The sequence below is a fragment of the Vidua macroura genome, chromosome 14 (genome assembly GCF_024509145.1).
Source record: "Vidua macroura isolate BioBank_ID:100142 chromosome 14, ASM2450914v1, whole genome shotgun sequence".
Taxonomy (NCBI): domain Eukaryota; kingdom Metazoa; phylum Chordata; class Aves; order Passeriformes; family Viduidae; genus Vidua; species Vidua macroura.
In genome coordinates, this window is record NC_071584.1 from 15263830 (window position 1) to 15332285 (window position 68456).

The window sequence follows — 68456 nt, forward strand, 5'->3', positions numbered from 1 at the left end:
AGCCTGGAAATATCCTGGGGTGTGGTGCCCGGGAGCACGGGATGGGCACGGGGTGGGCACTCGGTGTCCCTGAGCATGGAATGGCTCTCCTTGTCCATGCCTGAAGGAAAGCACATCTTTGGGCAGTGGTTTTGGCTGACCAGGTGTCAAGGGAAGATGTGCCCAGTGCTGTTTGCTGTAAATCCTGCTCTGATGCTCCTGACAGGAAGGAGCACCGTGTCCCGGCCAGCCCCCACTGCTGCTGCCTGCCCGTGCCTGACCCCCCTCAGCTTTGCAGTGCTCTGCTCTCGAGGTGCCCACAAGACCAGCCTGGCTCTGGTGGGGTTTGACAGCAACCCCAGGCTCCCGAGGGCAACTGGGGAGGGTCTCCTACCACTGGTCTCTGCACTGTGGTGGACCCAGGCCGTGGGTCATGGTGGCAATCCTCCAGAGACCCCAGAGTGCTGGATTGTGACAAACTGGGTGCTGGTGGGCTTGCAAAAACCCCTGGGTCCTGTCACCTCCATGCTCCCACCTGCTCTGGGGCTGCATGCTTGCAGCTATCAGGGGATTTAACTGTTGACGCCCAGGAGCTGTCGAGTCCCCCGTCCTGTGTCCCAGTCCTGATGCCATGTCCCCAGTTCTGCCCAAGAAGCTGCACTGGACATGTTTTACCTCTGGATTTGGGTGTGGGAAAGTTGGTACATGAATGACCCAACCCTCCACGAGTGAGGGGAGGTGTGAATTCATGCCAGGGATTCAGCTTGCAGACACCTGCCCTCCCAGGGAGCCAGCACTGCACCTGACAAGATTCCTCTGTCCTGAGAGTTAATCCCAACCCTTGGCAGGAATTAGGGCTGGGATCCTCCCCAGACAGCAGCTGTCACCAGAACTATGTGCAAAAATACCCAAGTAGCTCAGATACAGTTTAATAAATGGCATTTCATCGTGCCAGCCAGAGGAGGAGGTGTCCCTGTCGCCTGTGGTTGTGTTTTAGCTGCTGAGTGTGCTGTCAGTGGCAGGTACCAGGGCTGAGTGTGAGTGTGAGTGTGAGTACACACACGTGCTGCCAGCCCGCCCCGTGCCACGCTCGGGTGTTTCGCCACGGGAGCCTCCCTGCTCCAGCTAATAATAAGAGCTGCTGCAATTCCTTGGGCTGCTCTGGTGCCTGCCTTGGGGGCAGGGGATTAATGTCCCAGGATTAATGTCCCAGCCAGGCTCCAGCAGCTCACTGCTATTCCCAGGGGTAGGAAAAACTGCCTGCTGAGCATTCTGCTTACGTCCCCTTTTGTACTTAAAAATGCAGCCTGATTTATAGTTCTTGTTTTCGCAAAGGCATCTCAAAGAGAACTAGAGAGCAGTAGCAGCAGGTTTTTGCTGGAGTTCTGTCCTGCATGGGAGTCTCTGTAGATGCCCCCAGACTAACTCTTGGGATCTTGAATACAAATGGATTTAAACTTGAATGGGAACATGGCTCTCAAAATATCTGTTTCTTCTGTATCACTTGTGTCTATTTGTATTTTGCATATCTTGTCTACAGTATCTCAAAAATGTCACCATTTCAGTTATGCTCCTTTAAGTGCATTTATATAGCACCATGCTGAGCACAGCCCCAGGCCCCTGTTGAGCTCCCCAATCTTTCTGGCTCTGGGAATTGGGGCAGGAGCACCCCCCAGCTGGTGCAGTAGAAATTCCCCAAAGCTATCACGGTATCACGGACTGGTTTTTTTGGTTGTTTTTTTTTTTTTTTTTTTTTTTTTTTCAGTGAAACTGGGCAGGTTTTGCCAGTCTGTGAGGATTAGTCAGCTGCAAAGTTTGTTTGGTTTTGTGTGTGTGCTAAATCAGTCGGTGTTTGTGAATTCTCTCACTGGTGTTTGCAAACTGGAGCATCCTGTGTGGGGAAATGCACAGACCCGTCTGTGCCAGGACCCCTCTGGGGACAGGGAGTGCAGGGGGCTTCCTGCAGCCCTGGCTGAGGCCACAGCCCCTTGGCTTGTCTCTGGGAGTCCACTGCGTATCTGGGCAAAGCAAAAGTGTCACTGGCTTTGGAGGGTGGCACTTCAGCAGGACACAAGGGCCGCCAGTGCTGGGAGAGGGGACATCCCACTGTGCTGCCTCAGCCCCGGGGAAGGGGCATTCTCAGGGGATGCCATGGGACTGGCTGGCTGTTCCACCCCTGTGGGATGGCGGGATCCATGCCTTTGGCCCCGGGAGGCTCTCTGGGGGACTGCCCTGCTCACCCGAGCGCTTCCTTCTGCCACAGGAGCTGCACGTGGGGATTAAGTAATTGCCTAATTGTCCATCCCAGAGAGAAGCTTTCCCTCAGGGCTGGAGCTCCGGCGCAGCGTGGCAATCCCGACAGCCCCGTGTGTCCTGGACCCTCCCAGTGTGTCCATGCCCAGCACATCCCACCCGTGAGAGCCACTGGAGACCGGAGCACATCGGGATTATTTTAAATGGGGAACTTTTTAATAGAGAAGCAGTGGTGGCAAGTGGGCAGGGGGCTCACTGGGGGCGTGAGACAGCTGTGGGACTGCGGGGAGCTGGGGAGTGTCTTCTGCTGCCCTGGGGCATCTCTCAGCTGGCTTCTTGTGCTCTGGTCGTGGTGGTGCCTCTTTGGTGGCAGCAGAGACATTTGGCCTCTTGGGCTGGAGCAGGGGTGGCCCCACAGTGGAGCCCCAGCCCTGGGGAGCTGTGGGGTTCCGTGGGGTCCTGTGTGCTGGCCCTTCCCGGGCACAGCCTGGCAGCCCTCGCCCGGGGACACAGCGGGGTTCAGCCCTGTCCTTGCCCTCTCTGCCTCCCCGCTGCTGCTCCGGGGGCTGCAGTTTCCACGTGTTCTGCCTCCCCCCGTCCCTGTCTCACCGCCCCCGTGGTGTCACAGCCCCAGCACCGCCAGCACCCGCCCCGCGTCCGGCGTCGGGAGAAGAAAAGGGTCCCTGTTCCCGCTATGCTAATGGGGAAACGCCAGCTCGGCGGGAGCTGCGCCCTTCCCAGCCTCGGGAAATGCCTGAGCGCGGCGGAAAGTGGAAAATCCCCGTGTGCCGCCAGCTCGGGGCTCGGCTGGCCCGGGGGAGCCCCCCGCTCACAGCCCTGCTCCAGCGGTGCCACCAGCCTGAGCTGTCACTGATCCCGGGCAACAGCCGCGACAGCAATAGCTCATCAGCACACAGAAATAGCTCCGGCCGTGGCGACACGGGATCCTCCTTCCAGGGAATGATCTGTTGTGGGAAGAGGCTGTACCTGTCCTCCAAAATACCGGCCCTGTCCCGTGACTTTCGGAGAAGGTGGGATGTGTGTGGCACTGCTGGGGCTGGTTGGGGACATGCTGGTGTCCATCCCGGCCCCAGGCACCGTGGGCAGCAGTGGGAAGCTCTTAGTGAATGTCTACAGGGTGGCATTTTCCTTAGAATCAGCTTCTTAAAATTAACTCAACTTTAAAATGGGTTCTCATGTGGGTCTGAGGAGGATAATGACACACACACAAGTGCACAGACACGTATTTATTATAGAATGAATGGATTTTGCTTTTGCTTGTCCTGTAAGCTTGTCTGCAGAGTGGGTACATTAGGAATTTTGGGAAGAGCCAAATGCAGCAGTGGGGTCTGTGTCCCTGTGCCTCGCAGCAGAAATACCCATTTGGTGTGCATAGCTCCTGCCACTTCCCCATGGATCCAGTCCCCAGGAGCTATTCCTGCCGAGGACAGTGTCCTGGCATGCTGAGGAAGGATCCAAGATGTAGCATTACTGGAATGCTTTTGGGATGACCGGGTAGGAAGAAGCTACACAAGTATGCAGAAACCGCTGTGGTTTGTCTCCCAGGCCTGGGAAGGAGACAGCCTGCTTCTATTTGTGCTAGCTTGGCTTTTTTGGCTCTTGGAGGAAGTGGGAGAAGGACCCGATGCCACTGGAGCCAGCAGGGGCAATTCTCTGGGTCCTGGCAGGGTTATGGCTGGAGCAGCAGGGCCTGTCCTGCTCCAGAACAACGCACGGTGCTGAAGGGTGAGCCTCTGATGGGAAGAGGAGCCCAGTGCCACCAAGCCTGGCAGTGCCTGCCTCTCTGAAGGGACAGTCCCTCCTGTGAGAGCTGCCTTCAGCCTCAGCCCAGGCCCAGATGTCCCAGAGCCTGTAGAATCATTGAAGAATCTCCTTGGACTCCCTGGAGTGACGATGGCAGAGCCTTTCACAGGACCCTGCTCTGGCAGTGCCCTTCCATGTCCTGGCCGTGGTGGTGGTCCCCTGGCAGCCTCAGCCCCAGGACAGCAGTGCCCAGTGAGCTGAATGGGGATGTCTGGCAGTGGGCAGTGCCCCAGCTGCCTTCATCCCTGCAGGGGACTATTTGCAAGTCCTTGGGGTAAAAGCTGCAGCTCTTGAGGCAGTGGTGGGTGAGTTACTGAGGGTGGGCAGCAGCGTTGGGCTTTAAATCCCGTGAGGAAAATCCTTGCTAGGAGAGGTGACCCTGGCGGGCAACGTGCCATAGAGGTGAGACTGTCTTCCCAGCCCTGGGGTTTTGAGGGAGGAGAAAAGGGATTGGTGTACAAAGCTTGTGCTGCCTCGGTGTCCCCAGCCCCGCTGCACTGGCCCAGTAACAGCAGCAATGCAGGGACAGGGTGAGGAGCTGCAGCTGGTGCCAAGGCTGGGAGCGGTGCCAGAGCCCGTTGAGGAATGAGTGAGGGGGAGATGGAAGGAGGCAGCTGGAGCCGGCGCCGGGACTGATGCTGCCTGTCAGCAGCTGCCAGGGCCATGGCAGAGCTGTGCCCGTGCCACCAGGGCACTGCTGCCAAACCAGGGCCCTGGTGCTGCTCAGGTCTGCTGGATGCTGGCAGTGCCTCATGCCATCCTCTCCAGGCAGGTACATCTGCTCCAGCTCTGCTGTGCCGTGGCCTTCCATGCTTTTTGTCCTTGTCTTGTCTCCCTTATCCTTATGCTTTGGGGCCCCAGCACCCCGTCCTGGCCTGCCGTGACATGTGGCACTGGACACAGCTGCCACAGGCACCAGCTGCTGGGGGTTGGGTACAGATGTGTCACATCCTGAGCAGAACCATTGTGCCCTGGCTCGTGTTCCTGCCTGCAGGTCCTGTCGGAGTGGAGCTGGCACCAGCCCAAGATGGGCAGTGGGCAGGAGTGATGCCATTGGAGAGCCTGATGCCAGTCTAGGGTGGGTGACGGCCACCAAGGGTCCTTGGGAGCAGAGCCGAGCCCAGGCATCACTGTGGATCCGCTTGTCCTTGTTCCTTCCAAACTGCTGACACAAATCACCAGTCTGTGGGGTGTTCTGATGTGCCTGCAGGAAGAATCCTGGCCCGGGGGGCTGCGAGTGGGAGGCTGGCACAAATGTTTGCGACATTTTATTGTGGTGCTTGTGAACGAATGATGTTTGCAGAAGGCAGATAAGGAACTGTGAATAGCTGGAGTGAAGGGCTCAGACATATTGGATGGCTGGGGGGATTCCCCTCTGTTTTTTGCCCCGCTGGGATCCCACCAGCAGGCTGGCCCTGGGTGACCCTGCTCTGTTGTGCTCGTGGTGAGGCCAGCAGCACCTGAGCACCCAGGGATGGCACCATGGCTGGGTACACCTTGTGCCTGCAGAGGAGAGCACCGGGAGCTGCCAGCCAGCTCGGGCAGGACCGGAGTGACAATCGGAACCGTCTAGGGTTTGGGTTTCTAACGTCCTACGTGTGCCTTTGACAGCCAGAATCCCCCTTGTCCCGCTCTGCAGTGTCGGTCATCCCACTGCTTGGGAATGGGAGCAGCTCGGTGCGTTCCAGGCAGGAAGGAAAGCCTGGAGCTGTTTAAAACTCGCAATCTTCAGGGAATTTCAGTCGCGTCCAAGCCCGTTCCCGACCAACTGAATAACGGTGCAGGGTTTGAACGCCGGCCCGCCTCCGCCGCTGCCTGCTGCTCCTCCCTCCGCGCCGGCCGCCGCCGCCCCGGGCTCCGCCGGCCCCGCCGCCGCCGCGCTGCCATGGGGGTGCCGCGGGGGGCTCTCCCCGCCGCCGGGGGCAGCGCCGCGCTCTAGGGGGGTCTGCCGGGCCCCCCGGCACACCATGCCATTGCTGGATTTCTTCTGGGCTTGCTTCAAAAGAGCCAAGGTAAGGCAGCGCTGCCCCACGGTGTCCGTCCCTGACACGCTCCGGTCTGGGAGAAGCCTCTGGAAGGGGCGCTGGGGACGCGTCCCCGGCGGGGCTCGGCTTGTTCACGGGGTCGATGTCTGCTCTGGTGGGGGTGTCCTGCCCGCGCCCCACGTACACGGTTTTAATTTTGGCTGGGCCATGTGTAGGTGCGCTGGTCCCTGTGCCCTGGGCTCGCCCGCTGCCCTTTCCTGGGTCACCGTGTCCCGGCAGCGGCAGCCCTGGGCGGGCAGGGGGCTGTGCCCGGCCAGCTGGGCTCTGTCTCTGTGTCTCTTGTCTCTGTGTGTGTGTCTGTGTGTTTCTGTGTGTGTGTGTGAGCACCCTCAGCCCCCCGAGGTGGTCAGCACATGCCAGGAGGGTCCTGCCGTGCCTGCTTGTGTGGTGTGGCCAGGCTGGGACATCCTTGCCAGCCCAGAGGCTCAGGTCAGCCGTGGCGTGGCTGTGGGGCCATGGCCAAGCTGGAGGGTCAGGGCAACTGTGAGCAGGATGACAAAGGAGCAGCAAGTCCAAGGGCCCCCAGGTTTTCATTTCCTGCAGCAGCAGTTCTCATGGCGTGACATCTGAGATTTTTCTTTAGGGTTTAATTCTTCATCTGTCACCTTAATAACAAATTACTCTCCCTGCCTGCTCCTGATCACTGTTGGTTTATTGTGTCCCAGCCTATGCAGTGTGGTGGGAGGTGAGCTGGGGAGGTTGTGGAGTTATGGTTAGTGTGAATTTCAGGAGTTTCAGATTGGGAAAAGTGGTAAAATCCCTTTTTCAGACAGTGCTGTACACCGGGCTGTGCTGGGTGAGTGGATCTGCTGTGGTGAAATGAATGTGGAATGCACGCTGTCCCCCCGGGCTTTCAGTGCAATGCTTAAAATAGTTGAGTCTAAAAATGACATTTGTGAAATTCATTGGTAATATTAGTGGCTGTCTTGTCCCTGCTGTCTCGTCCCTGCTGTCTCTGGAGAGCTTAGCTGTCCTCATTAACCCTGCTTGTCCCTGCGTGCTGCCTGTTGGCATTGCCATTGTACTGGTGGTGGCACAGACAGGGACACAGTGTCCTGCATGGCCACTGGCACAGCTGCAGCTTGGGATGGCTCCAGCCTGGCCTGCACAGACTCTGGTGCCCACGGGTTTCAGCCTCCTTGGAAGCACCCAGCAGTCCACTGCCTTCAGCCCATCTCTTTGGCCCAACGTGGGGTCTGGTGGCCCAGCTGGCCAGGGCACCACCCTCCTGGTGGCCTTCAGTGGACACCAGTGGCCTCCTGTAGGGCTGAGCCTTCTGCTTCAGCCTGGACCCGCTCTCCTCCCCATGCCAGCGCTGCTCAGCTGCTCACCACGAACAGGCGAGGAATTCTCACCTTCCTTGCTGAGGAATTTCTTGAACAGGGAGAAACGTGCTGGGCTCTGTCTATGATATTAAAGCTTTCCAGGCTAAATGAGGTGGATCCGTGGCTGGTGGAAGATTTCATGGGAAATGGAAGGTGTGGGAACAGACTGGGCAATGCCAAAGGATCCAGAGGAGCTGGGTGACCTCCCCTGTGGACAGGGGCGCGCTGTGAGGTCCAGCGATGACTCCAGCCCTGGTGATGGCACCCCTTGGGCAGGCAGTGCTGTGGGAAGCACAGCAGCAGGGACATGGTTAAGCCTGTCTTCCCTGGGCCATCCTCAGCCCTGCTGCCCCGGCAGGAAGAGGGGTCCCGGGGCTCCGTGGGAAAGCCGGGCTCATTCCGCGGCACATTCCTGCAGTGATCCCGCCGGCACCTCTGGCCCGTTCGCGGGACGGCGGCGCTGGAGGGGCTCAATCTGCACCCAGAGAGGGACTGGGGAGCCTCCCGGGCTCTGGGCTCACCTCGGCACCGGGCACGGGGACCTTCTGCTGCTCCTGCACCTCTGCAGAGCTCTGCTGTGTCCCAGGTACTGCTGTGAATCCCATTTCTCGTGGTTTCCCTCGGGAGCCAGGCTGGTGGCTGTGCTGGGCTCACCATCCTTGCCCAGTGCTCGGGGCCCCTGGGAGTGGTGATGGTGTTTTAAAAGCAGTGGGGCTGATGCCCTTGGGAGAAGCCTTTGCCAGGCCCTGCTTGTCCTGTGGCTGGAGCAGCACTGCTGGTCTCAGGTCACTTCTGGGCACAGGGGAGGCTGGAGCAGGGACCAAGCCCAGATGTGAGAGGCAGCATTCCACAAATGTGAGAATCAAAATGATAAAAAAAAAAATTCTGTTTTTTTTCTTTCTTTCTTTTCACAGAAATTCACCTTGTTAGAAGATAAAAAAGATGCAGGTAAGCTGCAGCAATAATTTTTGGGGCAGGAGTGCCCTTGCTGTTAAACAGGGGCAGGTGAGCAGGGATCATGGGAGGAGGAATGTCGCCTTGCTGGGTTCTTCTGCCAGCAGTGTGATTTTTTTCCTCCAGAAATGTTATTTTCAAGAGAATATATTTGCAAAGGGACCTTGGTTCCTTTTCAAGTCCTCTTGTTTTTGTGGTGAGCAGCTTTGTGCTCAGCAGATAATCCCATGGGGAGCTCCAGAGCCTTGGCTCTGCAGTGCCATGGGCAGGAAGGGCACCCCTGGCTCGGAGCCCCTCAGCTTCGTGTGACTGGAGTGTCTCAGGCATGACTGTGGGGCAGGAGGGACTGGCAGTGCAGCTGCAGGCTGATCCATGGCGATTGTGCCTGGCTGCTGCTGCCCTGATCAGACCTCTGCCAAGGTGGGGGCACAGGCTGGGCTTGGAGCTGCCCTGCCATGAGGGGTTTGTGGGTGCTGGGGAGGCTGTGCTGGTCTCTGGGAGAAGAGGAGGAGGAAGGGGAGGGTATGTGTGCCAGCAGGACCAGGGAGCAGCGATGGGGATGGGGCTGTGGCAGGGGGGCAGAGGTCCTGCCTTTCATCGTCCCACTGTTGGTGCCATGGGGGTCTTTGTGCAGTGACACCCCGAGAGTCAAACCCGTCCCATCCTACACAGGATGTCCCATGGCCATGGCTCTGGTGGCCCTGGAAGTGGAGGGACCTGGAGCCCGGGTGGCTCTGCTGCTTTGGGCACAGGGCTCAGGACACGCCCCGTGGATGGTGGCTCTGGTGTCGGAGTGGGGGCAGTGGGGCTGCCCACACTGCTGGCTGGAGCCCTGGCACCATGAAAAGGGAACCCCCCCGTGCAGGGAGCCTGTGGGATGTGCCTGGGGATCTCCAGGCAGTTCCCTGCCCAAAGGGTGATGCACTGAGGGCCTCTTGTTTTCATGCACGTAAGGGTGAAGTGAGCTCTGAGTCTGGCTGGTGAGAGCCCAGAGCACAGGAGAGCTCTGGGTAACAAAAGTTGCTTTGTGAGAGAGCCCCAGAGGTATCTTGGGTGGTCTCTGGCCCTTGCACAGGAGAGATTAAGAACATAAAAGTCAAGAGTTAAAGAGCCCTGTGGAAGGGAAGGGGCAGGGAAGGCTCCTATGGATCACACTGTGACTGGGATTTTGGGGCAAAGAATGTTTATAGGTTTTTTTTCCCCCTTGGTTAAAACTGCCTGTAGAATCCAGGTCTCTCCTGATGAAGGCTCAATGACACTCATGTGACCCCAGCTGACACCTGCCTGTCACATGTCCCTGTCCCAGCTCTGGCTGCTGGAGGGATGCTGGGTGGCCACGGACTCTGGGGGCAGGAGGAGCAGGAGCCTCATGTCCTGAGCAGGAGCCTCGTGTCCTGAGCAGCTGCAGAGTTTCTCACTGTGGGATTTGTCACCTGTGACTTGATGTGATGTAGCTGCTCCTGGTGTCACTGTGACCTGCAGCAGTGCCTGGGGCAGGCTGGAATTCTCCCTTTCCCATGGATTACACTGAACAGGAGCAAGCCTGCAGGGGGGTTGTGCCCTCCACTGGGAAGGGGCCAGGGCAGGTGCCTGCTGTCCTCTTCACTCATTGTCCCCAGAAGATGCTCAGACAAAGGGGGCATTCAGGCCGTGGGCTTGGGGGACACCATTCCCTTCCCTTATGGTGAATTTCAGTCTCCTTGGATGGGTGGCATGAGGACCTCAGCTCCCGACACGGTGGCACGAGGTGGGGTGGAGATGGTTCTGCTTTATCCCAGTAGCTCTTGGCAAAGTGTCTCTTCCATCAGTTCCCAGAGCTTGCCTCTGACTTTCCCCCTTCAGCACTGCTGCTCTCCCTGCACACCTGGCAAACTCCCTGAGCTGCTCTCCAGGCATGGGCAGACCCACTCCCAGCCCCCTGTTTGGAGCTGTGGTTGTGCTGCCACGTCCCCTTCCCTGAACACTGGCTGGATGAGGTCACTGTGGCTCCCCCCAGCATTAAAACACCTGGGTATGCCATGGCAGCTCCTGCAGCAGTGATGGTGGAAAACAACTTGGATTTCATCTGCCTTCTTGGAGGTGATGCTTCAGCTGTGGAGCACATGGGGACTCCTGTGTCCTTGCTGTCCCTCCTGCTGCTCTGCCCTGCAGCAAAGCCCTCCCTGGCCCACCCTGCAGTCCCCTTGGCTGCGTGGGACACAGAGCTCCTGCACAGCCCCAGACTGAACCACTGGAACAATCCCAGCTGGGTCATGTTTCCATGGATTTCCTAACCCTCTGTTTCCTCTCCAGCATTCACTTCCCATGTATTGTTCTGGACTGGGCAGAAAGGAAAAGCTTGAAGAAAGGAAAGGCTTGCAGCCTGGCCATGCACCTGAAAACTGCATCCTCAGAATAAATTCCTACCAACAGCAGCACCAGGCCCCTCCAAAAGGGCCCAGGAGGTGCTCTGCCCATGTCATGGAGCACTGGCTCCTCTTGCTGCTAAAGGACAGGGATGGAGCTGGTGGCTCCTGCCAGTACAGCCTGACAGTGGTGACATTGCAGCATGTCAGGGTGGGCTCCTGCAGCTGGATGTGGTGAACTAACAGGGAAAAGCAGCACAAGGGACTCGGCTGAACTTTTGCCCCTGCATGAAATAATAAGGTTGTATTTACTCAGCATCTGGATCACCGAAAATAACCTGCTAAATTTAGCTGTTGTTGATGTGTTGTCACAGCTGAGCTGTTCGTCTCTCCTCGCACAAAAATCTCCTGCGCTGACTTGGTGGGTTTGTGGCCTGAGCACGAGGCCCCCGTTCCTCACCTGACCTGAGCCCATGACTGTGATTCCCCGGGTTTGGGGGAGAAGCAGACACTGGGATCTGGTTTTGTCATGAATGTGTTGGAAGGGAGAGGGGCAGGGGGCTGGCAGGGGGCTGTCCTGGGACGTGTGGGCATGCAGGGGCCAGTGCTGTTGCTCGTGGCACTGGGGCCATGCTCTGGCTGTAGCATCAGAGCCAGGGAGATCAGGAGGGACCCATGGAGTGAGTGGGATGCTGGACGTGGCAGCAGGGACCTGTTCTGGGCACTTCTGGAACTCGTTGAGAAACTGCTGCTCTTACATGGTGGAAAAGGCAGTCATGGGGTTGGGCGTGGGTCAGAGCGCTGGGAAGTAGAAAAGCTGAACCGAATGTGATTATTTGTGGTTTTGGTGGGACATGTGATGAGGGGATTCTGTGCTCCTTCCTCTTCCTCTTCCCTGCCTTCCTGGGTTCAGGCTTGGCTGGTGAATCACCAGTTCTCATTCTTGTGTCCCTCTGCCTGCAAAATTTGTGTAGCTCTGAACCCCTGATGACTGCTGCAGTGACAGAGACCCCTCCCCCAGCTCAGCTCCTTCCTTCTGGGCTTTAATTCCAGGGCTGGAAGTTTTCCCGTTTCCTGTAGCTAACAAAATACAGATTCCCCCCTCTGGACAGCAGGATCCGCTCACAGGTTGGGGGATTTTCTTTGAAGGCCAGAAAGGAAGGGCCTGGCTTAGAGAGAAGGTTTTTCTGTGTTGGTGAGCTTCAGAGCACATGGGAAGTGCAGGGAATGAGCTGGGAAAAAGCCCCTTTAGCCACCTCGTGCCCGGAGTGTCGCCAAGTTTTTTCCGTGGCAGCAAGGAGCAACTGAGACTGACTGGAAAAGTAACTGCAGGCAGGAAAGTACATTTCTATCTGCATCCTCGGGTGGTTTGCATGAGACTGAAAGGAGCGAGAGGGAAGTTCCGAGTGTGGTCATTTCCCTGAAATTATCATGAGAAAATACACTGAAAAGTGGTGGAAAGGTTTGGCTGGGCAGTGGTTTTTCTTTGGTCAGAACTTGGACATGCAAACTGCCTTAACATGCACAGGAAGGTAATCCTTGCTCCTGAAGTAGCCCCTCAGTCCTTCTGGGCAAAGCTGGTGCAAAGGGAGCGGGCATGGGGCTGTGGGGGCCTCCTGGGGCTGTGTGATGCTCACAGGAGTTTGTTTTCAAAGCCCAAGAGGTCAGATGGGGAAAAAGCAGTGTGAGGTGTTGGCGGGCCAGTCTGATCACGTTAATTCCTTCTCTTCTTAAAGAAGAGCCCCTGAGCCCTGCCCGGCGCGTCTGCAGGGCTTTGAACATCCGCCCGCCCCCGGCAGCGGAGGCGGCAGCGAGCGCGCCCAGGCGCGGGGTGGCAGCGGAGCGGAGGTGACTCAGTTTTGGGAGGGCTCAGGTGGAACACGTGGCTCAGCATCACCTTCACCTTGGCCCCTGGTGATGCCCGACCCTGGGGGAAGGGGCTGAGCGGGGTCCCAGGCGACGCGTCCCGGGGATGCTGCGGGACCCGGCGGGGAGAGCGGCTTCCTCGGCCGGAGGCGCGGCCGGGGAGGCTCCGCCGGGGCTGCGGGGAACGAGCGGAAGGGGAGCGGGCGTTGCCCGGGAGCGGCCCCGGTCCCGTGCCGGCATCCCGGCGGGGGAGGAGCCGCCGCTCTCGCCCATCCCGAGCAGCGATGGGTCGCCGGGACGGGGCCGGGGTCGCGGCTCCGCGCCGGGGCTCCGGGCGCTCGCTGGGGCTGCGGCTCCGCCGCGCCGCGGCCGCGGCTCCGTGCGGGGGCAGACGGCGCGGGCGGGCAGGTGAGTGCGGGCCCGGCGCTGCGGGGCGAGCCCGGTGCGGGGGCTGCGAGCAGCCCGGTGCGGGGCAGCGCCGGGAGCGGGGACGTCGCGTTTGCTGCGCGGCGGGCGAGGGACGGGGCTGGCGCAGGGTGGGCTCCGTGGACTGTTCTGAACCGACTGGTAAAGCAAATCATCCGCCCGAGGGTTGGTCAGGTGAAAAGAGCTTCCACTTTTCATCAAAGAAAGAGCATTATTTTGTATTTGATAATGTTTTAATGATGCTTTTATCAGTCATCTTGTCAAGGCTGTGAAAATGCTTAAGGAGTTTTTGTTCATTTGGAACTCCAGTGCTAAAACTGGTTTGATGTGGCTTGTAAAGATGCCTGTGATAACAGGGTGTGGGTAATGATCTTGAAAGCCATTTATTTTGGATTGTGTGAAGGAGGAACTGCTGCTGCCTGGTTTCTCCATCGGCTGTGATGCTTAGTGAACAATTCCACCTCACACCTGGAGACTCATTCTTTCTGCTGATAAATGATCCCTTCAGGAATGGCCCAAAACATGCTGTGTGGACAGGGGTTATTCCTCAGGGATGAGAAGATAGGCTTAGTTTGTTGTAGGCGAGGGGGAGTGCAGTTCTCTAAAGTTCTCCCCATGCCAATGACATTGCCTGGCTCAGAGCTGGCACATGTGGCAAGTTGTAGCCAGGGGCTGTTTGCCCCATGGATCAGGGGGAACAGGATCTCCTGCAGGGGACAGGAGATTGTTCTGGGATCATCCACGTGAGAGCAGGGAGCACAGATCCTCCCTGGGGTCTCCTGGAGGGTCTGTGGTTGCTCCCAGGAGCCAGCCCTGCCAGGCAGATTTTGACAAGATTGCTCAGCATCCTGTCTCTTTTCACATGTGCTGGTAACCCCGTGCATGCTTCCAAGGATGGACCAGAATGGAAAACCACGTTCTTAGACTTGCAAAGTGCCGCCCTTATCTTTGGGACCACAGCCTGCTTGGCTTGCCATGTGTCCCCCGAGCAGCCCTGCAGCACCGAGCCCCTCGTACCCCTGCCTGCTGCAGCCAGGTCCACGTGTGGGCTGGGCACCGGGGTCCTCACCCTCCCCTTGTGGGACTGTCTGGAGGCAGGAGCAGCAGCAGTAATTCCCCCACCCCCGATGTGGCGAGTGGAGGCTCTGACTCGGGTGGGTGAGGCAGGAGCAGTTGGATAATGGAGCTGCTTGCTCATCACTTGCCAGCATTCTGCCTTCCAGGAGCTGGGGGCTTTCTGCTCGGCTTCAGCAGTGGCCACATAATCCGGATTCCTTGGATAAATTCCTGCTGTTTCTCCTAGATCTGTGGCTGCTCTTTTAATTGCCCGGAGCTCCAAGCCAGACACAGGACCCTTGTTGCACAAACCCAGCTCCATGAATGATGCTGTTGTGTGTGTCTCTGAGCTTCTCTTTTCCTCCCTCCTCCTTTGGAAGCCGGGGAATTCGGCACTGCTGAGATCCCGCCTGCTGTGTTCGTGCAGCTGGCAGCATGGCTCCAGCTGCCATTTCGGGTGTGCCAGTCGACCTCTTTCCCCTGATTTTCCTCTCATGAAGGACATTGAAGCCATCCTCCTCCTGTTGGCTGGAGCTGGTTTGCTCCCTTCCTGCTGGTGTGAGGCCAGTGCTGGAACATCCCTGTAGTCCTGGAAGCTTCAGGTGGATGGGCAAAGGTGGTTTCTGGGCTCTCTGTGCTGCAAATTCACTGTTTTCAGGGGTGTTAGGGATGCCCTGTGGGCCTGGGGCTCCTTCTGGGATTTGCTGGGTACCCTGTGGTTGGAAGGGCTGCAGTGGAAGCACCTGGGTGATGCTTTTACAGCTGGGGATTGGAAAAAGCCAACAAGCATTCTGCACTAGGGCGGCTGGACAGAGATAAATGGGGCATCCTGAGGTGGGCAAGGGTGCCAGTACAGGCTGGGCCAGCTCTGCCAGGGGGTGGCACCCTTCATGTGAAAATAACACGAGTTTCTCCTGTTCTCCATCTGCAGCAGTGGAAAAACAGGAGCCACGGATAATGCATTAGCAGAGCAGGAGTCCCCTGGCAGCTGGGTGTGACACACAGGCCCCAGACCCCATTGCCTGTGGGTGCCTTTCTGGGCTCTGTTTGTATTTATATACCTGAAAGAAAACTGTAACCTTTTTTTTCCCATTTACTCGGGTTGTTGGAAAAGAGCAGCAGTGAAAAGGCCGTGGCGTGCTGGTACAGGATGTGTCTGGGGGGGCTCGTGGGTTCCTCTTCTGTGGGGGGTTCCCAGCTGGAGCAAAGGTGCTTTTCCCGTGGACTCTGAGTCGTTTTTTGTCCCTTTCCGCCGTTTCCTTGCTGTGACTCTTCCCGGGGTTTCATGTGCCGGGGCAGCAGAGGGAGCCGTGTCCCGCGGGGCCGTGGGGGGGTCGCGCTTTGGGACCCCCGGACCCCGCGTTGCCCCCGCCTCTTTCCAGCTCAGCGTCTCTGCGAGATTTCCTGCTCTCTGCCTCCACACCCTCCCCTGTTCCTGCTTCACGCAAGGAACGAGCGGAAAAATGCCTGAAACCTCTGAGCCCGGCTCTTTTCCAGTGGCAGTCACCGTGCTGGGACCACCCGGGTGAAACAACCATCCTGGCTGTCCCCTGGGGTGCTGGCTGGGGGCTTGGTCAGCGCTCCAGGGCTCTGCACCCATCGTGTTTCCAGAGGCTCTGCTCGCCCTCTGTCCCTTTTTGTCCCCTCCCCATGAGCCGGGGAGCCGGACTCCGGCGGGGTCGGGACTTGTGGGGGTCAAGGCTCGGCTGGGTCCTGACACCCGGATCCCCCTGACCCCTCCTCTGCCCGCGGGTGCTCACAGCCTAAATGACCTTCCAGTGATCCCCCCAGATCAACAGCTTCTCCCTTCGCTGGGGCTGACCCCGAGGGGCACCGGCTGCCTGCTGTCACCCCCTGCCACCTCCTGCCCGCCCCTCGGGGCCAGCTGGCGAGGGGCTCTCACGCATAAAGCTGCGGGAGGACTTTGTAGCCAACAAGAGCCGCATTGAGCAGCCTGTGCTGGAGTCCCTTCCCTCCGTGGGGAGAGCCAGGGCAGGGGGGGCTGCGGCAGGCAGAGGTTGCTGGGAGGAAAGTCAGGAGCTTGGGAAGGAAGGAAGGAAGATGTGCCTCTCAGACTATGAAAACAATGGGGGAAAATCCTGTTTTTTAACCTGATTCTCCCGTGTTGGGAGCTTGGGCATCCCTCCAATCAGTGATTTCCAGAGGAAAGGTGGCTTCTGGCATCCCTGCAACATACCTGGTCTCTCTCCTGCTTTTCTGGTCATCCCACCCCAGATTGCTGTCTGCCTCCATTTCACCCTCTGCCTCTCCCTCCATGCTTGGGCTGGTGCTTCCTGACCTCCAGCCCTTTCACCTCTCATTACTCACAAAAATTTCATCCTTCAAATCCATTTTAAGCACCGTTTTTCTGTGGCTTCCATCCCAGCTGTTCTATCTGCTGGGTCTGACCCACAGGGAGAGCTGGGGACAGCCAGGTGTGTCCAGAAATTGTCCTGGGGCTCCTCTTTGTGGAGATAACAGACAGAGGGATCCTCGTGGGTGCTCAGCCCTGTGGGGAGGTGACAGCTGTTGGTGTCCCCATCCTGCAGGCCCTGCAGTTGCTGCTGCCAGTCTGGGAGTGGAGGGAGAGGGATGGCTGAGCTGGGGGGGCATGGGGGCCTGGGGCACTGCAGGACATGGATGGATGGGGTTTGGGGTTCCACTGGGTTTCACATATGGCACAGAATCACAGAATGGTTTGGGTGGGAAGAGACCTTAAAGTTCATCTCATTCCCTCCTCTGCCATGGCTGGACACCTTCCACTATTGCTCAAAGCCACATCCAGCCTGGCCTTGGGCACTTCCAGGGATGGGGCAGCCACAGCTTCTCTGGGTACCCTGTGCCAGGGCCTCCCCACTCTCACAGGGAAGAATTTCACCCTTCTCTTTTTCAGTGAGAAGCCATTCTCCCTTGTTCTGTCCCTCCATCCCTTGTCCCAAGCTCTGGGACACTGGAAGGGTCTCTAAGGTCTCCCTGGAGCCTTCTCCAGGTGAACACTCCCAGCCCGGCTCCCTGGCAGAGGGGTTCCAGGAGCATCTCCTTGTCCCTCCTGTGTCGCGGCAGCCGCTTCCCCGGCAGCGGCCGATGTGGCACCGGGGAGCCCCCGCTCCTCCAGCCCGGGGCCGGGGGCTGCGGGCGCGGGGCGGTGCCGGGGGCGGCGGGCGGATCCCGGGGCGGGCGGTGCTGTGATGGCTGGGGGCGGATCTCGGCGATGGGGGGCGGATCCCGGGCGCTCCCCGCGGCACAGCCCCGCACCTGCCGCGGCCGCGCTCACACCGACAACAGCCGGAGCGCCGGCTGGCACTGCCGAGCCCGCCCGCTGCCCGCGGCGGCCCGGCCACCGAGGGTCCCCCCCTGCGCCCTCCATCTCCTCCGGAGCCCTCTCTCCTCTCTCGACAGGTGCCCCGAGAGCGCGGCTGGACGGGGCACAGCCTGAAGGTAAACGGGGAACCTGCGGCTGGGCGCGGGGAGTGAGCGCAGAGGAGGAGGTGGGTTTTGGGAGAAAGCACCCAGCAACCTGATGTCTTGGTTCGGCTGGGCTGTGCTCCGATTGTTGCACACGCGTGGCAGAATCCCTTCCTGAAATCACTCACAGCTCTGTGTGTAGTGGAGTAAGTAGACATGAGGTGATGGAGGTACAGTGGCCTCAAGTTGTGCCAGGGGAGGTTTAGTCGGCTATTAGGAACAATTTTTTCTCTGAAAGGACTTTCTCTGAAAGGACTGTCCAGTGGCACAGGCTGCCCAAGGTAGTGGTGGAGTCACTGTCCCTGGAGGGATTTAACAGCTGTGTAGCTGTGGCCCCTGGGGACATGGGTTAGCGGTGCCCTTGGCAGAGCGGGGGGAACACTTGGGCTCGGTGGTCACAGCGGGCTTTTCTGACCCAAATGAGATTCTGTGATTCACCTCTGGCTCCAGAGAACGCTGCTCAGCCTTGCTGCCTCCAGCAGCACCAGAATGCCTCCAGGTGGGATGTGTGTGCTCTGGCACCGGTGTCCGTGTCGGGACAGACTCGGTGCCCGCATGAGGTGCCTGTTGCTGCAGGTGGGGAGGATGAGAAGCTTGGAGCTGGCATGCAGCTCCTGACAGCCTCGTGCAGTAACTGGATCCCTCTGTTATCGCGGGCTGAGTCACGGCAGCGTGCGGGCGAGAATCCGCGGCTGCCTTTGGAGCGGCCGGGTTCGGGTTTGGCACGTTCAGCTCCGGGCCCGGCCGCGCTGACCCGCACGCGGCTGGCAGGGTTCAGGAGGGATGTGGGGTTTGGGCCACCTGCGTTTTCCCAGGGCTCCTCCTCGCCTACTTTACCTGGGATTAGTGCAGGTAGCCTGGTGGCTGGGAAAACACGGATTTGCCATCTGTCAGAGCACTCCAGATCGGGCCCTCTCGCTGCAGTGGGGAAGGCTGGGCTCTCTGTCCTGGCTTTCAGTGCCATGGGCACGTTTGCAGCAGGTCGGCTCCTTTGGAGCCCTTTGTCGTTGGTAGGGACGGGCGGGTTTGCTGTGCCGGTGTCATTCGTCACCTTGTGACCCAGCAGTGCTCTGGGGAAGCGTGCTGCCGAGGTGAGAGGCTGCTTCCTCAGGGGCTCTTTGATGTGCCGAGCTCAAACACCAGCTCTTTGTGCGTTTGGATGTGTGCTTTGTGTTCTGAAATGCTCCGTGTGTGCCGAGGGCTGCAGAGCCTCTTCTACTTAAAGACCTTTGTACAGTTCCTGGGTGTTGGAGTGCATATCGTGAATTTTTGGCAGAAATCCACACTCTTTTCCACTTGCATACGTGAACTGTTATCAATGGCTGTGCCTTTTTCTGTTTGCATTCTCACCAAAGCCCAGCTGAGGAGGTGGCTGTGCAGTCACCCCTTGCTGCTCTTGGCACTTGTGTGCCAACAGGAGCAGGGGCCACGGATCAGCTCGCATCCCATCAGTCTCCCTCCATTCTTGCAGGGAAAAAATCAGCTCCCACCCTTATCCTGAAAGCTTGTCAGTATTTTCTGTGTGTGGCAAAGCACGAAGTTCCAGCGTGGAGCAGGTATCAAAGCTCCTTCTGAGGAGCAGCTCACGTTCATGCCACGTGCTCGCACTTCCTCCAAGAAATCCTTTTCTGATAAAAGACTGACTGCATAAATCCAGCCGTGCTTCCGTTGAGAATTCTTTGTCTGCATCGCCTCCAATGCCCAAACCCCAGTCTGTGTTCACAGGACAGGCTGCCAGCGCTTCAGTTTCGTAAGAGAACAAAATGTGGTTGTGCCCAAGGGCACGTCAGTACTTCCCTTTGGTTTTGTACTAATTTCAAAAAGATTTGAAGGTTCTCGAAGTCAATTGAAGTGAGTGGGGGAACGAAAGGTCGCCCTTTCCCCGAGGGCATGCTGAGGTTGCTGCGTGACTTTGGGCAGAAGGACCAAGCCTGGAAGTTGGCTGGCACTGAAGGGTGCAGGCACTGCCGAGGGTAAATCGCTGCCAGTAGAGAGAAGAACAAAGTCTCCTTCCTTCAAGGGATCACTCCATGAAAAGCCTGAGACAGTTTGCCCGTTGCAGTTTGGGATTTGCCTTTGCCCTCAGTGTGGCTTTGGAAGGGCTTTTGCATTTGGTCTGTGGGATTTTAATCCCCAAATTCAGGCAGCGTGCTGGCAGCAGCGCTGTGGGGACGGGAATGCCTCTGGAGTGGTCCTGATGCATGGGGATCTGGGGGGTCCTGTGGTGTGGTGGGACTCCTGCCCTGTGCCAGGTCTCATCTCCCTGGCCCAGTAGAGCATCCCCTAACACGGGGGTCTCCTTTCCTCCCCCCAGCCCCATAGCAGAGATGTTGCTCTGTCCCTTCTGCCCTTTTGAGTTGGTGACAAGGATTACCAGAGCCCAGGGATGAAAGCTGAGCTGGTTTTGTGCACGTAAAAAGCTTTAGAAGTTGTGTGGGGGCTGTAAAAGCTGAGATGCTGTTGCCCTGCCAGTCTTCCCATCCCACGCCATGCCCATGCTGGTCCTGCTGCAGCAGCAATGGTACTCCAAGGCAAGAGGAGCCACGGGGTATAACAGCTCCCCAAACCACGTCGCAGGTTTGCTGAGCATGGGAATGTCTCCCTGGAACTTGGGCTTTCTTATTTCTCAACTTCCCTTCTTGCACATGGTGTTCCACTCCTGCTGGGACATGTGACAGAGGTGTTTGGGGGGATTTAGCACTGGAGGAAAGCTGTGCTGGAAAGTGGCTGGAGCCTCCAGGGGCTGGTGGCCAGGGCAGAGGAGCGCCTGTGAACCTTTGAGCAGAGCTCCGGAGGGGACCGGCAGCGGCGGCACATTCCTGCGAGGCCGGGGGTCTCGGCAGGTTAATGATTGAGCTGCTATGGCCCTTCGGTTCCTGCCGTTTGGACAGGCACCTTGGCAACATGTGAACCGTTCCAGGCTGCGGGGCTGGGCGTGGGGATTTAAAGAGACAGGGTCTGTTCCTACATTTCCAGTAAGAGGATACTTTTTTGGTGCCGGAAGGTGATGGCTTCTGGATTTTTATCTGTTTGCCTTCTGATTCATTGGGTGTGTTACCTGCATGTCCTGCAGGAGGATCATTACCAGTGTGGAGCTGTGCTGGCCTCACTCTGCCCATTCCATGCTTGTCACCCTCTGCCTGATGATGCCTGTGTGACCCTGATCCCGTGGGATGTGGCTCCTTCTGGGTCCCCATGTGTTCCCTGCCTCTGGGTGCAGTGACACCCATGGGTGGCCGTGTCCCCAGCCTGCTGCTGTCCCCTGCAGCTGCTGGGTTAATCATTGACAGGTCCCCGTGCCACATGGGTGCTGGCCTGGCTGTTTGCAGAGCCCTTATCACCACAGGGCACTTGTCACCCTGTGCCAGTTACAGGCAGAGTAAACGTTAACGGCCGGTGCTGGGAACAACTTCAGCAGCTCAGGGGACCTTCCCCAGGGGCTCAGCCACTTCTTATCCCATTGCACTGGGGGTACATGGAATCCCAGCAGGGGTGCAGCGTCAAAGCCTGGGGGTCTACAGGGGAGACAGGCTGGTGGAGTGGTCAGGATAAGTCCTGGGACACCTGGCTTCTGGCGTGGTCCTGGGATGAACATCTGGATTTCCATGGGTGCTGCAGCCAAGGTTTGGTCCCACTGCTCAAGAAGCTGGTAGCTTCTCCCAAGGTGTCCTGGTGCTGAACCCAAGGGGTCCCGTGTGCCCCAGCCTGGGGGAGCTGGGAGATTTCCTGCCCTGCAGATGCAGGTGGAGAGGACAAGAAAGCTGGCATTTAAAGGAAAAAGGAGAAAAAAAAGGACAAAGAGTGAAGAGGACGAGGCTTTGCTGGCAGGGCTGAAGGCTAGGCTGGGGGCAGGGGTGGTTCTTAGGCTGCAGGTGGGGTTTGCTCTGTGGGGTTTCAGAGGGTTGGCTGCTGGCTGGTTCCCTCTCTGCTCCTGCTGAAACTGGAACTGACCCTGGGCAGGGGTGTCACAAGGCTGCAGGACAGTGCCCACAGCGGTGACGCAGAGGGCACTTGACCTTGTTTCATCAGTGTCATTGGGCAAGAGCAGGATGTCTGGGCAGCCAGGGCTGCTGTTCCAGCTCTGTTTTTCCAGGCGGAGGGCTGCCCCATGGCCTCTGGACACCTTCCTGAGCAAATCCCAGGATGGCTGTTGCATGGAGAGAGCCACTGGCTTGAGTCTCCTGGACACAGACACACCGGGGGCACACAGGGACTGTGGCTGTGTGATTTCTCCTGGTATGAAGTCCTGGGAGCTGTGGTGCTGCTTTCTTGGGAGCAGCAAAGATGTAGGAAGCAGTGGTTCTCCCCCAGCTAAAAATAATGGACATACACAAAGTGCAAAAAATCAGGGACAAGGCAGAAATTGCCTCTGTTCTCCAGGCAGGTGATCTCCTGCTGAACCCTGAGCCCTGGCTGCTGCTCTGGACAGAAATTTGCTTCCCAGCCAAGTGGCAGCTGACCCCACGCTTCCCTTTCCCACGCCTGGCCTCACACCTCCACACAGCTCTTCTAGCGCCGAGAAATTCCAAACCACAGCAGGCACTGGAGGCGTTCTGCAGCAGCAGCTGAATTGGATCAAACCACGAAGGGCCTCTGGGGCTGAAAACCCCAAGTGCCTGGTTATTAAGGGGATGTTCAGGGGTGCTGGGGGCTGGTGACACAGGGAGTGCTTTGGCTGTGCCCTTGGCCTTGCTCCTGCCTCGGTGTCCTCCGCTGTGCAGAGAGAATGGAATCACCCTCTCTGTGGCTGTGACCTGTGAGTGCACGGGAACACTGCCAGATCCTGGCACTGAGCTTATTTATTGTTTTATTTATTGTGCTGTCCCGTGGTGGAGGGCCTGGGGAGAGCGAGCTCTCTGCTCTCCACACGGGGCTGTTGGCTTTGCTCTGTCCTTGACTGACTGTTGGAGGCAGCTGCTTCTCCACGTCCTGGATTTCCTGTATTTCTTCTCTTTTTGCTTTCTTGTGCCTTGTGTCAGGACGTTGGTGTGAAGGCAACGTTTGTGCTTCCTAAGCCTCCACGTGTGTCCCTGCTGGGCTGGAGCAGCTGCAGTGCAGGGCTGGCACGGGGCTGGGGGGGCTGCAGGGGGCTGGGGTACCCCATCCCTGCCCTCCACAAGAAGCCACACTTCAGGAGCCACATTTCCATCTGCTGGAGATCCCAGCACAGCCCCTGAGGGACCCTTGGAGAGGGGGTGAGTGACACACCCCACTCAGGGCCCTTGTGGAAAGGGTCTGGGTGGGGAGGGGGGCACAGGTGCAGCCCCCTGCCCCCCTGGCTGCAGTGCAGGACCTCCAGCAATGCCAACAGCTGTGCAAATTCCCCTTCTGCCCAGCGGCTCTGGGAATGGAGCCAGCGCTTTTGTGAGATCGAGAGTGGGTCCCCAGCTATGAGCCCCTCTCAGAGGTCCCGTGCTTTGCTTGCCAGACAGAGAGTTTGTGTTTGGATTCTGGATTTTGTGGCATTTTTTTCAGGATCTGGCAATGCCACAGATGGGCTCTCCTCACATCACCAATCCAGGGTCCGGAAACCTTGAGATTCCCTGGGGCACACAGAGGCTGCGTTTGCAGCAGGGACTGAAGGGGTTAAAGCTGCTTTGCAATGTGATTAAAAAAAAAAAAAAGCCATTTCCTTCTTGTCCAGAGACAGTTTATTTTCTGGGCATTCTTCGGGACTCAGGGAGGTGCCTTTTCTTTAAGGCATTTCCTGTAAGCAAATTTATATTTGGCCTGGGGAGGGTGGGGAGGGGAGGTGGGTGCTGGGGAGGGTCCGCAGCCGAGCCGGGTGACCTCAGCTTTTGGCTCCTTGTCCCGAATTGTGGAGGTGGCAGCTGCGGGAGGCGCTGGCCGGGCGGGCTGTCACAGCAGGGCGAGGAGCGGGGTCCTGCGGGGTCCCTCGTGTGCCCCGGCAGTGCTGCTGCCGCTGTGCTGAGGCTGAGCTGGCATCCGCGGGGTGTCGAGGGTGCTTTCAGGCCGTGCCTTCCATTATCTTTAAGATGATCAAGATAAGAGCTGCTGAACCCCGTATCCTGTGCTTGGTGAGGCCTGTCTTCCCTCCCCCAGGATGGCTTTGATTGCCACTGGAAAGTCAAACCAGCCAAGGTGGTAATGCAGCAGATCATCAACATCCACTGTGCCCCTGGGGTGGGGAGTGCAGATTTAACTCTTTCCCTGAGGATATTTGATCAGACCTTGATCCTGGGGCAGGGGCTGCAGCCAGACCCCAATGCCCCAGGCTGGGCTCCCCGAGGCTCGAGCTGCTCCCCGATGCTCCCCATGCCAAATTTCTTCTCCCCCATTTTATTTTCTTTTTATTACCGTGATTTCCTAACATCGGAAGAGGCGACTTATGAAACTGGAGTTATCCAAACACGTCTTGTTTGAAGATAGCGTTTCATCCAGCAGATGCAGCTTCCTGCCCTGTAAATGGTTCCCATTGTTTTGCCTTGGCTCCTGGCCCCGGCAGCGCTGGGGTGTCGCTCTGCTCCGGCAGCCGCAGGAGCGGTGGTCCCAGTGGCTGCACTGGGAGCACTGGTGCTCTCTAGGCAGCCTCTGAAAGCACCTGGGGCTGCCTCAGGTTAAAGGCAGCGAGCTGGCAGGGTGCTGGCTCGGCTGGCTGCAAGCACCACCTGCAAACTGGGGTCGTTGTGTGCTGGGCCAGGCATGGAGGCGACACTGCTCTGATGGATGGTGTGTGCATGGCAGGAAGCAGGGAAGAAGGGATAGATAAAATGAGGTGGTACTGGCTGGTGTGGTGAGGAGAGTTCCTGGCACAAAAGAAGCAGCACACATTTTAAATTTAAAATCTCTTTTTTTAGTGTCCAAAGAGAGGGGTCAGAGGTGACCCTCAAGTGCTGCTGAGGCATTGGGAAGAAATTTTTTCCTGTGAGGGTGGTGAGGTCCTGGCACAGGTTGCCCAGAGAAGCTGTGGCTGCCCCATCCCTGGAAGTGCTCAAGGCCAGGTTGAATGAGGTTTGGAGTAACCTGGTGTGGTGAAAGGTGTCCCGGCCTATGGCAGGGGTTGGATCTGGATGAGCTGAAAGGTCCCTTCCAAACTAAACCATCCTTTAGTTCCAAGAGTCAATGATGCTGTGATCCCTGTGGTGGTGTGGGATTGAAGAAGTGGCAACAGTCAGAGTTGCTGGTGAGCTGCAGTTTTGTGCCTCATGTTCCTCCTGGGCACGGGGCTGCCACCCTGACCTTGGGTGAGTGTCCGGCAGCTGCAGCTGCAGCCAGCTCTGGGTACTGCAGGATCCCAGACACAGCGAGGTGCAGCAGGAAAAGGCTGCTGGGACCTGGTGAATTTTGGGTGGATCGTCCTTCCCCACCGGCAGAGCCTGCTTTGAGAGGAGCTGGGTGTGCCCAAAGCTCTTCCTCTGACTGAGGAAGCCGTGGTGGGGATCACGCTGTCCCTGGAGCTCGAGCACGGCCGCCATGCTGCAGCCACACTGTGAGGGTGCCTCTCTTCTCCTGCTCTCCATGGCCTTCCCACCTGCTCGAGCAGCAGGGATTGTTTTTTAATTAACTTTTTGTTTCTGTGAACACTGTTAGAGGCTGGGGAGCTGCAGCTGTTGGCTCATTAATGAAGTTCTCTGCAGAGCTGTGGCAGGAAGCAGTGCTGGACCCTTGGCTCAGCTCGTAGTTTGACGCTTTTCCTTCCTGCCCTGCTCTCTCCCTGCTTTGGGTGTCAATTTTTGCTTTGAGGGTTGGGCTGGGGTCCCCCAGGCAGGGTCCTGGGGAAGGAGCCTGAGCCTTGTGTCTCTGTTTCTTTGGCCGCGATGGTTGGAGAAGACAGAGTCAGCAAGGTCAGGAGTCTCAATGATTGGTGTTTGATAAGGTTCACTGATATTTTATCAGTGGTCTCCGAGGACAGGAGGAAACTTTTGTGAGTTAAGAACATCTATCTTGACAGGGCCACATCCCCCTGAGTGCTCTGTGCTGGCTCGGGATGGAACTCAAATCCTCAGAGATCCCAGTCTCTCCTTACTGCCAGCACCCACAGAGATCTTGGACATTTTTGGGCTGTTCTCTGGCTGTGCTGGCAGAGCCAGTCACCTGCTCAGCTGCTTCACCTGGGATTTACCTGCTCTCAGGTGGTTCATGCTGCTCCTTGAGCAGGGACTGAGCCGCGAAGGGCTCCTGGCAGCATGGAGGATGTTGTGTAAGACTGGGTTCCGTGGATTATTGAGCATTTGTGTTTCTTGGCCAGGCTCCTCAGCCCATCGTGGCACGGAGTGATGCACCAGTAGCTTTGTCAGTGCTTTCCCTGTTTTTCCAGCACTGCTCCCCTTCAGCTCATCTCCAGCTCTGCCGAGGTCCTGGGTGGGGATGGGCACGGGGGTGTTTTGCAGTGGAAGGGGGAGGAGAAGCCAGATCCCACCTCTCTCTCTGGGAATGCTCTGGAGACCGAGGAAAGCAAAGATCAGCTCCTGCAGCCCCACTTGGTGCTCTCAGCCCGCAGGGACCTTGTGCCACTCCACAGCCCTGTGGGCAGGTGGGAATGAAACACTCGGTGAGCAGCCGGCGGGAAGAGCAGTGAGTCCTTGTGTGTGGCGGTCACGGGTCAGTGTCACCTGTCACGTGCCAGGCAGGGCAGTGGAGCGTGGCTGGCCATGTGTGCGTGGCTGTGGCTCTCAGTGAGGCAGTGCTGGGTGAGCAGCCAGGGGTCCAGGCACTGGGACTGGGATTTTGGGCAAATCAAGGCACGAGCTGTCTTGGATGGGGCTGCGGGCAGGTGCCGCTCGCCCCCAAGATGCTGAGGTGTGCTGGGGCTTTGGGTCCCTTCTGGAAACTTGCATGTCAGTCAAAAATTAGTCATAAAATTAGATGGATAAAGTTCTAGAAGGGTGTGAGCTGATTGATTGACCACAAGCACATCAGCCAGAAGCACTGGGGGAGAGCTTTGCTGAGGCAAAGGCTTCCTCAGAAACACCAGTGGGGCAGCTGCTGCACACTGCTGGGATTGGAAAGGAACATGTGCTTGGGGAAGGAGCATTTTAGAGTGTTGTTCTGAAGGACACAGCCCTGACTGCTGGGGATGGCTCCCCTGCCATGCACAGCTACTGTGGTGAGGGTTTGGCTGGGGAGGTTCCTCCCTGTGTGAAAGCAGTGGCTATTCCAGAATGGCTGTCGTGAGGGCAAAGTGTTCTTGGTATCACCCCTGGGAAGCTCTGAACAGGCTGGAGCCTTTCCCAGCCCTGGCACAAGCCCAAAATCAGGAGGGGATCTGTCACCCCGAGCAGCCCCATCCTCACCAAGTCCAGCTGTGAGCACCAGCGAGGCCGTTGTGCAGTCAGGCCCAGATGAAAAACCTCAAGTGGGCCTTGCTGTGACAAATCTTTTCCTTACAGAGGGGCTTTCACATGGAAGGGAAGCTGGAACAAACATGCCCATTCCTGCCAAAGGCACTGCTCTGCCAGTAACTCGCCTCTGCTTCCTACTGCAAGCGGCTGATGTGTGGAATTGGGGCTTCCTGCTGCCTGCTGACCCCTTCAGCGAGGGCTTCTCCTTCTGACCCCAGGAGATGTTCCTCTGCTCCTGACCCTGCTGTCGGCAGCCACCACTCTGGCTCCGGTGTGCTCGGCGTCGTAACTTCCCGTGAGCCAGAGTAGCTGTGCCAGGGGTGTGAGCTCCTCTGCCTGTAAATCCCTCAGAAGGACAGGAAGTGCTTGGTTAATTAACCAAACTGAAAAAGAGTTGTTTGAACCATGTCTGGGAAGTGTTCCACCTGGCTTACAGCAAAGGTCTTGGATTTGGGATTGTCTTTTAGCCACGGAGCGGCCCAGATCCCTTTGTGCATCCTTGGATCCTTCCCGATCCATGGCTCTCCTCTGTCCCACAAGGCTTTGCTTGCCTTGGCTCCTCAGAAATGCTGTTTTTTATGTAAAGGGCTCCGTTTTGGCCTATGCTCGGGTGCAGGGTGGGCTTGGCTGTGGAAAGGGGCACAGGCAGACCTGGCTGTGCTGGAGTCTCCGGTAGGAGGCAGATGGATGGGACCATGTAAGCTGACTCTGCCATTCCCATGATTGGTCTTCCATTGGGATTCAGCATCTTGACTGTCAGAGAAGAGTCTCTAATATTGCTTGAGGCCAGGTTTTTCATCCTGTTTTATAATATTCCCTGACATTCCCCACATTCCTGGCAAGGAGACTTCTGTGTTTCTTTGAAATGTTCCTTCATCTCTTTGGAAAACTGTGACATCCTTTAAGACTTTTTCAAAATGCCATCGTCCTGCTGTCCTGGCATCTCCTGCTAGCTGCATAAAGAATGGGAAGCCTTGAGTTTCAACTCCAGCCCCAGCATCATCTTGTTCCAGTTGGGAGATGAAGAAAGAGGTAGACCTTGTGCTCCTGTTTGACTCAGTGACCTCCCTAAACCTGATGTCCCTGCTGTGTTTCCACCCCTGTCTGCAGGTTTCACTGCCCCCCGTGTTTTTGGGATGACATTGGTCCTGTTTGCTGAGCTTCCATTGCTGTCACAGCCTGTCAGGACAGCGAGATCTGACAGCCTGGGCTCCCCTCTGGGGCCTGGATCTGCAGGGTCTGACCTGCCAGGTGTGAGCTGAGGGCAGGTGGGATGTTTTCCAATGCTGTATCCCTGGGTGGGAATGAGAGACCTATGGTGTTTCTCACCGGGAATCAGAAGCAAGGTGAGATGATGCTCAGCTTGTTTGGGGAATGATTTATGCCAAAGCTCTGGTTTGGGAAGTGCAGGCACAGGAAATGTGGTTTTCATTGCAGAGACTAATCCTGTGTCAGCCACAGCTTCTTGCTTGGGCTGTGCTGACCCCTCTGCTTTGGGCTGAGAGGTGAGCCAACACCTGCTGCACGGGCAAGAAACATTCCTAGGGCAGGTGGAGCACACTGGGCTCAGCACAAACCAGAAATTTGTAGGGAATTGGGTGATTTAATCTGGATATCTCAGATTGCAGGCACTGCTGTTCTTGTCCCTGAACCATCTTTTTGAGCTTTTAGTCCTCTTAGGTATCTAGCCACTTTTCCCACCCCTTGCACACAGAACCAGCTGGCAGCTCCTGAGGAGGTTCAGCCGAGGCTCACGGACAGTGGTTTGTGTAGCTGATGTCTGATGATGAGATGGGGTTTTGGGGTGTCCATCCCTCTCCTCTATCCCGGTGTCCTGCCAGACAGCTCAGACTCCCCACCGACCCTGCTCCCAGCGCCTGAAGTCGGCACCGCTTTGCCCTTAACCCTTTATTTCTCCGCTTGGGATGGAAAGCTGCAGCTCACCTGGCAGCACCGGGGTGCCGGGCTGGGCAGGCCGGTGCTGTGCTGTGCCGGGCAGGACGGCGGGGCTGGGAGCGGTACCGGATGGAGCCCTCCCCGCCGCTCCCACCCCCGCCGTGGCGCTCAGCCCTGCGGGGCCGGGATGTCCTGTTTGCCGGGGCGGCGGGGACACGTCGGCTCGGCTCGGCTCGGCACAGCCCTGCCGGGGGGGAAAACTGCAGCTCTGCCATGGAGTGCCTGTGGGAAGGTCTCTTGCCGCCGGTGGATAGTGCTGGGTGGCCGAGGAGGGAGTGAAGGAGGCTGGGGGTCATGCTGATATTTTTTTCTGCATTTAAGCCACGGGTTCCAATGAACAAAGCCGGGATTAACAGCTCCTGCCACGGTGAGTCTGCTCGCGTCCCGGCTCTGTGTTTGGATGGGAGGATCCAGGCAGCAAACGCTCTCGGGGGAGGTGGGAAAGGCTCTAAAATGACCTTTTTTCTTGTTCGAGATTTCTTGGAAGCAACGTTTCCTGTGCAGCAGGGCGGTTTGCTCTGGCTCTTACACAGCGGGGCGAGAGCAGGGCTCAGCGGTGTCGCTTGTGTTGTTGTTAAGTTGTTGGGTTTTTTTGGTTTTTTTAATCTTTTCTCGAAAACCAGAATTTCCTTCACCATTTTTTCCCGCGCCCGGAGCGGGGCTGCAGCGGGGTGTGCAGGAGCCTGCTGGGGCCGGGGATGCGGCTGAGCGGGGCAGGGGTGAGAGGGGCGGTGGCAGTGACAGAGCACGGGCTGGCCTCAGTGACACCGCGAGGAGCTTCTCCTTCCCCTCTCTGCTCCACGCTGGAGGGGCAGCAGGCAGAAGAGACCTGCAGCCCTGGTAGTATTTGGGTTTATTTCTGCCAGAGGCAGCCAAGCCGGTGGGAGCGCCGCGTGCCAGCTCCTCCTGATCTCCGATTGTTTCCTGAGCCAAAATCCTTCCGTGTGAGCCCGGCCCTGGCAGGCGATGAGGGCGGCAGCCGGCGTGGCCAGGGGTGCGATGGTGCTGGTGCCAGCCGTGCTCTGGGATGTGGCATCACCTGCTGACACCAGTTCACTGATTTAAAAGCAGTTTTCAGGAGGAGGAATGAGAAAAGAGCGGGGTTTGGAGCTGTGGGGTGGAGGTGGAAATGCCCCTGGAGCTGTGGTGAGCGATGCTCAAGCGGTGCCAGTGGGTGTGGGGTGCAGCAGAAGGGGGTCCTGATGGGAGAAGCCTGTGAGTCCTTCCCCTGGGCACACAGACCCGTGTCCCCCTGAGAAATGTCCCTTGGCCGCATTGGAAGCTTGGAATTTGGGTTATGCCCTGATGCGTGGCGGTGCCTGGAGGAGTCCCTGCACGGACAGGGGTTCTGAGCCTGCACTCCCGCGGGCTGAGGGGGGCCTTGTGCTCGGCTGCACATCCAGGACTCCTTGGGGTTAAACTCCTGAATTTTGCAGATCTTTCTGATGTGGGATGGGACTTCAGGAGTTCAGCAAGGAGCACATGCAGGCACCCGTACTTCCCCTGGGCAGTAGGGACCAGTCGATAAAACAAAGCTGAGTCTGCTGGGGGAGGAGGAAGGATCTTGTGCTGAGCTAGGAAATACTTGATTTGGGGTTATTTTTGTATTGCAAAAGGGAAGAAGAGAGCCCTAAATTAACCATTCATGCCTCTGCTGGGAATTCAGTGCCTGTTCCTTCCTGCAAGGGCTCATGCCCATGCCAGGGCTGTGGCAGTGGCCACGGGCTGGGTGTCACAGCCATGGCTTGGGCTCCCTGTCTCTGGGGACATGTAGGGCTCCCACCAAAGCTGCTGGAGCCTGAGCATTCTTCAGCCAGCAACGGGGTGGGTTTGTGATTCTGTACAACATGGAAAAAGCTGCAGCAAGACCACAAGGGAATTCTGCTCCATGGGTTCCTCTGGCAACACACGTGTTTATGCTAAATAAATGCATAAAAGTAGGAGGGAATTCCCTTGTGTATTAAGGAAGTAACTGTTCTTTAGTGCCTGGATTTAGCAGCAGGAGCTGGGGGTCGTTCCTCGGCGTGGGAAGCAGGAGAGCAGCTTCAGAGGTCACATCCATGGGAGATACAAATGCTCCAGTGGGTGATTGGAGCTGAGAGCTCCCTGCAGAGCTAGAGCTGCTGCTGATTCTGTTTTTTTAGCAGAACTGTTGGTGTTTTCCTTTGGCTTGGCCTTCCTTGGCCTTTGGTGGTGGCTGGTGTTGGGTCTCGTGCAGTACTCCGGACGTTGACCTCAGTCCGTGCTGGGTTTAACACTCTTCCAGGAGGTGAAAACTGGACTTCTGCTGTTGTCCATGTAAAGAAATGAGAGATGTGATGTCTCCTCATTGGGAGGGCAGCCAGGCTGGTACCTGTGGTGGGTGTAGGATGCCAAAGCTCCGGCACCAATGGCTGCCCTCAGAGCGACGGCGTCCGCTTGTCCAAACAAAGGGCGCGTGAGATCCATGGGATGGCCAACAGGAAAACGGAGCAATTTTAGAAAGGGTGGACTACAGGATGGGCAAGATGGATTAATTTTCTTCAGCATCCAAGTAGCTGTTTTCATCTTGCTCCTTGTGGATGCCGCATGACTTTTCTAGGCCAGGTTGGATGCGGCTTGGAGCAACCTGGGGTAGTAGAAGGTGTCCCTGCCCATGGCAGAGGGCCAGAATGAGATGATCTCTAAGGTCCCTTCAAACCCAAACTATTCTGGGATTCTCTTCTGGATTTTTCTTTCTGGTTTCAGCAAACACCAGAGAGAAGAAAGAAACTTCACCCCAAGCCTAGATCCGACAGAGGTGGCTGGTGGCTGTGCTGGCCCTGACAGACCTTCTTGGGGTGGTGCACAGGGTGGGCTGGAGCCAGAGACTCTCTCTCTGCTCTGAGCTTGCTTTGCCATTGCCTTTTCAGAGATGGAACCCCAAGTTCCCTCCATGCTGGGCTTGCCCTCAGACATGGGGGGGGGCTAATGCTGTGTGCTCTTGGCACAGTGCGACAGTCCTGCCCTCTCTGCTGTTCCTCTGGGGTCAGAGCAGCTGCAGAAATGCAGGTGGGGGAGGCAAGGACGGATCAGGGTCCTCACCTTCCTGGCCTTTGTTTCTGTTCTTCTCTTTTTGCATCCCTTGTTCTCCCCAGACATCTGCTCTGCAGCTGCAGCCCGAGCAGTGGGACGTGCAGCCCCCGAGCTGCCACAGAGCTCCTGCTCCCGAGTGCTCTGGAGCTGCTGGGAGGAGTGTCCTGTAGGCCAAAGGGACTACAGGACTCTGAGGAGCTGCCTGGGGGGAGCAGGAATTTGTAATATGCTGTAGGACACTCCTGTAGCCATCACAGCAGTGCCAGGGGACACTGACTTGGTCTCTGCCACCCCACCATGTCCTGTTTCCAGTGTCCGTCAGATGGCATGTCCCAGAGCACTCGGTCCTTCTGGTGCCTCCCATGCCCCTGAGCGTGGCTGTCCCCTGTTCAACCCTGCCCTGTGGGGTCTGTGAAGATGTTTTGGTGTGAAGAAGGGACTCGGGTTAGTGGTGGCCTTGGCAGTGCTGGACTCGATGATCTGAAATGACTTTCCCAGCTTAAACCATTCCATGGTTCCATAATCCTACGTGTAATTTTTATTTTTTTTGTGGTTAATATATCTGCTTCAGCTCTTCCTTCTCATCTTTATTAAAGACAGCACTGGCTGCAAACCTGAATTTAGGTTGTTCTGAGTGATGTTTGTGGAAACAGAGGTGTTCCCTGTGCAGGCTGGGCCCAGCTCCTTTCCCAGGTGCCTCCTGCGAGGGCAGGAGCTGCTTTTGTGTGGACGGTGCTGCAGCATCACCTCGGTTTCCTGGTGGCTGCGTTCCTGCGTTGTGCAGCACAAAGCTCTGCACACTGTGGGCGTGAAGGCCTGGTTGAGGTTTTAGAACAGAATAAACCAGACCTGAGGCTGCTGTTGGGTTCGTTTGAGGGGAGGAAGTGAGAGCTGCCACATTCAGCTGATAAGGGTGGTCACACACAGCCCTGGAGCCCAACGGAGGGATGAGTGGGCAGAGATAAGGCGGGGGAGTGCTCTGGGGGGCTCTGATGGTGCCGCTGGGGCGGTCTCTGTGCCCAGCCTGCTTGGATTATGATCCAGATCTGATCCAGACACCCAACAGCTACAGTCTCCCTGCCCCGTGGTGGCCAGAGGGGTTCCTGTCTGGGTTGTACCAGCCAGTACTCAGATACCATCCAGCAATTCCTGTGCAACCTCTAGGATCATTTTTACCTCTGCATGTCCCTCAAGTTCGTGTTCCCAGCAGTTATCTGGGACAGGAGTGGGGTGGCAGAGGGCTCTGCTGCCATCCCCCCTGTCAGGTCCCCAGGGAGCAATGCCCTTGGAGCAGACACCTCAGGGCTGGAGGTGAAGGAGGCATTTGAGCAGTTCCTGACTGGTGACATAGCAAGGAACAGTTCCCAAAGCTTGTGAGACCTATTTACTGTGTGAAGGTTAATTATGGAAATGCGCCGTGTCTGGGAGAACATCCAAGAGCATTCCTCATTCCTGTCCATGTGCCCTGACCATGTCTGTGCTGGCAGCTCCAAAATCTCTGCACTTTGCTGAGTGGAGCTGGCAGCTGGGAGCAGGAGGTGCCCTTGGCTGGCAGATGCCCGTGGCTGTGTGGAGCTCTGTGTGCCTCCTGCCCCAGGAGCCTGGCTGGGTGGGCAGTGAGTTCCAGCTATGCCCAGTGCTGGGAGGGCACCGTGGGGGCTTCCTCCAAAGCACCCTGAGAGGGTCTGGGATTGGCCCTTGGCTGCTGTGGGAGTGATGCCCTGCTCAGGAAGGCAGCTCTGATTTCTCCAGGCAGAGTCAGTCCCTCTGTCCCTGGTACCTTTGGCATGAGCAGGGTACACCTTTCCCATGGAGACACCTGCTTCAGCTCCTCATGTTCTCAAGCAGTGAAGGCACATCCCCCTGGTTCAGGAGAGGTGTTGGGACTTTCTGTCGTTCCTGTAAAAAGCAGGCAGGAAACTTCTGCTTATAGCTGGGAAGGAAAGTCCTGTTGTAGGCAGGTTTACTTTCAGGCAGGATGGAAAGAAATCACACCAACACGAAAGCAAAAAGAGCAATTTTCTCCCCTTGGTGCTGGGGTTGAAGCTTCCCCCGCAGTGCCAGGCAGCTGCTTCCAGCTTTCCATGAGGTAATGAGCAAGCAATTTTGTGGCGGGGTTTTCTCCTCACACACTAATTGGCTGTGTGGGACGTTTTATGGGGATTTGGAACCTTGCTGTGGGAAGCTGAGAGCCTGGCCTGGGACTTCTTGTCAGTTTTGATTGTTAAAGTGAAAGTGCAGAGCTGGGGTTCTGGGAAGTGGCCTTCCTGCCTGTAATTCTGCTGGCCTCCAGTGCTCCAGGTTGCTTATTTTAGAGCTTTTATGGAATGTCCTGGGCTTTTCCCTTTTTTCCTGGTCCACGCCTGTTCCAGGCCAGGGTGGGGTGGATGGAACACCAAAAGCACTTGAGGGAGAGCTATCAGGCTCCAGACACCCACAGCCAGGAGCCATTCCTGCTGGAGTCACCAGTGGCTGCCCCAGGGAAATGCCACAGTGCAGTGACTGCAAGAAGGGGATTGGGGAACTTTGTCCTTTTTTCTCCACTTCAGTACTGGTTTTCATCCTTTTATTCTGGAACAATGGGAACATCTTCTCTTCCTTCATTTTTGATTTTCACCCCTTCCTGGGGGTGTTGGGAGGTCAGGCTGGAGGGGCTGGACCCACTTGGGGCATTTCTGATGGACCATGGTGGCACTTGGGTTACAGTCTCTGCCCCTTGCTGGGTGCAGGGCATGGGAGAGCTCCTGTGGAAACCTTTTCCTTGGGAAACACCATCCAGCCTCAACAGCTGCTGGACAAGGGCAGAGGCTGTGCTGGGGGAGGATTCTCTGGTGGCTCATAGGATTGTGCACCACTGGGAGCTTTTTCCACTGAAGGTGTTGGTGCTGGTTTCCCCTGTGGGGTTGTCCAGGCGTTTCCTGAGGGCTCATATCCCATGGAGAGCTTCCATAATGGGGCTGCTGGTCTACCTTCCCTGCCTGCAGTCAGGAAGCTGGTGGGATTTATCCCCTTGTTTCTCAGGGATGCATGAACTCTGTCTGTACCCTCTGCCTGCTCCTCCTGCTATACAACTAGAGTGGGACGATTTCTGCACCATTTAAACCACAGATCTCAAAGATATTGAGTTGCTGTAAGCTCCTGAAAATTGTTTTCTGACCAGTGGAGGCAAGGAGTCCCTGTTTGTGCCCTGCTGAGGGTGGGTGTAGTGCTTGATGAGCCTGCATTAGACATCAGAGAATCCTGGCATCTGGAGATGTTGGGAACCCATCTCTGTGGCTGCTGCCTGGGGCTCAGGCTGAGCTGGGGGGAGGGTGGAGGGTCTCTGGGCAGCAATCCCTGGGCTCAGGTCCCATCACCCTGCCCCACAGTGAGGCTCCTGAGAGGTGACAGGGAGGGCTGGGAACACGGCTGGAGTGGGTGACCCTGTGCCCAGCGTCCGGCCATGCCCCACGGCAGGAGTGTTTGCCTGCCCGGCCTTTCCTGCACTTCCCTGGGAAAGCACGTCCATGGGAAGGGCGGGAAGAGGAGGAAGCTGGCTGCTGGCTCCCTCTGGGACAGGACACTTGGAGACCTTTTCTGTGACAGCACTTCTACATGAGCAGGGCTCAGCCCGGGCTGGTCAGACATCTCCCTGCTCTAGGGGGGCTTCTCCCTGCGTGAGGGGCTCTGGGGGGATGCAGGACTTGCCACAGCAGGCAGAGCCTGGGACTTGGCTCCCGGAAAGGAGAGGTGGAGGTTTGGGGCCCTGGCCCCCTGCCAGCCCGTGCGTGGGGGAGGCGGCGGAGGGAAGGAAATGTCGTGCTCTGACTCCGCATTTCCACCACGATGATGGGTGGCCGAGCCCAGTCCTGCACAGAGCATCCTGCTGCAGCCCTGGGCTCTGGCTGCTCCCGGCCTGGTGGGGTGGCCGTGGTCACGCTGGGTGTCACCAGGCTCCAGTGTGGCCCCAGTCAGTGCCCGGCCATGCTCTGGTACCAGCTGAGCCCCGCTGCGGGCAGGGGTAAGCTCAGCCACGGCCCTGCTCCTGCTGCCCTCCGCCAGACCCATCCCTGGGGCAGGATCCATGGCACAGGTGGGAGATCGGTGTTTTTGCTCATGGCTTGGGGCACACGGAGCTGCGGTCGCTGGCTGGGAATGGCCCCATGGAATTCCCATTGGGAGCAGAGTCAGGCAGGAGTGGGAACTGGCAGGTCGGTTGGCAGGGGCTGTGGGAAATGCCTGTCCCTGGGTCCTGCCCACTCCAGGAGTGTGGGAGGGATCTGTTTCCAGAGCTGGCATGGCCAGAGAGCATTCCCAGGGACCACCAGTCTTGGTGCCCTCCTGCTGGACAGATGCAGCCATGGGGTGCCCACCCCAGGGGGGGTTGGGTTCTTTGGGAGGGATGTGGTGCTCCACATGGACCAGCAAACCCAGGATAGCTCCAGGGTCTATCCCAGTTTCCACTGGGATTGCTGGGTCTGAGCCCTGGAGGGGGCAGGAGGGGTCAGCCCTGGGTTTTGGCAGGACTCATGGCACGGTTAATGACAGCTGTGCGGTTTGGACCCAGATCCAGATGCTCATTCCAAAACTTCTTCCCAAAACTTGCCAAGTATTTGGGTCCAGGGCTTTGGCTTAGTCCTGTCCTGAATTGAGCTGCTTATTTGGAGCTTTTTTTTTTTTTTTTTTTTCTCTAAGTTTGGAATTGGGAATGCAAACTGTGGCCAGAGCTCTGGGCTGAGGCAGTGGGCGGATGGGGATGGAATCAGGGTATTCCAGTGCTGGGTGGGTCTGGCCTCAGCCCACTCTGTGCCGGGTGCTGCCTCCAGGAGGGACAGATCAGACCCTGAGGCTGCCAAGGCATTTTCTACCCTTGAGGTCAAATGTTGTCACCCTCAGCAGCAGAAATGTCATCGGGCTGATGGGTGCTGACACTTGGCAATGACTTGCTGTGGCTGCGGCAGCTCTGGGCTCTTTTCCCTCAGTTACTCTAAACTGGAGGAATTTCCCAGGAAATACTGCTGGCTGCTGAATGGGCTCATCTGGGCAATGGTGATCCCTGTGTGAGGGGTGGGAACCAGCTGGGCGAGGGGTGAAGAACTCCACCAGGGATTTGGTGCTGACTGGGACGAACACCAGCTTGAAAGAAGAGGTGGAGAGGGCTGGGTGGTGGGAAGGAGGCGGGGAGGAAGGGCTCCTTTGGCAGCCTTTGCTTGGGGATGTTTGCAGAAGCGATCAGCGCTGAGCTTTGACGAGCTCTGAACTGATGATTACAAAGAAAGATCTTCCTCTCCTGCCTGGCCCAGAACTGTGTTTGGTTTGGTGGGTTCAGAAACAAAGCATTTCATCAGAAAGTTAAAACTGTGTCTTATGTCCCTGTCCTTCAGGTGGCATCACTGTCACCTGCTCTTTGCCCAGTGCTGGCAGAGAGCTGCAGCTGAGCTCTGTCTGCCCAGGACCCTGCTGCTGGTGGGACCCCTGGCTCTGCAGTCACACATCTCCTCTGCTCTGTGCACATGGAGCATTGGCTTGGTGTCGGGGCTCTGGGGGTGTGGGCTGTGTTCTCAGGGCGTTGCTGCTGCTGGCGGGATGCTCAGGCTGGTTCTTTGCTTTCTTACAGAAATTGAAGCCAAGAAAGCGTGTGACTGGCTCCGGGCAGCGGGATTCCCCCAGTATGCCCAGCTGTACGAAGGTGAGAGCTGCCTCCTGCCACTGACCCTGCTCTGTACCTGCTCAGAGCCTCTATCTCATCCAGATTCCAAGAGGGGCTGCAGGGACAGCGCCCACAGCTCCAGGGAGAGGAGGGGACAGAGGGGATTGTTCACTGATTATATGATTGTTTGTTACACTTTGAGCCCTTGGCCACGGCCTGGAGAACCAGCCAGTTAACTTCCCTGCATTCCTGAACTTTTCCCCTTCAGGCAGGGCTCTGAGGAATCCTGGGGCGGCTGCTTTGGCCAAGGGCAGCCAGGCTTTGGAGAGCCATCAGCTCTGAAGTGGTTCAGGGAGTGTTTGCCGTGGGTGGGAGCATAGGGGCAGCCAGTGTAGGTAATGTGGAGAGCGAGCATGTTCTTCCTCCTCCTGTCCCTCCCCACTCCCACAACCCCTGCCCTGCTCCAGCCTGTCATTTCTGAGCACTCAGCGAGCCCTGCCCAGAGCAGACCATGTCCCTGTGCCTCCCCGGGCACGGGCATTCCCCGGCCAACGTTCCTACTCCCAGCTCCTGTGCCAGGCACCCAGGGCGGTGGCGGGGTGGCTGTGGTGGTGGCTCTAGCCTCAGGCTCGGCTGTGTTTTCTTGGACCATGGGGGGATCCTGGTCCGGCTGGTGCGAGGAGCGGCAGCTGCAGCCGGCCCCGTCCGGCTGGACAATAGCGGGAAGCGGGGCTCCGGCGGCCGCAGCCACGGCCATTGTTCACCCGGGCGCTTCCCCCGCCCCCTGCAGCACCAGCTCCCCGGTGATGGCTTTATGAGCAGCCTGTTTGCTGCCAGTGCCTATTTTGGGGGGCAGGCCCCACGTGCAAGGACGGGCCGGGTTCCTGCTGGGATACCCAGCCCCAGGTGCTGGCCCCAGACAGGGCTCACAGCTGGGCAGAGAGGAGCGGTGCTGGTGCTGCCGTCTGTGAATCAACCAACCCTTCTCCAGCCTCTGTCCATAGAACTTCCCATATCCTCCAAGTGTTTTCCTCTGTTTCTCTTCCCGTGGTGATTACGCTCCATGGCTTCATGAACAGATGGATTGAGACCCTTGGGGCTGAAGGTCCAGGTCCCACATGCACGATCCCAGCAGAGCTGTCTCTGCACAGGGATGAGCAGGGAACTGAATGGAGGCCCTTGGGCACCTTATCACCCTCACCTAATGTGAGAGCCGTGCCCAGGGACCCTGGGCATGCACCACCTCCAGGTCATCTCCAGCCTCTCCTCCTCTTCCCATGCCCACTGCTGCCCTTTGCCCCTGATGGGGCAGCTGGCTGGGGATCTGCCACTGATGTCACTTCCTTCCCCAGAGTCGTCATTCCCTCTTGACATCAGTGCTGTGAAGAAGGACCACAGCTTCCTGGACCAGGATTCCCTCAAATCCCTGTGCAGGTAATGCTCCCTTGCCCCCCCTCACATGGAATCAGCACGGGGATGTGGCACAGACAGGGGCAGTGGCCCAGGCTGAGGGGATGGTGGGCTCAGGGGGTGCCTGATGGGGGGATGGGCTTAGTAGGGTTCCTGCCTTGACCTTGGTTGGGCTCAGAGCCTGCTCCAGCACTGTCACGCCCTGTGCAGTGAGAACTCAGTCATTCATATCAGGGAACATTGCTGGTGTTGGGTGGTTCCAGGGAAACAAGAGGTTTTTATGCTCCATGTGACGCTGGTCGTCCCAGTACCAGGCACCGCAGCCCGGCCGTGTGTTTCCACCTGGGCACGGCGCTGCTGCAGCTGCAGGCTGGGGAGCTGCCCAGGGGTGGTGTGCAGGGAGCAGTGGCTGGGGGACCTGGGCAGAGCAAGGCTGGCACCCAAAGTGGGGCACTGACCACATGGTCAGTCTGGATGGGCCATGTGTCACTCCGTGCTGCAGGTGACTCAGCCCTGCCTTGGCTCTCGGGACACGTCATCACAGCCACATCCCTGCGCTGGCTCCACGCTGTCCCTCCCACCCAGAATAGAGAAGAGGTGGGAACAGGGTCTGTTTCCTATTTGTTTCCCAGCAGAGGCTGCTGTGTTGGGCAGAAGGGGATCCCCGTGCCATTTCCTGGGATAAGTGAGGCAGGAGGTGATGGGAGGTCTCTGCCTGTTCCTCCCTCTCTGAGCTTTCAGGTCCTTTAGTCATTCTGTGTCTGGGGCACAGGAGCTTCTGAGGTGGTTTTGCTTTAGTAGCCTGGAGCAGACCACCCCTGCCCACTTGCAGAACTGGTGGCCCCAGCAGCTGGCATGAGCATCGCCTGGCTGGAGCTACCATCTGCTGGCATTGTCCCCTTGTTAGTCAGGTGTCCCTCTGACTGCGGACCCAAAGCAACGGGTGATAGGTGACAGGCACAGCCAACCTCTAGGGCAGGAAAATCAAAAGAAGCCAAAGCAATCCCTGTGACTGCAGCAGGGCTGGGACAGGGGCTGGGACCAGGGTAAAGCCACTCTGTTTCTTGCAGGAGGCTGATGACCCTGAACACCTGTGCCTCCATGAAGCTGGATGTTCACTTTCAGCGTAAACAGGTACGTCCTGGCTGCTCGAGGCAGGTGAGGGGCTGAGGAGTGCAGGGGATCATGTGCTCGATGGTGGGGCAGTGTCCTGGTGAGCTCTGGGATTGCCCTGAGCACAGAGTGGCTCCTGGAGGCCTCCAGGACTGCCAAAAGGGTCCCGAGCTGGTTTAAGGGGCGACCATGCTGCTCTCCTCCCCACCTGGGGCCATGCTGGTCCCATGCCCTGCTGAGGTGGGGGGATGTGCTGACCCTCCTCGGCTCCAATTGATTGATCATCCCCTGTTCTCAACTGCCCACAGAATGAAGACTCTGAGGAGGAAGACCAGTGTGCCATCAGCAGCCGGTGGGCCTTCCAGAGGGACAGCAAAAGGTGGTCACGGGTGGGGTCCGCCGATGTCCTGTCCCAGGGCTCAGAGGCCCTGAGCTGCACCGTGCGCCCGGTGTCCAGCCGCGAGAGCGTCCTCACGGACCTCAGCACCAACCCCGAGGCCACGTCCCTGCACAGCACGGGCAGCGTGGGCAGCGTGGGTGGCACGGGCGGCACGCTGGGCACTGCGGCCCTGCCATCCGAGCCCCCGTCCCCCCTCCGTGCCGCTGCCACCGCCTCCAGCTGCAGCCAGAGCGAGGGTTCTGCGCCGGAGCAGCCCTTGGGCCAGGGAGAGGGCTCTAAGGAGAAGCTGAAGAAGCGACGGTCTCGAAGCTTCCTGAAGCGGATCGAGTCCCTGCGGAGGAAGGACAAGGAGAAACCCAGCCCAGACAGGAGGGTGGCTCCGCACAGCAGCGCCACTCTCCCACCAGGATGGGGCTCTCTGAAGAGTGATGGGGACCTTGCAGCCACCAGGACCAACTCCTCTAAAAGAGGGACACCTGCCCCTTTCCACAGCAAAAAACACTTCTTCTCGGTATCATACAGGACTAACCGCCTGCTCGGCCCCGGGGGCACCAAGGGCAGCTCTGACCCCAAACGCAGCGGAGTCTACCTGGAGGATTACGACACAGACACAGCCACTGCCGCCGGCGGTGCCTGGGCTGCTGCCGAGTGCCAGCGCCGGGCTCGCCATGGCGACTGCCTGGTCTATATCCCCTGTGACCACAAGCCCGGCACCTTCCCCAAATCCCTGTCCATCGAGAGCTTGTGTCCCCTGGCCGGCAGCTCCCTGAGCCACTGGAACGCAGGGAGCGCGGCCGTGGGGCTGGGCGGGGGCGGCAGCAGCAGCAGCGCGGAGGGCTCGTCCTCCCCGAGGGGCTTTGCCCGCCGGCGCCGGGGCTCCTGCAGCTCCCTGGGCAGCCGCGTCAGCGTCTACGACAACGTGCCGGACTTCGGCAGCAGCGAGGATTTCTGCAAGGACGGGGAGGTCACCTACGAGAACCTCGACGACATCCTGCAGCACGTGTGGGGGCTGCAGCAGAAGGTGGAGCTCTGGTGTAAAGCCGTCTCCCCTGGCCTGGATGGGGAGGTAGGGGGCGAGGAAGAGGAGGATGAGGAGGAGTCGGACTCGGGAGGGGAACCCTCCAACCTGCATTTCGAAGAACAGTCCATGTCGGATGTTGGCACCTCTGCCAGTGACTTTGGTAGCACTGGGAACTCCCTCAACGAGGCTGAAGAGATCGAGACACGGGAGCGCCGGGATTCGGGGGTGGGAGCATCTCTCACAAGACCCTGCAGGTATCACAGAATCCCGAGGTGGTTTGGGTGGGAAGGGACCATGGGGATGATCTCGTTCCATCCTCATGCTATGGGCAAGGACACTTTCCACTAGACCTTATCGCTCCAAACCCTGTCCAGCCCGGCCGTGAACACTCCCGGGACGGGGCTGCTGCAGCCGGGAGGGGTCCACAGCCCGTGGGTCTGGGGAACAGGGCTGGATGATCGCCTCTTCCCGGGAAGGCAGAAGCGGGCGGAGGGAGGGGAGTGCTCCGGAGCCGCGCGGTGCGGGCAGGGGAGCGCAGCGCGGGGCGCTGGTGCGCTCTGGTGGCCGCAGGACACCGCTGCCAGCACTTCAGCTCTGCCACCGCTGCCGGCCCTGTCTGCCTGCACAGACCCGCGATTAAAAGGTTTTTCATTAACGAATAACAAGTGTAAACGCAGCGGGCAGGTGCCTCCCCTGTGCCAGTATTCCCTGGGGCTCTCTCCAGGAGAGCTACGGCTGATGCCGAGTTCTCTGGCTTTGCTCACCCAGTTCGGCTGGTGCCGGAGGGTGATGTGGCAGTAACCATGAAGGAGTGGAGAGCACTGGGGGTTTCCTTAGCTGGGAATGTCCCGTGTGTCCCTAGAAAGCTGCGTTGGCACAGCTTCCAGAACTCGCACCGGCCCAGCCTGAACTCGGCCTCGCTGGAGATCAACCGCCAGTCATCGGCCCAGCTCAACCTGCTCCAGAAGTGCTCCCTGCTCCGGCTCACAGCCATCATGGAGAAGTACTCCGTGCCCCACAAGCAGGCCTGGACGTGGTGAGCTGCGGCGAGGGGGACCAGGATGGGGCCCACAGGCTGCAGCTTGTGCTGTGTCCCCAGCCTGGGGCAGCCTCAGGGTTTGGAGGGGGAAGAGCTAAACCAAGGGCTTTCTGCTCTGGCAGGTGTGAGCCAGAGCTGAGCACCAGGCTCCTGGCATCACCCTGGCTTCCAGAGGGCTTCTGGCATTATCTGCCACTGTGGGGGCTGCAGGTGTTCATGGGGCATTAAAAGTGCTGCAGCAACAGCAGCAACATAAGAGAGTGGGACAGTAGTTTCTTTTAATAGCCAAGTATGAAAATATTTTAGCTTAATAAAAGGTGCTGCCATTCCTGCTAGGAAGCTGCCTTGCTTGTATTCCAAAGACTGCAGAAATGTGTGTGTGTGTGTGTCTGTTCCCAGGGTTCTGCTTTCTCTGTGAGGAGGGTGCTGAGGGCACTGATCACTGCACTGATGTCTCTCTGTCCCACTCTGCAGGACTGTCCCCAAGTTCATGAAGCGGAGTAAAGTCCCTGACTACAGGGACAAGATGGTTTTTGGGGTGCCACCCATCGTCAACGTGCAGCGGACGGGGCAGCCCCTGCCCCAGAGCATCCAGCAGGCCATGCGCTACTTGCGCAGCCAGTGCCTGGACCAGGTGAGGCTGCGGCTGCTGAGAAGCAGCACTGGGATTTGGGGGGAAAAAAAAAATGCTTTAGGGGTCCTGTTGTTCACCTCTTGTGGTGTGTGCTGAAGTGGGAACCCAGCAGCATCCCCGTGGCTGTCCCTCACTCAGTGTCTCCTCTGGGTTCAGGGATGATCCCTTGGGGGAGGGAGTGTCTTTGCCTGTCCCACAGGTGCTCCCCAGGCCGGTGGCCGCTCACTCCCACTATGCTCTGGCAGGTTGGCATTTTCCGCAAGTCCGGGGTGAAGTCTCGGATCCAGGCGCTCCGGCACATGAACGAGACCAGCCCCGACAACGTCGACTACTCGGGCCAGTCGGCGTACGACGTGGCCGACCTGCTGAAGCAATACTTCCGCGACCTGCCCGAGCCCATCTTCACCAGCAAGCTGACCGACACCTTCCTGCAGATCTACCAGTGTAAGGGCCGGGCTGGGGGCAGCTCAGGGTCTTCGGGGAGGAGGGGTCCCCCTGTTTGGATGGAGGGGATGGGTGGTGGCCGTGGGGACGCCCCGCTGACGCTGCCCCGTGGCCGCAGTCGTGTCCAAGGAGCAGCGGCTGCAGGCGGTGCAGGCCGCCATCATCCTCATGCCGGACGAGAACCGGGAGGTGCTGCAGACCCTGCTCTACTTCCTGAGCGACATCGCCTCGGCTGAGGAGAACCAGATGACAGCTGGGAACCTGGCTGTGTGCCTGGCCCCCTCCATCTTCCACCTCAACGTGTCCAAGAAGGAAAGCACATCGCCCAGGTAAGGCTGGGCTGAGCCCCATCTCCCCAGTGCTCCTTCCCTGCCTGCATTCCAGCAGGGAATGGTGAGACATGGGGGGGCTGTTGGCTCTGCTCTGTGGCACAAATGAGGGGGTCTAGAGGTGCCCACTGGTGCCAGCACTACCTGATCCCCCACAGGGCCATACACAAGAGGGGCACTGTGGGGAAGCCGGACCAGAAGGACCTCAATGAGAACATGGCTGCCACGCAGGGGCTCTCCCACATGATCAGCGACTGCAAGAAGCTCTTCCAGGTGGGTGGCAGTGGTGTCCCAGCCCAGCGCTGCCTGTGGGAGGTGTGACCTTGCTGGCAGGTGCTGGTCCTGGGGCAAGCTGAGGGCATCCTTCCCTCAGTGGGACAGCAGCCACCAGCCATTCACCCTGGAGCCAAGCCCAGCTATGTCCTGGGGCAGGAGGTGGTGCAGGCTGTATGTCCATCCTCCCCACTCCCTGGGGAATGAGTTACGGTTCTCTGTGTGTCCAGGACCACTCACAAAGTCCCCACAAGATCTCTCTGCCTCACTGAACATCTGTGTGTTTTTGGCTTGCAGGTCTCCCATGACATCTTGCTGCAGCTGAGCAGCTCCTATATGGCTGCAGATGCTTATCCCCACCCCCTGGCTGACTTGGTGTGCCAGGGAGAGAGCAAGGATTTACACTCCTACTTTGAGCAGAGTGTCCAGAACCTGCTCAAAGAGTCGTCAGAGAAATTCAAGGGATGGCTGAGCACGCCGGGGCCCCTGAACACGGAGCTGTCCTGCAAAAAGGTAAATGCCACTGTGTGGAGGGGCTTGAGGACATGCAGGGAAATGTGTATGGGGTGGCATCTCCAGCATCCAGAGGAGGTCCCACCTCATCCCTCACTAGCCAGCAGATGGGACTGTGCTGCTGTATGGCAGTGGGAGCCATCAGCGAAGCTGCTCAGGGGTTAGCACTGGGGTCCTGTGGGACAGTCTGTGTGACCCTCACCTCGTCCCCTCAGGTTGGGGACGGGCACCCTCTGCGCCTGTGGAAGGTCTCCACGGATGTTGAGGCCCCTCCTGCCACGGTGCTGCACCGGGTGCTGCGGGAGCGTCACCTGTGGGACGAGGACCTGCTGCAGAGCAGGGTGGTGGAGGCGCTGGACAAGGACATGGAGCTGTACCACTACGTGACGGACAGCATGGCCCCGCACCCGCGCAGGGACTGCATGGTGCTCCGGTGAGGGCGGCCGCGACCCGCGGGGGGTTTGGGCTCAGTTGGGCACATCCCTCTGCTCCAGCCCCATCTCCTCCTCCTTTCCCGGGCTGTGTGGGGCCCCGCTGTCCCATCCCGCTGTGGCCCCGCGGTGGGCACGCAGTGACCGCTGCTCTGTGGCAGGCGCTGGCGCACGGACCTGCCGCGGGGAGCCTGCCTGCTCAGCTCCCTCTCGGTGGAGCACGACAAGGTGCCAGTGGAGGGAGGTGTCAAGGCCATCGTGCTGACGTCCCAGTACCTCATCGAGCCCGGCGCCATGGGCCGCTCCAGGGTGACCCACATCTGCAGGGCTGACCTCAGGTAACGGGACGCTCCGGGGCGGGGATGGAGCAGCAGGATGTGCTGCTCCATGATACTGCCAGGGTCTCTCCTGCACACTCACCCCCTCCTGCCTCTTCCCTTCTCCAGGGGCCGGTCTCCCGAGTGGTATAACAGGGTCTTTGGCCACCTCTGTGCCATGGAGCTGGCGAGGATCCGAGACTCTTTCCCAGCCCTGAGTCCCACCGGCCCCGAGACAAAGATTTGAGGCACCAGGAAGATGCGCTGTCCTTTCAGACATGGACTTGCCATTGGCTCTGGCCTGGGGCTCTCAGCAGGAAGCACGGTGTGGTGCAGTGCCTGTGGAGGGGGAGACAGAGGCACATATTTATAAACGTCCTTTCACCCCGGGCTGGGCAGTCCCGTGCCACGGCCCAGGTGCTGTGGGGCAGGGTGGCTGCAGAGGGGAAGCCGTGGTGTCCCGCAGGAGAGGTGGAAGAGCAAAGGGAAAGAGTGGCCATGGGGTGACCCCTGAATGCAGCCTGTGGCAGGAGCTGGGGCTCCCACACTAGCCAGGAGCAACAGCAGGGATGAAGGAGCGTGGAGTGAGGCGGGAGGAGCGAGCGGGGAAAATGGGGCCGTGTCCGCAGGTCGCAGTACGGGGTTGGGAAGTGGAGGGTGGGCAGTGAAGGGGGGATTGTGTGTGTGATGTCACCCAGTGGGGACAGCCAGGGAGTCACTGTGTGGTAGTGGAAGAGGCTGCTGTTCTGGGAGGAGGGGGCTGTCTATAGATACACAGGTGCCAGCCCCTGTTGAGGGGCATACGGAACCTCTTGCAGCATTGGTGCCGAGTTCATGGAAGAAGCAGCCCTGTACTCCTGTGCCTTGCTCTTCCTTGGCTAAAAGCCCTCTCTCTGCCCTGGATATCACTGAGAGGAGCAGTGGATGGATCACACTCCAAGCCAAAGCCATCCTCAACCAGCTGACCTGTTATTTGCATGGGGCAGGATACTGCTGGAGCCCTGGAGCAGCTGCACCTGGGTGGGAAGGGGCAGTGCCTGGAAAGAGGAATCGAGGTGGGGAGGGACTCCCCAGACCAGCTCCCCCTTTGTGCTGCCCTCAATGTTGAGGGCTGTACCCAGAGAGGGAGGAGGGATGACAGGAGGGGCAGTTGATTGGGATTCACCCCTCTTTGGGCAGCTACACATGGCCCATGCCCACCTACTCCCTGCAGAGACACCTGTTCCCCTTTCCACCCCTTCCTTCTCTTCATGAAGGAACTGTTCACTGGAGCTGTCAGCACCCAGGAGATGACCTGGTTTCTCCATTCAGGCAGGGACCCAAATTCCCAAACGTTGTTCCAACGGGAAGGCAACACGACCCATGAGCTAGGGACTCCCAGTGTCAGTTTGGCCATACCTCTCTTTTGGTAAAGAGAAAAGCACAAGTCAGCCTCTACTCTGTGCTTTTATATATATGTATTTTTAAATATATATATATAAATATAACTAACATGTGGGGGAGTGAATTTTCTCCTGATATTTTTTTAAAGTGTTTCTTTTTTTTTTTTCTATCTATAAATACTTGTACAGGTGGAATATTAATATATAACTCTGGTGGCAGAGCTCAGCACCAGGTGATGCTCGCTTAGAGCTGGGTATTTTGTATTTAAGGGACTTTTCTTTTGTATCATATGAAACTGCAGCAGTTGTTTGACTTGGATTGGGGCTGCTCTTCCCATCCGTGCAATTAATAAAGTACTAACAAGATCTGCTGGCTGATGAGGAAACCTCCGTGTTCAGGGCTTCTCCAGCACTGGAGGAGCAATGCTGAGCAATGTGTGGCCTTGGGGCAGCCCCTGTGTGGGTGAAGAGACTCACCCACATTTTCCACATCCAGCTGTGCTCCAGGGCCTTGCCAGGGTTTGGAGCTCTCCTGGCATTGCCACCTGCAGCAGGGAGAGCACCTAGAGGAGGAAGATGAGCATCCAGCATCGGTGATGCCGATGAAGAAGAACCACATTGTGCTGTTGAATTCCCTGGAGCAGACACCTCTGGCCACTGTTTTGGGAGCAGTGATGGGAATGGGGTGGAACATGCTGGAGTAGATGAAGATGATGGTGATGAAGGCTGCAAGATTAAAGCCTGGAGAGGAAGAAATCCCTCTCTGAGCTTGGCTAAAGTGTGGGATTGGCAGCAGCAGGACTGCTCTGGCTTTTAGCACTAACAGGCAGAGATATCGGGGCAGCCCTGGCTCATTCCAAATCCACCCATGGCCAGGATTCCAGCACTAGGATGGAGAGGGTACCCTCCCCATCCTGGGATAGAGGCCAAGGTGGCATCTCATCTTGCAGGGTCCCAGCAGGATGGCAGCACTCCACAGACCCACCCAGGCATCCCATTGATGGAGGGGTGTGAGCTCTCAGGGACCCCCACTCCTGCAGGGAACCCTGCCCTGCCTCACATCGTCCCTGTCCCCACCCCTCTGCACAATGCTGTGCTGGGTGCAAACACTAAATAACACCACACAGCCTCTGCAAAGCTGGCTGGAGCCATCCCAGGGCTTTTGGGCTCACCCCAGCCACGCTCCCAAATCCGCCTCGCCTCAGCAGTGCCAGCTGCTCAGTCCAAGAGTGTTTTCCTCCAACCCCTGTTTTGCAGACACTAACATTTAAAATCAATTTCTTACTGAAATCCTCCAAGTTTCATTAACAGAGATTTATGTTTTCTCCCTGCACGTTATTACAGATGAATCTTTCCAAACCTTATAAAAGCCAATCCCTACAACTTAACAAACCCCTGCATTGGGAAATGATTGCAGAGCAGCAATGCCAGGCTCAGTTTGGCTTAATTAGAGATAAAAGGGGAGGAAATAATTCCTTATTAGCCAGTCAGGTAGAAGCTGTACTGTATTTAGAGTGCAAACAGCCCAATTACAGGGAGGAACATGCACAGTTGTCTTTCATTACAGGTACTTGGAAATGTGCATCTGGGGAAAATTAATGATGATTCTCTCCTTCCAAAGAGAAGCTGCAGCCATCCCAGCTGGCAATCTGGGCCATCCCCAGCACAGAAGTGATGCTTGGCCAGCCTGACCATTTGCCCATCCCTGGGATCCTTGGGCTGTTACCTCAGCCCTGGCAGAAGGATCTTTAAAGGCATTGCTCAGCCACAGCTCTCAGTGCACAGGGAACACCTGGTGGTGGAGTGTACCTGCCCCGTCCCCACCTACACAGCATCTACCTTCCCCCCCACCCCCACCTACCCTTCTCAAATTCACCTCCCTCTGTACCACACCTGTGCCAGGACAGGGCCCCCATGGCTCTGCAACTTCTCTGTCTTCATGGGCAGAATGTTCTCCTTGCCCTAAATCAGCCCCAGCCAGGAGACACTCTCTTGTCCCAGGGAAGATTTAAGCAGTTCCTTCATGCTGGTGGGCTTCCAGTGGGCTGGAATAACTTTCTCAGGGGATAGGGGTGAACTGGTTTCTCTTCCTGCACTCAGATTGGGCTTTTTAACCCCAGGCAGTAGCTCAGCACCACAGCCACTCACCCCCACCACCCCCCGTGTCAGGATGGAAATGGGAAAGAAAAGAGAAACTTTGTGGGTTGAGATAAGAACAGTTTAGCAATTAATACAAAAAATTACAATGCTAATGAAGAGAGAGAAATAAAACCAGGAGAAAAAAGTGATGCCCAGTCCAATCACCCACCCCTGCTGTCACAGCATCTTTACACTGTGGTTGTATTTCTCAACGTGAGCTTTGTTAGTGGTCCAAGAATTTCCCACCCTTTGGCAGCAGTCCTGGTCCCGCTCCTGGGATTGCATCTCCTCCCAGGCCTGGGATGATGTAGGGCTGTTGGACACCTCCCCACACGGGTTCAGCCTCTGGGTTGTGCAGCCCAGCAAATGTCACAATACAGACCCTGAGGGGCTCAGGGTAGGCTTGTGCAACCTCATGGTATAGATTTATATCCCGGGATTTCAGAGGTGTGACCTCCATGGCAGAGCTCTGCACTCGTGTCCCCGCTCCAGCACAGCAATGCAGGCCCCTTCCCACCAGGATAACTTTGTGTTTGAGCAAACCAAGCCAGCTTTTCCTTTTGCTTTGTTTGCCACTGGGATGAGCCCTCAGTTCTCACTCAGGCCTTTTCCTGGAGCTTTTTCCCTGTCTCTGGATGAAGACCACGCCACTTGCCTGGCCTGGCAGTCACACAAACAGGCACTCTGATTTCAGCACTCCTGCAGAACAGACATTGTCTGGTCATGGACAAGATGGGAATTCAGGCATCCTCCCTGCCTGACTCCACTGACAGATATTTGGGAAAAAAAAAATCATTTTTTAGATAAAAGAAAGGGCTGTGAACCTGTGCAGTGCTCCTGGCCCTGCCAGCACTGCATTGGCACCCTGACAGACACAGCTCCTCTTGGGATGACACACCCAGCTTGGAGAAGGGCCTGCCATGTGTCCTGTGGGATGGTGAGTGCACCCAGCAGGAATCCCAAGGGATCAGAACACAGATTATTATCCTCCTGCAGCTCCCAGCCTAAGGCACCTCATTGGGCTCTACATTCCTTTTCTGTCCTGTCCTCAGATGCAGGAGATCCTTCAGGCAGAAAAGAGATGGAAGTGGGGAAATGGGAGATAACATTGCTTTAACTGGGACTTTGAAAGTTTAAAAAGGAGCACAGGCATGCTGGAAACAGACTGCACAAATCTGACCAGATCCTGTAGGTAAGTGAAGTCAGACAGTCCCTGTGGCAAGGGGAAGACCCAGGTGCTGAAGGAAGTGGGAGACCAAGTCTTTCTTAGAAGCAGGGATGGTTTAGTGGCACAGCTACAAAACAGGATGGATGTAGCTCATCCAGAGGATGCTCCAGCTCTACTTTTAATGACAATCACTGTGCCAGTCCCACTGGAATGATGACACCCTGCAGATCCCTCGCTGAGCTTGCAGAGGTCAGGAGGAGATCCCATCCTCCCCCAGCTGGTCCATCCTCAGAGCACATGGCTGCTGCAGCATCGAGGCACTCCCAGGGCACAGCAGATGTGATCCTGCTCCCAAGTGCCGATCATTCTTACCACATCCTGTTTCTGCTGGGGGCTATGGGAGGCTGTCTAGGGCAGGAGCACGTCACATCACCTGCTGAAGCTGTGTGCTGTGGGACAGCTGCCAGGTGAGTGGCTCCTGCTCCCCTGCCTTGCTCTCACTGTTCCTCCAGTGCCTCTAGAAAAGGCAGTTCCACCATGGGTGCTCTCCCAAAGGTGTTGCTGCCTCTGCAGCCCAGCCAGGAGCTGGTGGCATTTCATGTTTCTTCCCAAATTATCCAGGATTTTTACTGTCTCTCAAACACACTCCTGTTTGTCACCTGGTGTGAGGTTATCACATTTGTTATTTTAGCAAGATAACGAAAACCTCCCCAACCAAACAAGCCCCACCCCAACAGCATCACAACTGAGATATCTCCATAAAGCACAGCCCCTCCCTGGCAAACCTGCTTTTCCCAGAAACTTCCCCAGCATTCCAGCCCCAGCTCCAGATGTAGAAGCAGTGTTTGCAATAATAATCAAACCTATAGCAAACATAATTAGTAACAGCTTGCCAATGAGCAGAAATAATTACAGGTAATTGCTCTATGGACAGCCAAGCAGGGAACACCATTTTCTCCATGCTAAATGGGAAACACAAGTAGGGAAAAAGAAACCAAAAAGCAAAAGTTGTTGAAGGCTACAAAATGAGGAGAGACACCCGCTCTGACCCTACAGCACCTCCTGCTTGGCTGGCCTTGTGCAGGGGCCTGAACACACAGCTCCAGGAGCATTCCCGAGGCTGGGATCCGGAGGCACGGCTGGATGTATTTGCCTTGTCACCGTGGCCCTGGTGTCCTGCCCCCAGCAGGACATGGCACCCCCGTGTCCCCCTGTCCCTTGGCTGGGACTCGGTCATCCACACCCGGGTGCTGCGGAGCACCTCGGGAGAGTCACAATAAACTGGTGGCAGTTTAGGGCGCCACGGGGAGCGGATTATGCAAATGAGGACATCCGCTTTAATGGCATTCCAAGATTTTTAGTCAAATTTAATTACCTTCCTTCTTCCCCCTCTCTGTGCCTGTCCCTGATCAAATTAAAACAAACAACCCCCAGCAGAGTGTTTGTGACAGGAGTCGTGTTGAAGACTAATTAAAACCCGACGATTGTCACCGCGACGAGCCTGGCAGGCGGCACGGGGACAGGGACAGGGCCAGGGCAGGTGGCACCGGATGCTCCCCATGGCAGCTCATTATCCGATCCCGTGTCACGGCTCCTGCCCGTGCCACGGCTGGCGGGGAGGGACCTGCAGGGGGAACACGGGCTCTCAATTACTTCTGCGATAATTTAATGGACTAATTAATAAACCCATGCGGCACCTTCTCCGGGGTGCTGCGGGGGCGGGCGGGGTGAGGTCTGTGCGGGAGCTGCCGTCTGCCATGGAGCTGGGGAGGGGACAGCTGGGCTCAGCGCCCTGTCACACGGCTGTCGCCTTCAGAGAGATGGTCCCGGGCACACGGGGCTCTGGCTGGTCCTGGCAGCGCAGCTCCCTCCACCCCAGCCCAGCGCAGGTTCTGTGTTCCTGCCCTGCTCCCTCTTCCCGGCAAAGCTCCAGGTTTCACCTTGGTGTGGAGAAAGCCCCGCTGTGCTCTCCTGAGGATTTTCCCTTTTTCCCCTGTGGTTTCCAGCGCCCGTGTGCGCTCAATCCCACTGAGACCGAGTCGGCTGCTCTGGCTCCTGTTCCCCTGGCCACAGGTCCAGCCGGGGTGGGGAGGATGGATGGGTGTTTGCTGGCACTACTTGAGCAGTGGGAGGGAACAACCTCCCTGTGATGAACCAGCTGTGACCCAGCCCCTCGCAGCCTCTTGTTATGGCATCGATGAAGTCACTAAATGATCCCTTGTTCATATTCCCGTAAATCAATAGGTCCTGGCGCTGTAACACACTGGCTGGTTCCAGTATTTTAGTTGGGCTAGTCCTCAAGGGGAGCTGGTCTTGTTAATTAAATCCATCTAATCAATCTGGTCTGGAAGGGCACGAGTTATTTATTCATCAGAGGCTGCACCGTGCAGCCCAGGCGATCTGAAAGGCAGTAAATAAACATGGGAATGAAAAGCTGAGGCAGCAGAGTTTGCCTGGGCCTGAGAGACTTCAGAGCTGGGTCAGATAAAATGGGATCACATGTTTAATTTAACAAAATCCAATAAAAAGTGCACCTGGATTGAATGAAATCCTTGGGATGGGGGAGCTGCCAGGGCTGAAGTGGGATGAGCTCCCGGGGGTCAGGGTGTGCTCAGGCCCTGCCCTCCTTGGAGAGCCCATCCATGCCCACACACCCGGGAGACCTTGGGCGAGGGCAGCACCAGGCTCAGGCTGGGCCTTCCCGAAGCAGCTTCCCATGGATTGTCCTGCTCGGCCGCCTGTGCTGCCCAGGAACTCACAGCACGCTGGGGCTCACATTATCCTGGAAATTAATTACAGAGAGAGCCTTCCAGCAACTGGGGAACAGGAAAATTTGAGCTGATGGATGAGAAAAGGAAGGAGGGTGATATGTCACTTTTCAGCTCATGGTTTGCAGAATTGTTCCCTGCTCTAGTGTGAAATGCTGAGGGAGCTGAGCTGCTGGAGAGGGTGAGCTCCCTCCTGTCCCTCCCAAGCCTGGTTTTGCCATTGTGGGAAACCAGAGTCATTTCAGTGCTGGTGTGAATGCAAAGACCTGCAAATCAGTGCTGAATAAAATATCACTGCTCTGAGTGGGGCATGTCTGAACCCTTGGCGTGTTGGGTTGGCTGTCTCTTGCAGCTTGAAGAGCTGAAATACCCCTTCTTCTGGCTTGGTTTTCATGCACAAGAACCTGGATTAACCTCCACAGTGTTGGAATTGCCCAAGAGCATTTCCAGAATGAAGGCAGAGGGTTCCTGAGGAGTCAGGGCAGGAACCCTCTGTTCAGCAGCCTCTGCGAGTTCTTACCAGCCCTGGAATGATGCTCCTGCTGCAGGCAGTGAGGGACTCGTGGACTGATGGCACAGCTAAATACTGGGAGTGGGAATGCGGGTCAGGAACTCACAGGGAGGACAGGAGGAAGATGAGGCATCACCATCCTGGGCAAAGAGACCTTGCACCTCTGCAGGGGCTGAGGAAGAGACATCTGGAGTGGCTGGATGGGGAAGATGAGGAAAACCTGCCAGAACACAAGCATGGGAATAAGGGCTGGGGAAGAGTGTGGCAGAGACACTGCAGAGCAGAGACCAGCTCTGGCTGGACCATGGTTGGGGTTTGAGGCTGAGCCCCCCATGCACAGGCATGCTCAGAGCTGGGGTTTGCTCCCACACCCTTGGTGACTCTCAGAGGGAGGTGGCTCCCCTGAGACACTGAGGGCAGACGTGGGAGGAGGCCTTGGCAGTCCTGTGGGTGGTCTAAGCCAGAGTCTGCAGGGAAAAAGGTGATTCAAGTATGGGTGGGTGCTGTCACGGCACAGGGAGGGGCACAGGTTTAGCCTGTAAATCATAATTAATGGATATGCAAAGCTGGGGAGAAGGGTTTGTCCCACTGCAGCTCTCTTTCAATGTGAAAACTCTCATTTGGATGTCACCCCACCATGGAGTCATTTTCCCAAAGCCCCAGACACCTGTAACCTGGAAAACTTCTGCAAAGGGACACTCTGCTCACATTTTGTGAGTGCACTGCCACCAAGGAACAAGAACCCTTTGGGAACAGCTGCTGTGGAGGGGGACAACTTGAGAGAGCAGGAGGGTGCCCTCAGCCTCCTCCTGCTCCCTGGGATGCGTTGGGCTGGCAGAGCCTGCAGCCCTCCCTCTCTCCTGGTTCATCCGGCACAGCAGCATCACCCACAGCCCCAGCCTTGCCCTGCAGGGCCAGGGCAGAGCTCTGGGATCCCCGAGGGGGCCTTTGCCAGGGGGGCAGAGGCCAGACCTTCCTGAGCCCCCCACCCCCTCGCCAGCTCCTGCATCCCCCTGGGCTGGGTTGGTTCCTGTGGTACCTGCAGCTTTCCCCTTCTGCTTTCCTGGGAGCTTGTGACGGAGCTCTAATGACAGGAACACAAACTGTAAAGGGGTTTCAGCCATGAAGAAACAGCGTTTGCATCCAGGTTTGGTCTAATCCAGTGTTTTTCCGAGCTGGTTTCTCCCCCTGCGTCCCAGACTCCTGGTGATTCCCCACGACCTCATTACTTCTGAGTTAACACAATGCACTTGGCTGCTGGAAGATGGTTTATTAATTCTGGACTCGTTCCCGAGAAGATGTGTCCTATCTAGAGACAAACTGCTTTTATCATGTGTCCCAAGATTCTGGCCAACCCCTTTGGTCTCCAAGCTTGCCTGGGGTGAGGAGGAGAGCACGAGGAACAATAAATGCAAACTTTCAGACAGTTTTTCCTCTGAGGATCAGGAAGCCCAGACACACATTCCTGAAGGGTGCCCTGGGCAGGGGATGGGGAGGAGATGGTTCATCAGTGTCCCTGTAACAGCACAGGAACTACTGGGACAAACAGAGCACATTCCCCAACGCAGCGTGTTCCCGAAATCCCTGAATGGAAAATCCATAGGCCTGGAAATGAGAGCATTTGTTCTCTCTCTCCATTGTTAGCTGGAGGAACAGCTAACAGAGTGTGTCTTCTCTGGGGGCCGCAGCGGGAAAGACAGATGGTGAGAGTGACTCCAGCTGTCAGTCCCTGGAGATGTGTGGAGGAATCAGTGTTTAATATCTGATTTAGCTCTGCTCTCTCCTCAAGTCGCCACTGTCCCCAGCTCTGAAAGACGTGTGTGCTTCTGAGACAGTTAAATTAAACCTCACCCAACCGAGGGGCACGTGCTCAGCTCCTCAGAAATGTCAGCTGGCAGCTCGTCACCAGGAGCCAATGGATCTGGGTTCACTCCCTGGAGTCTGGGTGTCTGCCTCCTTCCCCTTGCAGGGCAGAGTTACACTGGCCTGGGGAGGATTGGCAGCCAAACCAAGCAGGCAGAAACGGCCATGGACAGCTTCTGGAAAGGGGGAGCCTTTGGGGAGCATCCCCTTCCAGGGCTGCTCCAGAGTGGGGATGAGGCAAAGGGAGCCCTGCTTAGGGGACAGGCTGTGTTACCTGGGCAGGTGACACCTGAGAAGCAGAAACACTGGAGAGGAGGAGGAAGAGAAAGAGGAGGAGGAGGAGGTGGAGGAGGAGGAAGAGGCAGACATTCCATGAGAATCTCCATCTGTATGGAAAGGGAGTATGGTCCAGGGCTGTAACACATCCCAGATGAGGTGGGAAGGGCTCAGCAGAGCATGAGTCACTGCAGGGGAGGGGAGAGCAGCTCTTTGATAAGATGTGAAGCAACTCCCTGTGGCGGGTTAATCTTCATTCACTGACTCTGCCAGCGGAGCCTTGCACAAGGCTTGGTGACCCCAGCATTCCACCCCGTCCCTTGGCTGCTCCACAGTCCTTGTGTCCCTCCTGGGCACGTGGCAGTGAGGTTCTGGTGCCCACAGAGGGTGTGGGGCAGGGACACATGAGAGCTGCCTGTAGGGTCAATCCAGATAGGGCTGCCTCTGGAGACTCCAGGAGGTTCTGTTTCCAGCACAGATAGGACCCATCCCATCCCCATTGGCACAGGAAGCTTAAGGGACACCTTCCATTACCCCAGGTTGCTCCAAGCCCTGTCCAACCTGGCCTTGGACACTTCCAGGGATGGGGCAGCCACAGCTTCCCTGGGCTACCTGTGCCAGGGCTTCCCCAGCCTCTGAATACTCTCAGTCTTCTCTCTCAAGTAAATCTCCCCCACTGTTTGAGCATTTCCTTCCCATCCTTCCCATCGTTCTTCCCTCCTGGTGACCCTCGTCTGTCTCAAACTGCTGCAGGTCTGTCCGTGTGTCTGGGCACGGTTCCCCGGTGGGTGTGCGTCCCTCTGTGAGTGTGGGTGCGGGTCCGTCCGTGGGTCTGTCCATGGGTGCGGGTCCGTCCGTGGGTGCGGATCCGTCCGTGGGTGCGGGTCCATCCGTGGGTCCGTCCGTGGGTGCGGGTCCATCCGTGGGTCCGTCCGTGGGTGCGGGTCTGTCCGTGGGTCTGTCCGTGGGTGCTGGTCTGTCTGTGGGTCTGTCCGTGGGTGCGGGTCTGTCCGTGGGTCTGTCTGTGGGTCTGTCCGTGGGTGTGGGTCTGTCCGTGGGTGCGGGTCTGTCCGTGGGTCTGTCTGTGGGTCTGTCCGTGGGTGCGGGTGTGTCCGTGGGTCTGTCTGTGGGTCTGTCCGTGGGTGCGGGTCTGTCCGTGCGTCTGTCTGTGGGTCTGTCCGTGGGTGTGGGTCTGTCCGTGGGTGCGGGTCTGTCCGTGGGTCTGTCTGTGGGTCTGTCCGTGGGTGCGGGTCCGTGCCCGGAGCCGCCGCGCGGGGGCAGGCGGAGACCGCGGGAGGAGCGTGGGGCCCGGCTATCGCTGCTATGGGAATATCTCCTGGATGGAGGCGAAGCCTGGAGCTGGGGGAACCCCGCGGGCTGCGCTGTCCTCACTGGAGTCCGCGAGCTCTCCGGGGAGCGGTGGGACAATGAGCTCTGAATCCGAACTGATACAGGGCTGAAGGGAACGAGTCCACCGGGAATGGGCTCCCGACTGCAGGGGCGAAGGGCTGAACTTGCAGGGTGACAGGGCAGGGGAGGCACAGGCAGAGGATGGCCCCACGAGGTGTGAGGGCACGAGTGAGTGCAGAGAGGGACCCGCACTGGGAGCAAATCCCCAAACGGCTCCCGGACTCTCTGTCTGAGCTGGGATTCTGAGCTGTTTGTGTCCATCCTGGAGCCAGAGCCAGGGCAATGGGAGTGGATGTCCACACCTGCAGATCCCACAGGCAAACACATCCAGAGTCACTCCCATCAGTGCTTTCTGGGGCCAGCACCAGCTCCTGCCAAGAGCATCCTCTTCTGCGGCTGTGTTCTCCCATCTTGGGTTTGTTCCCAGCCCCCCTCCCTCCCTGTGGTGTGTCCCACTGGAGACACCTGTGTGACAGTGGGATCCTCGTGCCAGGGTGTGGGGCTGGCACAGGCCACACCTGCCACCATCATCCCTGCCTGGGCTGCCGTGGTTGCCGGGGCAATGGATATGATGTGATAAACAGAGGGAAATGGGGATGACGCCAGCAGGGAAAGGGCAGAATGGATTTTATTTCACGTTTATTGAAGCGCAAATTGCCGTAAGAACCAACTTGCTCGGGAGCAAACAAGGGAAGCTGAGACCCTCTGGGCTGCATGGTCTCTCTCTGGGCTCTCAAACAGCCTTTCAGCCAACATCCCTGACCTGCTGCTTGAGCTGAGCTGTGCCTTTTCCATGGATTTGCCCACTTACATTTGGATCTCAGAGTGTTTGGGAAGGCTCTGCCGCAGGCTGGGATGGCCACAGCAGGGTGCTCTGCAGGGAGCTGCTCCCTTCTGCAGGATGCACCACTGGAGCAGCATGGGGAAGGAGATGGTGACCCTGAGGGCACAGGAGAGCTCTGCTGCCTCTGACCATGCTGGGAGGGGGCTCCAGCAGAAGTTATGACTGGTCTAACAGCAGATAAGGAATAAACAAATCCCAGATTTTGCATCTATATTTGTGCAAGCTCTGGTGATTGATGTATTCCCATCTCTTTCTCCCTCCTTCCTGGGCTGCAGGATGTAGAGTTGGAGAGACGTGGAGATGAAGATGTAGAAATGTAGAATTGAAGAGTTGAAGATGCTGAGGGGCTGGAGCATGTCCAGGGAAGGGAACAAAGCTGGGGAAGGTTTGGGAGCAGCAGGAGTGGCTGAGGGAGCTGGGAGGGGCTCAGAGAAAAGGAGGCTCAGGGGAGACCTTCTTGCTCTGTACAGCTCCCTGACAGAAGGGCGCAGCCAGGTCGGGATCAGGCTCTGCTCGCAGGGAACAGGGACAGAATGAGAGGAAACGGCCTCAAGCTGTGCCAGGGGAGGTTCAGTTGGATATTAGGGATAATTTCTTCCCCAGAACGGTGGTGAGGCACTGAGAGAGGCTCCCCATGGCAGTGGGAGTCTCCATCCCTGGAGGGATTTAACAGATGTCCTCTGGAAGAGTTACAGCACAGGAGTTTAGGGGAGATCAAGTGCCTCGGAGATGAATTTCCATCTGTAGGTAACAGTACCCCCTTGGGCTGGTGCTCTCCGTGCATCCGTGTGTGTCCCCAGCACAGCCCCCAGCACACAGATGGCTCCTGGCTGGAGCAGGGATGAGCCAGCCGTGGTAACGTTATCCTTGCTGCAGATGGAATTGCATTTACTGATATTCAGACCCAGGAGGGCCCATGTAGAACTCTCTGGTCTGATCTGCAGGGAGGGGAGGGCTGCTCTGAGTGGGAAGGCCAGCGGGAAAATGAGCCAAGGAATGCTGATCCGTACAAAGCCTTCCCAGGTACCCCACTCCACGCAGCTCCTGCTGTCCTGCTTCCAGGCCATCCCACTGTGGGTGAAATGGAGAAGCCCTTGAGGAATTTTAAAGTGTCTACAGGAAATACCTGAAACTCTGTGCAGCAGGAAATGGAAGTGGAGGAGGTTGAGTGGCCATGAGGGCCGGGACACTGGCCCAGAGCATCCTCAGTCTGCTGTGGCTGAGGATGTGGAGGGAAAAGGATTATCCACAGCTGGTGAAACAAAGGAAAAAGGTTTCCTTTAAGAGAAGGGGAAAGATTCTCTGCACTCATTCACAGAATCCCTGGTTGGATAATCCCCTGAGGAGAGGGGAAATGTGCTGCTGGTGCCGATGGGGATCATTTATGGGTGAAGTTATTGGTGATTTATGTTTCCACTCAGCTGGATGAGAGCAGAAATCCATGGAGAAATGGAGGCAGAGGCCAGGAGACTTGGCTGGGCATCTCTTCCCCATGCCCCACTTTGTAAGGCTCTATTCCCAGCTCAGCTGCTCTCCCCCTGATCCCCGTTCCTGCCATCCCAATGGATGGATGAGCTTGGAAGTGGCTCCAGCCTGCCCAGGACATGTCCCACAGGCACTACCAGAATCCTGTCTCCAGACATGTCCAGCTCTTCTGCCACCAGACCCACTTGAGACCCTCTGGGGAGAACAGACAGGGGTGCCTTGGGAGGAGGAGGAGGAGGAGGAAGAGAAAGGGGAGGAAGAGGAGGAGGGCAGCAGGGTGAGGACACACATCTGCTGCTGGGAGCCTGTTGGGAACTGAGCACCCCCTCACCCTCTGGTCTCCTCATCAGTGACGAACACGTGCAGCAAGGGCCACCGCAATGAAATATATATTTATAACAATCATCATTATTATTCTTTCATCAATTTTCTCTCCCGTGGATGGAGCCTGGCAGAGACTTCAGAGCAGGCAGAACTGCTAAAGCAGAAAGTAATGGTGCCCCCAGGACGAATAAACGGAGCACTTCAAACCAGCAGATGCTGCGGAAAGCCCCGGCGCAGGAAATATCTGCGGAATGAATCGGGAGCTTTATGGAGCTAGGGCTGAAGGGCTGTAGGAAAGTTCACCAGCCCAGGAGGGGAAGGAAACAGGGAGGACCAGGAGCTGGCACCTCCTAGTGTGGGGCTGGCACCCTGGGGAGTGGGGCTGGCACCTCAGGGTGTGGGTACTGGTGTGGGATGGAATCCCTTGATTGTTTAGGGTCTGACGTCAGCCCCGATAGGAACCACAAGCAGTCCCCTGCTTATGGGTGCCCCAAATCACCTGTGCAGGAACCAGCAGTTCAGTGAAACCCCAGGAAAAGCTGAGGGATCCCAGATGGGCAACCCTGGCTCAACCCTGAGGAAGGAGGGAGATGCTCTGACAGGTACAGGAGCTGAGGAGCAATAACTGCAGCAGCATCCTCGGGACAATGGGAGGCCCCTGCTCCTGCCCCTCCTCACACTTTGCAGCTCCACTGATACCCACACTCCCAGCTCTGGTTTGGGGAGCCCTGGGCAGGGCCTCAGGAGATGGGACCCAAAGGACAGATGGCATCACTGACTGTGCACAGCCACTGCCACCACTGCTGCCCAGTGCCAGGAAAAAAATCGATAAATTAAGAAAAACAAGATTCCTGTCCTGAAAAGCCTTCAGACTCAAGCAATCCAGCAACAGCTGGGACAAAGGCATTCCTGCATGTGCTGCTGAGGTTTGGCACGTGTCTCCTAGTTCCAGGTTGTTTTTTTTTTTTTATAGTATATCATAAAATAATGTTCTATATTCTATATATTTTTATGCGCGGCAGGAGAGCAGTAGAGGGCAGGGACGGCAGGAGGCTGGCCAGGAGGAAGGGAGGCTGGGGGAAAGAGTCTCCAGAGGAGCACCAAGGTGGGCAAGTGCCCTGGAAGCAGGGTCTGGGCTGGGGCAGAGGTAGGGGAGCAGCACCTGGAGGAGGGATGGGTCAGGTTCAGTGTGGCCAGAGCAGAGCAGGGGGAGGGAGGGGTGGCTGGAGAGTGGGCACGGCCCTGGTCAGCTTTGCCCTGTGGGATGTGAGAGGAAATCCTGTGCTGTGGGCTGGGATGGGGCTGTCCTCTCCTGCAGCAAGAGCTCAGACATCGAGGGACTCATCCACATACTGGGTGCTGCATTGTTCACAGCCAGAAAACCACAGAGGGGTGGAAAGCTCTGACAAACTGCCCTCAGCCCAGCCCTCAGGTCCCACGGCTGGGACTGCTGCTGCCCGGCTCCGGCAGGGAGGATGCACAGCATGGAGGAGATGGCACCATGGCATCAGGGTGATGGCACCACGGACAAACCCTTGGCTTTAGCCTGAGGGCACAGGAGACTGAGACTCCCAGAGAGTCACCCCTTGGTGGCTGAGGGAACATGAACCAGTGACAGCAAGACCTGAAAACAGGTTTTCAGGAAGTAAAATGTTTCTGGGAGTGAAGAGCAAAGGGCTTTGGTGAGACAATTCAGTGTCACACCAGATTTCCCCACTTCTTTCCAGTGTCCCCAGGCCATTTAAGCAGTGGCCGTGTCCTGGGCCTGCCCTGTCCCCACAGCCCCACACCCAGGTGGGTGCTGTGGGATGGGCAGGGCCCGGTGCCGCGCCAGCGCCCAGCTGGCACCCAGCCCTTGGCTGCACCACGGGCCTCATTAGGTGCTTAATTTTTAAGATGCTCCCCAACTTTACGGGCTCTTTCCCGGCCGAGAGTGCAAACCTGCCTGTGGTCCCCGGTGGCGTCTGTGGGCCGTGCTGCCGGAGCGCGGCGTGCCGGGGCCTGCGCCGCCGTGGGTGGCAGGGCCGTGGCCCGGAGCCCACCCGTCCGTGCCAGGCGTGTTCCTGCAGCCCTTCCTGGGCCATCCCCACCCGTCCGTGCCAGGCGTGTTCCTGCAGCCCTTCCTGGGCCATCCCCACCCGTCCGTGCCAGGCGTGTTCCTGCAGCCCTTCCTGGGCCATCCCCACCCGTCCGTGCCAGGCGTGTTCCTGCAGCCCTTCCTGGGCCATCCCCATGGCAGCCCAGGTGATTCTTTCTCTTTGCTCCCTGCCCCTGGGGCGGCTCCGAGCCTTTGATTCCAGAGGCTTGTCAGGACACTTCAGCTGCTCCAGAAGGTGCATGTAAACGCAGCGGTTAAAAAACGTGGTTCCAGGGGCTGTGCTGAGGCTAAAAATGGCACTGAGGTAGCCCAGAGAGACAGGGGGGGTGCCACAATAAGTGTTCTATTTTTTTAAGCCCCCAGGAGCTCACACCAGTGGGGATGGGGGCACAGCTGGGGATGTGGGAGGGCCTGGGGACGACTCACCCCCCTGAAGACAGCAGGGAGGAGAATGTGTTGCTGTAGGGTCCAGGGAAGATTCTCTGACTGTTCAGGGAGGAAGGAAGGAGCGTTTTTTAGATAAAGTGGCTGGACTGCCCTGACAACCACATTGTTTATTAGTGCAAAGTTGGAGGATTTCAGAGAGAAAGTGTTATGAGGGTCATTTATTCTGTTCAGCTCTGCAGAGCAGCCAGGGCCTCACTATTCCTGGCCAGAGATGGAACAGCTCATGAATGTTCTCCCAGTAAAATACAGCTGGGCAAGGAGGTGACTTCTTTCCTCCTTCCTTTACCATTTCACACCTTTCTCTCACCAGATCAGAGCTGCCTTTTGCTGTGTCACATATTGACAGGTGCTAAAGTTGAGCTCCAACCAGAGGGGGCTTGGCAGGGGAAAGTGTTTTTGGTTGTGGGGCTGAGCAGAGCCCAGTGTGGAAGCTGCACTGGCCTCTTCTCTGCACAGGATCAGCTGCAGGGTCTGCCACAGGGATGCTCTGGTGGGTGTTCCCTTGGTGCTCTTGCAGCAGAGGGTCCCACTGACAGTGCCCAGCAAAGCTCTCATTAATGCACTCCTTGCTCTGGATTGGGGGTGATCAGATCTTCAGAGCCTGCTCTGGCCCCTTCTCACCCTCAGTCCTGCCCCCGCAGCCCCATCTCCCTTCCTGGAGCTGTATTTATCTCTGCAGCTTTGAGGAGGAGTAGGAATGGGAGCAGGAGTGGTGGCTGGAGCAGGACCTGTGGCTGGAGCAGGACCTGTGGCTGAAGCAGGAGTGGTGGCTCTCACTGTGCCAGGCACATGAGCTCTCTCCAAGCCAGCTGGAGGAGAAAGAGCTCTTCCTCGGAGCACTCAGGGTGTCCCTCTCCATTCCCCAAACAGACAGGCTGTAGCCAGCAGTTAATATCCCTCTGGCGTGGTGCCCTGCCCAGGCAGGGTGGCAGGTTCCTCTTTTAATAACTTATTTATCTTTCCTTATTGCAGGAATGATGACAGTTTTCATTATTAAGCTGCTAGGTAATAGGGTAGCCTTTGGTGGGAGCTGACTCATCATCCCCTCTTTGCTGACAGTCGGATTCAGTTCCCCAGGAGAGCTGTGACAGGAGCAGGACGAGCAGTGCCCGTCACGGCTGCAGCTCTGGGGCTGGCAGGGCGGGCACAGCCACTGGGTGGGCACACACGCCGGGCACGTGTCCTGCCAGGCTTGGGCTCCCCAGTGGTGCTCCCTGTCCCCCAGTGCTGTCCCCGCCTCTGCTGTCCTGTTGTCCCTGTGTTCTGGAGAGGCTCCTGCCTCGAGGAGCTGGTGTGTCCCTCGCCGTGGTGGCACCGCAGCAGGGACATTGGGGACATCGAGCACAGGGTGATGGGAAGCAGAGGCAATGGCACAACCCCAGCTCAGCCCCAGCCCCAGTGCCCATGCAGGGGTGGCAGGGATGTGGAGAGAGCTCTCCAGCTCCTGCCTTGCCCTGGAAGCAGTGTCCTCCTCCCCAGCCTGAGGATTTGGAAACCACCAGCCCACAGTGGTTGTGTGTGGGCACCATGGAGCTGGAGAGAAGCCATGGCATTGTGGCCATGCCAACAGAACGAGGGCAGAGCAGAAGGGACACCTGGGACCCAGCCATGTGCCTGTGCCAGGGATGCAGCTCTGCCACCATCACTGGACTGTGCTGGCGGTGGCAGCAGTGATATATGAAATCAATTAAACATGACCCATTTTTAATTGGATGTACAAACATGCCTAAAGTTAAATGAGGGCTCTTTATAAAGAAAGAATGCAGTGTGGTACCACGTTAAATGAGAAACTCATGTACTTCCCAAGTGGGAGCTTCCCAGATTTACATGTGGAGCTGCCTTTGCAAAGCAGCTCTTCTCCTGCTGCTGGGCAGAGGCAGATTCCCACAGCAGGAATGTCTGGCTGTGGAGACAGGGACCCACAGTGCCACAGCCACTCGTGAGGCTGGCAGCTGGGAGGGGGCCTTTTCCTGTACCTCCAGAAGCCTTAAAGCCACTGGATGGTTCCCAGTGTGTGCCCAGCTCCCATGCTGGGAGCTCCTGCTGCCCCCTCCTCGCCCCCAGCTGGACCCTGCTGCTGGGCTTGTCCATCCCTTCCAGATGCACACCTTGAATGCACACCTTGCTGCCCTTCCAGAGGGGAAGAAACCAGGAAAAAAGTGAACCAGTTTCTAATTATGCCTTGTTTGCTTTCATTTAGAGCTAATTCAGCCCACACAAAAGTTACTCACCCTATTAAGAGAAATACATATTAAAAAAGCCCCACAGATGCCTGATTCATTTTAGACTGTAGAAATTAAGTTGTGGCTATTTCCACCTTTCCCCCTCTGATTACAAACTATTTGCATCTCAAAACAAACCATCTTTAACTGGGACCAAAAGTTACAGGGCTCTTCTCTGTGGCCTGGGTAGTGAAGCAAGTGGCACAGCCTTGAACACTTCCAGGGAACTTCCACAGCTTCTCTGGGCACCCAGTGCCAAGGCCTCACCACCCAGGGAAGAATTCCCACCTGACCCTTCTCCATTTGTCTTGGGGTGGGAGGAAGCCATTCTGTCCTGTCCCTCCATCCCTTGTCCCAAGTCCCTCTCCAGCTCTCTTGAAGCCCCTGTAGGCACTGGAAGGGGCTCTGAGGTCTTCCTGGAGCCTTCTCTTCTTCTGGTGAGCCCCCCCAGCTCTCCCAAATGAGCTCTTTGCTGGGGACACCGTGGATGTCCCCTTAGCCATGCTGCCAGAGGCTGTGTGGGACAGGGACAGATGTAACTGCTCCCTCCTCTCCCCTGTGTTTTGGCATCCAATGGGCATTTTGACAGAATGGTTGTGAATGAAAATTATTTGCCAAGACTTTTTGCTCATCTCAACTCCCTGCTGTGCATGTGGCCGGTGCAAGCCCTGGGCACCCAGTGCTCTGAGGCACAGGGCACTGCCCTGCTCCCACCCCCAGCAGCTCCAGCGTCTGGTTCCTACGGGATATCAGCCAACATTCCCCTGGAATAACATTCCAGAGATGTTTACAAGATACATACAGAAAATAAATACACAAAAAGAGAATTTACTAAAAATAATAAAGCTGAGAAGCTGTGGAACTCCTCACCTGCCCTGCTGGCATTGCACAGTGCCCGGGGGCTGCCCATGGACTGGGATGGGGCAGCCCTGCAGAGATCTGGGAGAAGAACGGGGCTGTTTGCTTTTCCTATCCTCACGTGTCACGTTTGGAGCAGGGCATGGAGCTGGGAACAGCCATTCTCCCCGGGGTCAGGCTGCTGCAGGTCCCACCCTGCCCCGATCCCCCTCCCCACCTCCCTGTGCCCCCCAGGATGCGATGCTCAGAGCAGAGCGTGAGGCAGCTCGGAAGTGCTGTGCTAGAGGAGGAAAAAGCAGCCTATTAATTAACAGCAAATGTACAGTTAATGGGGCTTTTTCCCTTCCTAAACAATTCATCAAAATGATTTCATCGAAATTTAGCTGATGGGGCGCGAAACGCAGCTGCTCTGTCCTGCTCTGCGCTTTTTCTGTCCTGGCAGGAGCAGAACGCTGAGAGTGCAGCCGCGGGTTTGGGATTCACGGCGCTGCAGGATGGAGGCTCTGGGGGTGACTCAGTGCCTCTGCCACTGCCAGAACTCAGAAGATAAAGGGGCTGTAAGTGAAGGAGTTCCACTGCACCAAGCTGACAGAGCGCTCACCCCTCTCTTTACACATTTACTACGTTATTGCCTCAAGTTCATTTCAATATGGAGCAGAAATTCCTGCTGGGCCGGTCTGGGGACTGCAATAGAGCCAGGCAAGGGAGGAAGGCCAGGCTGGCTCTTGGGCATGCTGCCCTGGATATGTCCTGCTGTTATCCAGTTCACCTGGATAACAGACTGAGCCCAGGAATGGCCTGGCTTCACAAAGTACTTCAAAAAACAATAAGGTTGTTAAATTTTTAGTGTTTTTTTAAAGATTGCTCTTATATAAGAAGAGGGAAACCAGCTGTTTACAGCTTTAAAGGCTTGGGTTTTCCTTCAGGAGTCACAGTGCTTTTGGAATTTAAAGGTATAGAGAAAACCTAGAAAACTCTGCAATATTTCAAAGCGCTGCCTCCACCTGGACTGAGGGCAGGCGCTGTGCTCTGAGCAGCACAGCACCCAGAGTGGGATGAGATGGACTGGGATGGAACAGAATGAAGTAGATTAGAGTAGAATGAAATAGACTAGAATAAGAATTAGAATAGAATAAGAATAAGGATAAGAATAAAAATAAGAATAGACTATGACTAAGACTAAGAATAAGACTAGAATAAGAATAAGATAGAATATGATATTTTCAGCTGGAAGGGACTGACAAAATTAATCAGTTTCAATCACCTGATACTTTCAGAAATCACCAGAAGCTGAAGCACATTAAGGGCACTGTCCAAATGCCTCTGACACCCTGACAGGCTTGGGACAATGACCCTCTCCCTGGAAAGCCTGTTCCGGAGATGTGGGGTGGGAGCTGCAGCGATGGACAAACAGTCTCCAGCTGCCAGAGGAGCAAATCCTGGAGCCTCACAACTTTTCCATCCAGCCATGAAACAATCTGCTGATTTTATTGAAACCAGATCGCCGGCTCCATCTCGCAGCCGCTGCTGCAGCGGGTTCAGCACGTCCAGCAGCCCCCGGGAGCTGCCCGCGCCGCGAGGGGAGCGGCGAGGGGGACACAGGAGAGGCCGCCTGGCCACGTTCCCACCACAGCCTTGCCCACACTCACAACGTGGACACGTTTTTGGGAAGGTGGATCAGGCACTGCCAGGATCTGGAAGGGCTCCTTGGAGCCCTCACGGTTCCCATGCAATCCCAGCCCACGTCCCCTGTGGAAGCCCAGGTTCATCCTAAAGGTTACAAGTGAAACTGTTCCACAATGAGTTCATGAGTAAAACCATCCAAACCTGGGAGCCCTTATCTTTGTGTGGTGGCACAGGGAAATCGTGGCACTGGAGCATCCCTGGACCAAGAGAATGCAAGGACAAAACTGGATTTCTTCTGAAAATGCTGCAAAGCCTGGAGATTCCATACTGGTGGAAATCAGTGAGCCAAGCAGAGACAGGAGAGGTTCACACAGAGGCTCAGTGATGTCACCAGCTGGCAAGTGCTGCCACATGCTTGGTGCTAGGGAAATTCTGAACAAAGCCTCGAGGAGCTCAGGGAGGGCTCTGGATATCCAGGAGGCTCTGATGGGGTCCCCAAGGGAGCTCATGTGCCCCCAGGGATGGAGGGAGGTGGGCAACAGGGTAAAACCCTCCAGCCGTGGCAGGCTGCCCTTTAACATAGCAGGAGGAGCTACAGACTGGGGGATTGCAGTGGGATTGAGTCACTGCTGGGGCATGGTGAGGGTCCCACACAGTTCCTGAGGGTCTCGGTGTGGATGCCATGGAGGGGCTGATGGAAGGGCTTCGTTTGCATCTGCAGTTCCTGGGCAGGGAAAGCGTCAGCTTTTCTGTTGCTAAGGAACTCCAGCAAGGTCCAACCTACCCAAAACTATCAGCACTTGGAAATCAGAGGCACCACCTCACCTGGCACTGTCCCTCTGCCCCTGCTGGGACAGTGACAGGACTGGGGGGTGAGGAAGGGTGGCTGGTGCAGGACCCCAGCCTGCTCCCTGCCTTCCCTCCCTGGGAAAGCATCCCTGCTCTCCAGGCAGGGAGACAGTGGGTGCAGCCACCTAGATGTGCTTAGAGACCCCCCAGATATGCTTAGAGACCCCCTTGATGTGCTTAGAGACATCCCAGGTGTGCTCACAGACCCCAGAGCTGCTCATGAGCCCCCAGATTTGCCCACAAACTCCAGATCTGCTCACAGAGCCCAGATTTGCCTGTGAGCCCCCAGGTTTTGTCGCTTGGGTTCATTTATCTCTCACCAGCAGCGTCAGGGTAGAGTGAGGGCCCCCCTCCCATGGGACACAGAGATCACCTTTGCCTGTGCAAGGAATTCACCCAGGCGTGCTGCAATAACACTCTTCCTGGGATGACTTAATCCTGGCAGCCCCTTTCCATGCAGGAAAATATCCTGAATGTTTTAACAAGGCAGAGAGTTATCCAGCTCCTCACCTCCCTTCTCGGCTCAGAAGAACCATTCCCAAATTTCCACAGGGATGTAAGTAAGGCAGTAGCTAGGGATGATGGGCTCCTCTCTAGGACCACTTGGCTACAGTCTGCTAAAGAGATATTTTGGGCACTTTTTTTTCTCCGAAGCCTGAGGTTTTTTTGAAACAGAGCAAATTAACAAACCCCGGAGCCGGCTGATTTCAGCTGAGTGTTTTGATGAATAATGTGCCATAATGGGCCCAAACAAGCTGGGGAGTTTATCTCATCCCACTGCAC

The 68456-nt window shown here is 57.2% G+C and overlaps 1 protein-coding gene and 2 long non-coding RNA genes across 7 annotated transcripts; all 3 read left to right on the top strand.

Annotated features, from left to right (window-relative positions):
- The first annotated feature begins 5969 nt into the window (after positions 1–5969).
- STARD8 (StAR related lipid transfer domain containing 8) lies at positions 5970–47151 on the top strand. 4 transcript variants are annotated; one of them, XM_053990154.1, is made up of 15 exons: positions 5970–6068; positions 8341–8374; positions 37447–37518; positions 38832–38913; positions 39960–40023; positions 40311–41677; positions 42286–42459; positions 42937–43096; positions 43342–43540; positions 43659–43869; positions 44028–44142; positions 44440–44655; positions 44871–45088; positions 45248–45424; positions 45533–47151. In XM_053990154.1, exons 1-15 carry the CDS (start codon positions 6024–6026, stop codon positions 45648–45650), a joined length of 3252 nt encoding a protein of 1083 aa, XP_053846129.1. In that variant the 5' UTR covers positions 5970–6023; the 3' UTR covers positions 45651–47151. The 4 variants fall into 4 exon arrangements, with proteins under 4 accessions (XP_053846129.1, XP_053846131.1, XP_053846130.1 ...); XM_053990156.1 differs by lacking the exons at positions 5970–6068; positions 8341–8374 and adding an exon at positions 17279–17511; XM_053990155.1 differs by lacking the exons at positions 5970–6068; positions 8341–8374 and adding an exon at positions 29123–29163.
- Positions 20944–23141, top strand: LOC128814371 (uncharacterized). Its single transcript, XR_008439361.1, has 3 exons — positions 20944–21161; positions 22518–22733; positions 23014–23141. It is a non-coding gene; the product is annotated as an uncharacterized LOC128814371 (long non-coding RNA).
- Positions 47152–59804: 12653 nt separating the features above from the next.
- On the top strand, positions 59805–67663 carry LOC128814439 (uncharacterized). Of its 2 annotated transcripts, XR_008439375.1 has the most exons (4): positions 59805–60175; positions 60596–60678; positions 60948–61817; positions 66476–67663. It is a non-coding gene; the product is annotated as an uncharacterized LOC128814439 (long non-coding RNA). The 2 variants fall into 2 exon arrangements; XR_008439376.1 differs by lacking the exon at positions 60596–60678 and having other exon boundaries at positions 60892–61817.
- The last annotated feature ends 793 nt before the right edge of the window (positions 67664–68456 follow it).

Excerpts from the sequence above, each read along its gene's own strand:
- STARD8 (XM_053990153.1), top strand. The coding sequence starts at position 35,814 with ATGCTCTGGTACCAGCTGAGCCCCGCTGCGGGCAGGGGTAAGCTCAGC. Across the intron at positions 37,519-38,831 it reads GTATGCCCAGCTGTACGAAG|AGTCGTCATTCCCTCTTGAC; the intron begins GTGAGAGCTGCC and ends TTCCTTCCCCAG. Across the intron at positions 40,024-40,310 it reads TTCACTTTCAGCGTAAACAG|AATGAAGACTCTGAGGAGGA; the intron begins GTACGTCCTGGC and ends AACTGCCCACAG.